General features: G+C 50.8%; 2 protein-coding genes and 1 pseudogene across 2 annotated transcripts in view; all 3 read right to left on the reverse strand.

Moving 5' to 3' along the window:
* Nucleotides 1-527: 527 nt before the first annotated feature.
* On the reverse strand, nucleotides 528-5376 carry LOC140902796 (phospholipase A2 inhibitor and Ly6/PLAUR domain-containing protein-like; annotated as a pseudogene).
* Nucleotides 5377-20767: 15391 nt separating this feature from the next.
* Nucleotides 20768-37025, reverse strand: LOC140902768 (phospholipase A2 inhibitor and Ly6/PLAUR domain-containing protein-like). The gene is made up of 5 exons (XM_078850441.1): nucleotides 36786-37025; nucleotides 25888-26004; nucleotides 25377-25529; nucleotides 25041-25184; nucleotides 20768-20928 (listed from the first exon to the last, which is right to left on the reverse strand). Exons 1-5 carry the CDS (start codon nucleotides 36877-36879, stop codon nucleotides 20768-20770), a joined length of 669 nt encoding a protein of 222 aa, XP_078706567.1. The 5' UTR covers nucleotides 36880-37025.
* A 16483-nt stretch (nucleotides 37026-53508) lies between these two features.
* LOC140902984 (uncharacterized) overlaps nucleotides 53509-70484 on the reverse strand; it is a 19442-nt gene continuing 2466 nt past the window's right edge. The window contains exons 3-10 of the mRNA XM_078850491.1: nucleotides 70424-70484; nucleotides 67336-67469; nucleotides 58824-58963; nucleotides 55961-56073; nucleotides 55449-55601; nucleotides 55027-55262; nucleotides 54594-54603; nucleotides 53509-53669 (exon numbers count right to left, since the gene is read on the reverse strand). The exon at nucleotides 70424-70484 is cut by the window's right edge and continues 86 nt beyond it. Coding sequence (XP_078706617.1) covers nucleotides 53509-53669; nucleotides 54594-54603; nucleotides 55027-55262; nucleotides 55449-55601; nucleotides 55961-56073; nucleotides 58824-58963; nucleotides 67336-67469; nucleotides 70424-70484 — 1008 coding nt within the window. The remainder of the gene's footprint in view (nucleotides 53670-54593; nucleotides 54604-55026; nucleotides 55263-55448; nucleotides 55602-55960; nucleotides 56074-58823; nucleotides 58964-67335; nucleotides 67470-70423) is intronic.

The raw sequence follows: 70484 nt of genomic DNA on the forward strand, positions 1-70484 counted from the left end.
CATTCCCGCCCGCCTGGACAGCTGGGTGAGCCACGGCCTCTCCTTCCCACAGCCCTCCTTCCCCAGGGGAGCTCAGCCAGCTGGTGCCTTTCCCCCAGCCATGGGCCTTGCCTTCCGGGAGGGGGTCCAGGCAGGACTCCTGGGTTCCATTCCCTGGCCCTGCAAGGGGAGAGGGGTCCAGTGGTTAGAGCAGGGGGCTTGGGAGCCAGGACTCCTGGGCTCTATCCCTGGCTTTCAGAAGGGAGTATGGTCTGGTGGGTTACAGGGTGGGGTACTGGGAGTCAGGACTCCCGGGTTTTCTTCCTGCCAGCATCACTTGTGCACAGATAGGGGCGGGGGGGGGCCCAGTACGGGACAGTCAGGGGACAAGGAGCTAGGGGGGTACTTTCCCCACAACTCGCTTTATTCAGCCAATGCACAAAAGGAACCCGCAATCTCCCCCAAAGAGAAGCAGCAGCCTGTGGCTGCTGAAGGGAGGTGCACTGCAGCCCGGCACGCAGCAGAAGGGGAGGATGCCAGGCCGGGGCTCAGGGCTCCCCGATGCCTCCACCGGCCCTGGGAGCTGGGTAGCACTTGGCCTGCCTCGGGATCTCCGGCACGCCCTTGGCGTATTTCTTCACCAACGCTCTCTTCACACAGGCGCCAGGGGAGCCACATCCAGCCGCAATCATCCTCAGTTTGATGTCACCTGGACAGGGGAGAGACGTGATCGGAGGCTCCCAATTCCCCCCCCCCCCACCCGACCTCCATGAGGTCCCTCCCAGCAGGACTTCACCCGGCTCTGCAGGCACAGTGGGGTCTAGTGCTCAGAGCAGGGGGCCTGGAACAACGTGAGAACATAACAGAGGAACGGCCCCCCTGGGTCACCCCAAAGGTCCATCTAGCCCAGTATCCTCTGGCCAATGCCAGGTGCCCCAGAGGGAATGAACAGAACAGGGAATCATCCACTGATCCATACCCTGTCGCCCATTCCCAGCTCCTGGCAAACAGAGACTAGGGCCACCTTCCCTGCCCATCCTGGCTAATAGCCACAGATGGACCTGTCCTCCAACAACTTCTCTAGTTCCTGTTTGAACCCTGTTATAGTCTGCGCCTTCACAACTTTCCCCGGCAATAAGTTCCACAGGTTTCTAGTGCATTGTGTGAAGCAGTACTTCCTTTGGTTTATTTTATACCTGCTGCCTGTGGTGACCCCTCGTTCTTATTTTAGGAGGAGTAAATAACACTTCCTTATTTCCTTCCTCCACACCCTTCAACCTTCTTTAGACCTCGATCATATCCCCCCTTAGCCGTTTCATTTCCAAGGTGAAGAGTCCCACTCTTATTAATCTCTCCTCATATGGCAGCCAATCCATCCCCCTCATCATTTTGGTTGGCATTTTCTGAAGCCTTTCCAATTCCAATAGATCTTTTTTGAGACAGGGCGACCACATCCGTCCGCAGTGTTCAAGCTGTGGGCGTCCCATGGATTTATATTGAGGCAACACGATCTTTGGGGTTAGATCTCTGTCCTATTCTCTGTCCCTTTATGAATGATTCCCAGCATTCTGTTTGCTTTTTTGACGGCCGCTGCACATGGAGTGGATGATTTCAGAGAACACTCCACAGTGACTCCAAGATCTTTCTTGAGTGGTAAATTCGACCCATTATTGTGTATGTCTACTTGGGATTACGTTTGCCCATGTGCATTACTTTGCATTTATCAACACTGAATTTCCTCTGCCATTTTGTTGCCCAGTCACCCAGTTCTGAGAGACCCTTTAGTACCTCTTCGCAGTCTGCTTTGGACTTCACTATCTTGAGTAGCTTTGTATCTTCTGCAAATTTTGCCACCTCACTATTTACCCCTTTTTCCAGAACATTTCGGAATATGGTGAATAGGACTGGGCCCAGTGCAGATCCCTGGGGGACTCCCACTATTTACCTCTCTCCCTTCTGAAAACTGACCATTTCTTTCTACCCTTTTTTCCCTATCTTTTAACCAGTTACTGAGCCATGAGAGGATTTTATCCCATGACAGCTCACTTTGCTTAAGAGCCTTTGGTGAGGGACGCTTTCTGAAAATCTAAGTACACTATATCCATGGGATCCCCCTTGTCCACACTCTTGTTGACCCCCTCAGAGAATTCTAGTACACTGGTGAGGCGTGATTTCCCTTTACCAAAACCATGTTGATCCTTCCACAACAAATTATGTTCATCTATGTGGCTGACAGTTCTCTTCTTTCCTCTAGTTTCAATGACTTTGCCCTGTACTGAAGTCAAACTTATTGGCCTGTAGTTGCCGGGATCACCTCTGGAGCCCTTTTTCGAAACAGGCGTGTCATTAGCTGTCCTCCAGCCAGTTGAGACAGAAGCTGATTTAAATGGTAGGTTACAAACCACAGTTAGTAGTTCTGTAATTTGACATTTGAGTTCCTTCCGAACTCTTGGGTGAAACCCATCTGGTCCTGGTGACTTATTACTGTTTAATTTATCAATTTCTTGCAAAAACTCCTGTAATGACTCCTCAATCTGGGACAGTTCCTCAGATTTGTCACCAAAGCAGAATGGCTCCGGTTTGGGAATCTCCCTCCCAGCCTCAGCCGTGAAGACTGATGCAGAGAATTCATTTAGTTTCTCCGCAGTGGCCTTATCCTCCTTGGGTGCTCCTTTGGCATCTCGGCAAGTAGGACTCCTGGATTCTCTCTGCAACTCTGCCAGGGGAATGGAGTCTAGTGGGTCAGAGGAAGGGGGGCTGGGACTGAGCCAGGACACCTGGGCTCCACCTCGTACTCTGTGTTCAGACCCCGCCCGCATCTGGAGGACTTACCCAGTGTTAACACCCCATAATCCTCAACACAATGGTCCTCGGCGCCGGTGCAGGCCAAGACATCCTTCTCGTTCCAGTTATATGGCCCCACTCTGAGGAACGACTGGCACTGCCGGCCGTTGGGGACGGAGCTCACAGTTGGCACTGAGAACAGTCAGACACACACAATCAGCCAAGGGTGGGGAGTCACCACACATTGGGCTCAATCCCAGCTCGGGGAAGGGAGTGGGGTCTAGTGGTTAGGAATGGGGGCTTTGGGCTGGGAGCCAGGACTCCTGGGTACTCTCCAGGCAGGTATGGCCGGAGCAGGGCTCTAGGTTTGCAGCAGACACACACCTGGGATGGCCCCGGCGTTGCAGCCGTCGGTGTCACAGCAGGCGATGTTCGCCCGCACGGTGACATTGTGCGCGTAGGTCAGCGAGAAGTGGCCGGGCTCACAGTTCTTGGGCTCCAGGCACGATTTACCCGTGTAGGAGAAGGAGGATCCCTCTGTGGAAGGGAAACAGAGCATCACCTCTCAGCTCCCCAGTGGACCCCCAGCTTCTTCATCCTCCCATTTTGTTCCATCCACCCCACCCCCAACTAATCTCATCTCCCCTCCGACCGCCGATAAAATCCTCTCTCCTTCTGATCCAGGCCCCACAGTCACCCACTGCAATTCCCTTCTCATCCCATCCCCCGTCTATGACATTATCATTCCAGACGGAGCAGTCCCTGCTCCTGGAGAGGAGCGGAGACTATTGATTAGAGTAGGGGCAGGGGCTGGGAGCCAGGATTCCTGGGTTCGACCCCTGGCTTCAGGAGGACAATGGTGTCTACACTTAGTAGGAATCTTCTTTCACTCACCCAGCCTCATCTCTGCCACGACAGTGACGCAGGTCGCTTCCGAGAGGGCGCAGGGCTGCAGGGGGCCGGAGCACAATTGCTCTCTGGACGCACACACCTCGCATTGCAGGGTGCTCCCTGGAGGTTGGAAAAATCCCTTCTCAGTACAAACCGCGGCTCCCCACCCCTCCTCAGGCAGTGCCCGTGGGCGAAATACCACCAGGAACCAAGAGGTGGCGCTGTGGGAGTTGTTACCACCAATGCCTCCTCACTGAACGTGTGGGCAGGCAGATCTTGGAGAAATGCCACCTGCTTTTGCAGCAGTTCTGCCCAGTTCCATTTAACTCTCCAGATGGGGAAAGGCATCTTGCTAGCTGGTCATTTGTATCGTACTCAAAACCACAGACAAGTCTGTTTGCTGCCTGAGTGTCTGTGGCTAGAATACATTTTCACCTGCTGACGTGGCTATCTGGGCTGCAGCTTGTGCCTGCGAACAAACCCCAAACGTCTGTGTAGACAGAAAAACAAGAATTCGGCTGTTCTGAAGAGGGGTTTCTGCCTGGCTTTGTGGTGAACCTTTCTCACACACACACCACACCCCGCCGTCACTCTCTGCTCCAGGCCTCTGCCTCTCAGAGTTACATCAGCTCAGCCACACTCGACTTCAGCCCACTTTTCATCGCTGATCCTGCCAATTCTCTTCTTCAGAATACAATTGACGCTTGTTAAGCCTTTGGATTGATGGCTGTTCGTCTCCAGCCAGCGATCCCAGGAGCATGAACTCTTTCCTCTCCAGAGCATGGGGGCCTTTAAATTCATTACGTGAGCATAAGGTAGTTTTAAGAAAGAGAGAAAGAAAGGAAGATTTTCCCACTTTGGTTTTTTTAGAGCTTTCATGTGGAAACATCAATTAAACCTCAGAACACCTTCCCCTGCCCTTCTATGTCCCTAGATGGTTGCAAAGTTATATTATCCCTATCAAAGAAATATGGAAACTGAGGTAGAAAAAAGATGTGTTCAATTTAGGGTTAAAACCAAGAAGACAGCTGAGAAGTCCTCACTCCTGACTCCCAGCCCACTCTAACCCACGAGATCCCACTCCTCTTTCAGAGCCACGGACAGAGCCCGGGAGTCCTGATTTGTAGCCATCTCTGCTCAAACTCACTACACCCCAGCCCGCTTCTACAGCTGGGGAATGAGCCCAGAAGTCCTGGCTCCCAGCCCCCCCCCTTTGCACCCCCATTCCCCTTTCAAACCCGGGGAATGAAGCCAGGAGTCCTGGCAGGAATCTCAGCGCTGACAGGCAGGGGAACATTTCTAGGCAGGATGACATGTGGACGGGGGAGCTGCTCCTCATCGGGATCACCCCAAGCTCGGGCGAGAGATGGAGGAGGAACGAGAAGAAGGAAGGACAGACGGACTCAGACCCGCTGGCCAGGCCCTAGCGTGGGCTGTGGGCGTCCCAGGCTCCAATCCCTCCTCTCCCCGAGTCAGCCGGGGGACGTGGCACCGGGTTTTCCTCTTGCTGGTTTTACCCACAAATTCCATCCTGACCCCAGAATCCGCCATCCACAGCGGCACGTTCCCCAAGTGAATTCCCGACCCCACCACCCGGCTCCCTGTGCCCGGGGACGGACGGGACTCACCTGTGGCCAGGAGAGCGGACAGCAGACAGAGGGGCAGAGCCACCCACATGGTGCCAGGATGTTAGCTGTAGTGAGCAGAACAGCGAGGAAGCATCTGGCTGTGGTTTTATCCGGCAGGTTGGCAAATACCTGCCCTCTAGGGGATCGGCTGGGGCTGCCCCATGACATCCTGGTGGACCCGGAGATGGGAGATTTCACAGCCCTGCATGTGATTTTGGCTGATCAGGTGATGCAATGTGTCTTGAGGCCAATTCCCTTGTGCGTTAGTGGAGATCTGTGGTTCTCAGCCAGGGGTCTGTGTACTCCAGGGGTACACACAGGTCTTCAGGGGGTACATCAGCTTATCTTGATGTTTGCCTCGTTTTACAACAGGCCAGATATAAAGCACTAGTGAAGTCAGTACGAGCTAAAATTTCCTGACACAATGACTTGTTTGTGCAGCTCTATGTACTATCCACTGAACTGTAAGAGCAATATTTATATCCCAGTGGAGTTATTTTATAATTACATGGTGGAACTGAGAAAGGAAGCTATTTGTCAGTCACAATGTGGCCGTAACACTTATGTATTTTTAGAATAACATAAGAAAGGAGCTGTCATAAATATAAAGGGAAGGGGAACCACCTTTCTGTCCCCGGTGCTATAAAATCCCCCTTGCCCCGTGGCAAAACACTTTCACCTGTTGTCATAAATAGAAAGGGAAGGGTAAACTCCTTTATAATCCCTCCTCTCCAGAGGAAAAAATCCTCTCACCTGTAAAGGGTTAAGAAGCTAAAGGTAACCTCGCTGGCACCTGACCAAAATGACCAATGAGGAGATAAGATACTTTCAAAGGCTGGGAGGAAAGAGAAAAAACAAAGGGTCTGTGTCTGTCTGTGTGATGCTTTTGCTGGGGACAGAACAGGAATGGACTCTTAGAACTTAGTAAGTAATCTAGCTAGGTATGTGTTAGCTTATGATTTCTTTAAATGGCTGAGAAAATAGCTGTGCTGAATAGAATGGATATTCCTGTCTGTGTGTCTTTTTGTAATTTAAGGTTTTGCCTAGAGGCATTCTCTCTGTTTTGAATCTAATTCCCCTGTAAGGTATTTGCCATCCTGATTTTACAGAGGTGATTCTTTTCTACTTCTATTAAAAGTCTTCTTTTTAAGGAAACTGAATGCTTTTTCATCGTTCTAAGATCCAAGGGTTTGGGTCTGTGATCACCTATACAAATTGGTGAGGATTTTTACCAAACCTTCCCCAGGAAGTGGGGTGCAAGTGTTTGGAGGATTTGGGGGGAAAGACGTGTCCAAGCTACGTTCCCCAGTAAACACAGATAAAATTTGTTGGTGGCAGTGGAAATCCAAGGGCAAAGGGTAAAATTAATTTCTACCTTGGGGAAGTTTTAACCTAAGCTTGGCGGGTGGTGGTGGTCGGGGACTCTCTACTCCGGGGTTCTGAGTCATCTCTCTGCCGCCCTGACCGGGAAAACCGAGAAGTCTGCTGCTTGCTGGGGGCTAAGATTTGCGATGTGACGTAGAGACTGCCGAGACTCATCAAGCCCTCGGATCGCTACCCCTTCCTGCTTCTCCATGTGGGCACCAATGATACTGCCAAGAATGACCTTGAGCAGATCACTACGGACTACGTGGCTCTGGGAAGAAGGATAAAGGAGTTTGAGGCGCAAGTGGTGTTCTCGTCCATCCTCCCCGTGGAAGGAAAAGGCCTGGTTCGGGACCGTCGAATCATGGAAGTCAACGAATGGCTACGCAGGTGGTGTCGGAGAGAAGGCTTTGGATTCTTTGACCATGGGATGGTGTTCCATGAAGGAGGAGTGCTGGGCAGAGACGGGCTCCATCTTACGAAGAGAGGGAAGAGTATCTTTGCGAGCAGCCTGGCTAACCTAGTGAGGAGGGCTTTAAATTTGGTTCACCGGGGGAAGGAGACCAAAGCCCTGAGGTAAGTGGGAAAGTGGGATACCGGGAGGAAGCACAGGCAGGAATGTCTGTCAGGGGAGGGCTTCTGCCTCATACTGAGAATGAGGGGCGATCAGCAGGTTATCTCAAGTGCTTATATACGAATGCACAAAGCCTTGGAAACAAGCAGGGAGAACTGGAGGTCCTGGTGATTTCAAGGAATTATGACATGATTGGAATAACAGAGACTTGGTGGGATAACTCACATGACTGGAGTACTGTCATGGATGGTTATAAATTGTTCAGGAAGGACAGGCAGGGTAGAAAAGGTGGGGGAGTAGCACTGTATGGAAGGGAGCAGTATGACTGCTCAGAACTCCGGTATGAAACTGCAGAAAAACCTGAGTGTCTCTGGATTAAGTTTAGAAGTGTGAGCAACAAGAGTGATGTAGTGGTGGGAGTCTGCTATAGACCACCGGACCAGGGGGATGAGGTAGATGAGGCTTTCTTCCGGCAACTCGCAGAAGCTACTAAATCGCACGCCCTGGTTCTCATGGGTGACTTTAATTTTCCTGATATCTGCTGGGAGAGCAATACAGCGGTGCATAGACAATCCAGGAAGTTTTTGGAAAGCGTAGGGGACAATTTCCTGGTGCAAGTGCTAGAGGAGCCAACTAGGGGGGGTGCTTTTCTTGACCTGCTGCTCACAAACTGGGAAGAATTAGTGGGGGAAGCAAAAGTGGATGGGAATCTGGGAGGTAGTGAACATGAGTTGGTTGAGTTCAGGATCCTGACACAGGGAAGAAAGGTAAGCAGCAGGATACGGACCCTGGACTTAGAATCATAGAATCATAGAATATCAGGGTTGGAAGGGACCCCAGAAGGTCATCTAGTCCAACCCCCTGCTCAAAGCAGGACCAATTCCCAGTTAAATCATCCCAGCCAGGGCTTTGTCAAGCCTGACCTTAAAAACCTCTAAGGAAGGAGATTCTACCACCTCCCTAGGTAATGCATTCCAGTGTTTCACCACCCTCTTAGTGAAAAAGTTTTTCCTAATATCCAATCTAAACCTCCCCCACTGCAACTTGAGACCATTACTCCTCGTTCTCTCATCTGCTACCATTGAGAACAGTGTAGAGCCATCCTCTTTGGAACCCCCTTTCAGGTAGTTGAAAGCAGCTATCAAATCCCCCCTCATTCTTCTCTTCTGCAGGCTAAACAATCCCAGCTCCCTCAGCCTCTCCTCATAACTCATGTGTTCCAGTCCCCTAATCATTTTTGTTGACTTCAGGAAAGCAGACTTCGACTCCCTCAGGGAACGGATGGGTAGGATCCCCTGGGGGACTAACATGAAGGGGAAAGGAGTCCAGGAGAGCTGGCTGTATTTCAAGGAATCCCTGTTGAGGTTACAGGGACAAACCATCCTGATGTGTCGAAAGAATAGTAAGTATGGCAGGCGACCAGCTTGGCTTAATGGTGAAATCCTAGCGGATCTTAAACATAAAAAAGAAGCTTACAAGAAGTGGAAGGTTGGACATATGACCAGGGAAGAGTATAAAAATATTGCTCGGGCATGTAGGAATGAAATCAGGAGGGCCAAATCGCACCTGGAGCTGCAGCTAGCCAGAGATGTTAAGAGTAACAAGAAGGGTTTCTTCAGGTATGTTGGCAACAAGAAGAAAGCCAAGGAAAGTGTGGGCCCCTTAATGAATGAGGGAGGCAACCTAGTGACAGCGGATGTGGAAAAAGCTAATGTACTCAATGCTTTTTTTGCCTCTGTCTTCACAAACAAGGTCAGCTCCCAGACTGCTGCAATGGGCATCACAGCATGGGGAGTAGATGGCCAGCCCTCTGTGGAGATAGAGGCGGTTAGGGACTATTTAGAAAAGCTGGACGTGCACAAGTCCATGGGGCCGGACGAGTTGCATCCGAGAGTGCTGAAGGAATTGGCGCCAGTCTGTGATTGCAGAGCCATTGGCCATTATCTTTGAAAACTCGTGGCGAACGGGGGAAGTCCCGGATGACTGGAAAAAGGCTAATGTAGTGCCAATCTTTAAAAAAGGGAAGAAGGAGGATCCTGGGCACTACAGGCCAGTCAGCCTCAACTCAGTCCCTGGAAAAATCATGGAGCAGGTCCTCAAAGAATCAATCCTGAAGCACTTACATGAGAGGAAAGTGATCAGGAACAGTCAGCACGGATTCACCAAGGGAAGGTCATGCCTGACTAATCTAATCGCCTTCTATGATGAGACTACTGGTTCTGTGGATGAAGGGAAAGCAGTGGATGTATTGTTTCTTGACTTTAGCAAAGCTTTTGACACCGTCTCCCACAGTATTCTTGTCAGCAAGTTAAAGAAGTAAGGGCTGGATGAATGCACTATAAGGTGGGTAGAAAGTTGGCTAGATTGTCGGGCTCAACGGGCAGTGATCAATGGCTCCATGTCTAGTTGGCAGCCGGTATCAAGTGGAGTGCCCCAGGGGTCGGTCCTGGGGCCGGTTTTGTTCAATATCTTCATAAATGATCTGGAGGATGGTGTGGATTGCACCCTCAGCAAATTTGCGGATGATACTAAACTAGGAGGAGTGGTAGATACTCTGGAGGGCAGGGATAGGATACAGAGGGACCTAGACAAATTGGAGGATTGGGCCAAAAGAAATCTGATCAGGTTCAATAAGGATAAGTGCAGGGTCCTGCACTTAGGACGGAAGAACCCAATGCACCGCTACAGACTAGGGACTGAATGGCTAGGCAGCAGTTCTGCGGGAAAGGACCTAGGGGTGACAGTGGACGAGAAGCTGGATATGAGTCAGCAGTGTGCCCTTGTTGCCAAGAAGGCCAATGGCATTTTGGGATGTATAAGTAGGGGCATAGCGAGCAGATTGAGGGACGTGATCGTCCCCCTCTATTCGACATTGGTGAGGCCTCATCTGGAGTACAGTGTCCAGTTTTGGGCCCCACACTACAAGAAGGATGTGGATAAATTGGAGAGAGTCCAGCGAAGGGCAACAAAAATGATTAGGGGTCTGGAACACATGACTTATGAGGAGAGGCTGAGGGAACTGGGATTGTTTCGTCTGCAGAAGAGAAGAATGAGGGGGGATTTGATAGCTGCTTTCAACTTCCTGAGAGGTGGTTCCAGAGTGAATGGTTCTAGACAATTCTCAGTGGTGGAAGAGGACAGGACAAGGAGTAATGGTCTCAAGTTGCAGTGGGGGAGGTTTAGGTTGGATATTAGGAAAAACTTTTTCACTAGGAGGGTGGTGAAACACTGGAATGTGTTACCTAGGGAGGTGGTAGAATCTCCTTCCTCAGAAGTTTTTAAGGTCGGGCTTGAGAAAGCCCTGGCTGGGATGATTTAATTGGGGATTGGTCCTGCTTTGAGCAGGGGGTTGGACTAGATGACCTCCTGAGGTCCCTTCCAACCCTGATATTCTATGATTCTATGATTCTAATTACCCTGTAAAGTATCTACCTTCCTGATTTTCCAGAGGTGATTCCTTTACTTCTATTAAAGGTCTTCTTGTAAGGAAACTGAATGCTTTTTCATCGTTCTAAGATCCAAGGGTGTGGGTCTGTGGTCACCTATGCAATTGGTGAGGATTTTTACCAAACCTTCCCCAGGAAGTGGGGTGCAAAGGTTGGGAGGATTTTGGGGGGAAAGACATGTCCAAACTACGTTTCCCAGTAAACCCAGTTAAAGTTTGGTGGTGGCAGTGGAAATCCAGGGGCAAAGGATAAAATTAATTTGTACCTTGGGGAAGTTTTAACCTAAGCTGGTGAAAGTAAGCTTAGGAGGTTTTCATGCATGTCCCCACATCTGTACCCTAGAGTTCAGAGTGGGGAAGGAAACTTGACATACTGCATTCCAGCCGAGTTATTTTGTAATGGTGGAAATGAGAAAGGAAGCAATTTGTCAGCAGCAGTGTGGCCGTGACATTGTCCATTTTTATGGATGTTTTTGTGAGCAAGTCGTTTTTAAGTGAGGGGAAACTTGGGGTACCCAAGACACATCAGACTGCTGCAAGGGGTACAGCTGTCTGGAAAGGTCGAGTGTCACTGGCCTAGATCAAAGGCATGGCAAAGGTAGAACACTGTGTTTGGAGTTTCGATTTCATGAAAACCAATGGACCATCGTATGGATTTCCTTTCCTGTCTCCTGTTTAATGGAATAACAACCATTCACCCTGAGCACAGCCCTGGGACTCACTGACCCAGCAAAGACGCCCGGCGATGCTAATGAAGAACTTTAGCACCAGAAAAGTGTCCACTCCAAAGCTGGGACCATCCTGTCCTGTAAACTCCCTTCTTCCGAATTTGATTGGCCAAGTTCACCCTTGCCACTGATGCCTTCACACCTCCATCATGCATGCAAAAATTCTGGACTGGCTGAAGAGATCCCATGATCGTTAACTCTTTCCTGTCTAGAGCTTGGGAGAGTTACAGTTCAGTCAGTGAACATAAGTTTTTAATTGAAGGAGGAGAGAAAGAAAACCACTTCATCCACTTTGGTTTTTTCCAGAGCTTTCCTCTGGAAACATCACTTCAACCTCCAAATGCCTTCTCCCGCTTTTGCCAGGGTCCCAGGTGGGAGGAAGGGAACATTATCCCCAATCTTATAAACAGGGAAACTGAGGCAGAAAGAGGCGGTGTCAGACTCAGAGCCACGAATACAGCCAAGGAGTCAGATTTCAGAGTAGCAGCCGTGTTAGTCTGTATCCCCAGAAAGGACGGGAGTACTTGTGGCACCTTAGAGACTAACAAACGCGCTATCTCAGAGTAGTCTCTAAGTTGCCACAAGTACTCCTGTTCTTTTAAGCAAGGAGTCCTAATTGCTGCTGGCTTCCAGCCTATTCTAGACCCACCCCCTCCCTGACCTGGGGATAGAACCCAGGAGTCCTGGCTCCCAGAAATGAGACCACGTGAGTCAGTGCGATGGTGCAACAGTGTCCCCTCCTGGCCAAGCAGGGCACGGTCCCGGCTCACCCAGCTCAGCGCGGCCCTCACGCTAGTCCCTGTGCCCAGGAATCTGCAAAACCCTCTCTGCTGCTCGGCCCTTTTCTCCCTGCACTCCTTGGGCCAGCGTGGGGTACATACACCCCAGAAGAGACCCCCCCACTCCCTCCCAGAGCCGGGGAATGATCCCAGGAGTCCTGGCAGGAATCTCAGCGCAGGGGGCAGGGGAACATTTACAAGTAGGATGACAAGGGTGGGGGATGGTTTTCCTGCCTCCTGAGAATTGTCTGTGATTTCCAAATGTTTCCTGCTCCTCATCGGTGCTCGGCTCCCTGTGCCTAGGGGCGGATGGGACTCCCCTGTGACCAGGTGAGCAGACAGCAGGCAGAGGGGTTGGGGCGCCCACATGGTGGCCGGGCATTTTCTGCTGTGACCAGAGCAGCGATGAAGCAGCTGGCTGTGGGTATGGCAGGCAGGTTCAGAGAATCAGAGAACCATAGAAGATCAGGGTTGGAAGAGAGCTCAGGAGGTCATCTAGTCCAAACCCTGCTCAAAGCAGGACCAACCCCAACTAATTCATCCCAGCCAGAGCTGTGTCAAGCTGGGCCTTAAACACCTCAAAGGATGGAGATTCCACCCCCTCCCTAGGGAACCCAGTGCAGCGCTTCACCACCCTCCTATTGAAATAGTGTTTCCTGATCTCCAGCCTAGACCTCCCCCACTGCAACTGGAGACCATTGCTCCTCGTTGTCTCATTTACTACCACTGAGAACAGCCAAGCACCACCCTCTTTGGAGCCCCCCTAAGGTAGTTGAAGACTGCTATCAAATCCCCCCTCACTCTGCTCTTCTGCAGACAAAAGAAGCCCAGTTCCCTCAGCCTCCCCTCCAAAGTCACGTGCCCCAGCCCCCTAATCATTTTCCTTGCCCTCTGCTGGCCTCTCTCCAATTTGTCCACACCCCTTCTGTAGTGGGGGGCCCAAAACGGGACCCAGTACTCCAGAAGTGGCCTCACCAATGCCGAATAGAGGGGAATAATCACTTCCCTCGATCTTCTGGCATCACTCCAACTAATGCAGCCCAATATGACATTGGCCTTTGTCATAAATATAAAGGGAAGGGTAAACCCCTTTAAAATCCCTCCCAGCCAGAGGAAAAATTCTCTCACCTGTAAAGGGTTAAGAAGCTAAAGGTAACCTCACTGGCACCTGACCAAAATGACCTATGAGGAGACAAAATACTTTCCAAAGCTGGGAGGAGGGAGAAAAACAAAGGGTCTGGGTCTCTCTGTATGCTGCTTTTGCTGGGGACAGAACAGGAATGGAGTCCTTGAACTTTTAGTAAGTAATCTAGCTAGCTATGTGTTAGTTTATGATTTCTTTAAATGTCTGAGAAAAGAGCTGTGCTGAATCGAATGACTATTCTTGTCTGTGTGTCTTTTTTGTAACTTAAGGTTTTGCCTAGAGGGATTCTCTATGTTTTTAATCTAATTACCTTGTCGGGTATCTACCATCCTGATTTTCCAGAGGTGATTCCTTTACTTCTATTAAAAGTTTTCTTGTAAGAAAACTGAATGCTTTTTCATCATTCTAAGATCCAAGGGTTTGGGTCTGTGGTCACCTATGCAAATTGGTGAGGATTTTTACCAAACCTTCCCCAGGAAGTGGAGTGCAAGGGTTGGGAGGATTTTGGGGGAAAGACGTGTCCAAACTACGTTCCCCAGTAAACCCAGATAAAGTTTGGTAGTGGCAGTGGAAATCCAAGGGCAACGCGTAAAATTAATTTGTACCTTGGGGAAGTTTTCACCTAAGCTGGTAAAAGTAAGCTTAGGAGGTTTTCATGCAGGTCCCCGCGTCTGTACCCTAGAGTTCAGAGTGGGGAAGGAACCTTGACAGGTGTGTAGGGGAATGGATGGACAGGCGTGAAGGCAGATGGATAGATGGACAGACAGTCTCGTAGGGGAATGGATGGATGGGTGTGTGGGGGGAAGGGTGGACGTGTAGGAGGATGGACGGACGGAAGGATGGGTGTTGTCAGGGAGTCCCCGGGCTATGCTCTGGACCTGCTCCCTACGAAGCCAGGCAGGACTCTGGGGAAGTCTCCTCTCTGGGAGCAGCCTGTCTGCAGGACACACAGCTTGCCCAGCTTCCACCTTCCTGGGTCTGACCTCGGAGCATTCAGCCTCCTCTGCCCCTCCGTGCGCTTCTCACAGTGAGTCTGCCCAGGCGGGGTCCTGGGGAAGCCAGAGGGTCCTGTCCCCCAACTCCACAGTCAGACGGGACTCTCCGCTAGCCAATTAAACAGAAGGTTTATTAGACAACAGGAACATGGTCTAAAACAGAGCTTGTGGGTGCAGAGAACAGGACCCCTCAGCCGGGTCCATTTTGGGGGGCAGTGAGCCAGACAACCCCGTCTGCACTTCACTCCACTCCCCAGCCAGCCCCAAACTGAAACTCCCTCCAGCCCCTCCTCCTCTGGGCTTTGTCCCTTTCCCGGGCCAGGAGATCACCTGATTCCTTTGTTCTCCAACCCTTTAGCTCTCACCTTGCAGGGGGGAAGGGCCCAGGCCATCAGTGGCCAGGAAACAGGGTGTCGGCCATTCTCTGTGTCCAGACCCCTGCACACACCTGCCCTCTCGGGCTCTGCAAGGATCATACACCCTTATCCCACCCCCTAGATACTTAAGAACTGCCTAGGGGAAACTGAGGCACCCCCACACTATTGAGAGGAAACATTAAGAACGCTTCCACTTCCTCACAGGTGTGTCGGGGATGGATGGAGGGGCGGCCCTGCACAGCCTTGCAAAGCACAGAGGGAAACTGAGGCACTCCATGGCATCGTAGAAATAGGAGCTCAATTCCCACTTTGTCGCATCCCTCTGTGCCCCAAACTGCTGCAGACACCGGCCTGTGCACCCTGCCCCTGCCAGCACCGATCCCAGGCACTGGCTTTAACAGGGGGAGTGAGATCAACCCAGCCAAGGCCACCTCCACGAACCCTAGGCCTTCGGGGACCGGACGAGAAAAGGGGGACGCTAGCACCAGAAATTAAAATGGAAATCCTGCTTTATTTCCCTCCTCACCAGATCCTGTTACCAGTGTAGGAGAAATTCTGTGAGCAACTGTCCTGCTCAGCCACAGCCCTGCCCCGCTGGTCACAGCACCTGCCTCGGTGTCTGGGAGGCAAACGCACTGGTCAAAGGTGGGTGGCGCTGACTTTCCACCATCGTTCTCCGCACCGACCGTTTGCTGGCTGTGGGCGGGACACGCGCGCCAAGGGCTTAGCACACCTGGGCTCCAGGCCCCCCTCTGCCAGCCACCCTGTGTGACCTGGGACACACCACTTAGGCCCAGAGCTTCAAAGAGTTAGGTCCTGATGAGGATCTGTGCCTCAGTTTCCCCCATCTGTTCAATGCGGGTGACTGCCCTGCCCCATCCCACAAGGTGGCTGTGAGGATAATACATTAAAGATGACGCAGGGTTCAGATACCATGATGATGTGTGCCAGACAAGTATTTAGCGAGACATGCTGGAGAGGGTGGTTAACAAGCTCCTTAGGGATGTGGTGGATGGAGCATCCATCGGCATCCCCCAGGCCAGGCTGGCTGCCCTCCTGGAAGATGCTTTCATCAAATACACGTGATCGGGCACAATGTAGGGAGGACTTCTCCAGCCTGGGCTGTGCGGCAGGTCAGAGTAGGTGCTGGGTATGGGCCCTTCTGGCCTGGGACGCCAGGAAAAGGGGTGAGGTGGCTCCCAGGAATCACCAGCCCTCGGGGCACTGGTTTCATCTGTAAATAATTTTTGTGACTGTTTTGCTTCTAACCAGAAGCGAAGGAAAATGCAGGCTATTCCTTGTCCTGTGTATCCTCCGCCACGCCCAGGAACATCTCCCTCTTCTTCGGGAATGGGGTCTTTGTGAAGATTCAATCCCGGACCTGCTCTACGAACAGCTGCAATACCCGGTTCTCTCCTGTCTGTATGTCTCTGCGTCCCTCCCTGCTCGTTCCCAGTGGCCCAGGCTCCGACTGAGTGTCAAACTGGTTCGGAAAAGGTTCTTTTCTGGAGAAGGGTGGGGTCCCGTGTAGCACCTGGTGCCATAGGAGGGACCCTGATCTCAGGGGAGGGAGGCGTGCAGTGCCTGGCACAATGGGGGCCCCCAGTAGCAGGCTGGGGGGGATCTATGCAGTGCCCAGTGCAATCAGGGCCCCTGCTCTGGGGAGTCTGTGCAGCTCTTGGCACAAGGAGGTCCCTGATCTCAGTTATTGCAGTGCTAGAAATAAGTGGTAACAAAGTAGAGAAGGCACCTGTCCTCAGCCCTGCCCGTCAACCCCCACCAACCCTCTCTTTGGGGGTCTTGCAGGGCCGATCATCAACACCGTCTACACGGGAGGCCGGTGCCCGATCTGCATTGCCCCTGGTCGGAGCAGCTGTTCCAGCACGGAGACCCTGCAGTGCGAGGGCCGTGCCAGCCAGTGCATTTCCATCAGCGGGCAGATCTGGGAAGGTGAGCGCCTGTCCCGGATTCCTTCCAGCCCCGGCTCTCAGGGCCCATAGGCACTAGGACAAAGGGACGCCCGGGCCGGGATTTCCAGTGGGCCAGGCCCCCGCAGCCTCCCGGCAGTTCCCGCTTTACCTGGCTATGCCCTTGGCCCAGGTCTGGGCAAGGCTCAGCCCCAGGCTCCCTATGGGGCCAGAGCCTCTTGTCACACCCTGTGGCTTTGCAAGCGAGTTCGGAGCCACGCTCCCCTGTTTCAAAGCCAGCCGGCTTCCCCCTCTCCCTGTGGACATGGCTCTGAACCGTGTTTAAACCCAAACCCCGCTCCGTCCACACACAGAGCCCCCTGCCCCCTGCCCCCACCTGCCCTGCCCTGCCAGGGCAGCTCAGCCAGGGGAGCCTGCACCCCTACCCGCAGTGCAGCGGTGGCGGATTAGCCAATGGGCCGTCAGGGCCTGTGCCCAGCAGCCTCAGCCCATTGGGGGCCCCCTGGAAAATGGGCACCCCTGCACCCCAAGCCCGGTGCCTGGCAGAAGTGCCAGTTGGCGGGGGAAGCCCCAGCGCCCGGATCCCAGCTGCGGCTGTGGCCCGGGGACTGGAAGAGCTCTCACCCCCAGTTGGCGGCGGGACAGATCTTTCCTGGTCTTGGGGCCGTGAGCGGGGGGGCTGCAAGGGGGTGGGTGGACTGGGACAGGACTGTGGGGGGAACCGGGGCAGGGCCACGGGGGAGGGAGCAGAACAGGGGTGGGACTGCAGACAGAAGGGGCTGGCGGGCCCCAGGGCCTGCACAGCCCAGCCTTCCCAGCTCCTCACTGGCCACCATCCGCCTGAAGTAGCAACCGCCACCAATGGAAGAAAAAGAGACGTCCACCATGCAGCGTGCGGCCAGCTGCTCCCCAGGGCCGGGCAGCTGAGCTCTCACTGCTATGACCTGCCCTGGGGTCCCAGTTGCTGTCCTGTGGATGACGTCCCTCCCCTCGACCTCCAACCTAGACCTCCCCCACTGCAACTGGAGACCATTGCTCCTCGTTCTGTCATCTGCCACCACTGAGAACTGCCGAGCTCCATCCTCTTTGGAACCCCCCTCAGGTAGTTGAAGGATGCTATCAAATTCCCCCTCACTCTTCTCTTCTGCAGACGAAAGAAGCCCAGTTCCCTCAGCCTCCCCTCCTAAGTCACGTGCTCCAGCCCCCTAATCATTTTCGTTGTCCTCCGCTGGACTCTCTCCAATTTGTCCACATCCCTTCTGTAGTGGGGGGCCCAAAACTGGATCCAGTACTCCAGATGTGGCCTCACCAGTGCCGAATAGAGGGGAACAATCACTTCCCTCCATCTGCTGGCAACGCTCCTACTGATGCAGCTCAAAATGCCTTTGGCCTTCTTGGCAACAAGGCCACCCTGCTGTCTCATAGCCAGCTTCTCATCCACTGTAATCCCCAGGTCCTTCTCTGCGGAAAGGTTGGCAAATACCTACCCCTAAGGGATGGGCTGGGGCTGCCCCATGACATCCTGGTGGGACCAGAGATGGGAGATTTCACAACCCTGCATGTGACACTGGCTGATCAGGTGATGCCAATGTGTCTTGAGACCAATTTCCTTGTGCATTCGTGGAGACCAGTGGTTCTCAGCCAGGGGTCCGTGTACCCCAGGGGTACACACAGGTCTTCCACGGTGATACATCAGCTCATCTTGATGTTTGCCTCATTTTACTACAGGCCAGATATAAAGCACTAGTGAAGTCAGTACGAGCTAAAATTTCCTGACACAATGACTTGTTTGTGCAGCTCTATGTACTATCCACTGAACTGTAAGAACAATATTTATATCCCAGTGGAGTTATCTTATAATTACACAGTGGAAATGAGAAAGGAAGCTATTTGTCATTCACAGTGTGGCCGTGACACTTTTATATATTTTAAAATAACATAAGAACGGACCTGTCATAAATATAAAGGGAAGGGGAACCACCTTTCTGTCCCTGGAGCTCTAAAATCCCTCATGGCCAGTGGCAAAACACTTTCACCTATTGTCATAAATATAAAGGGAAGTGTAAACCCCTTTATAATCCCTCCTGTCCAGAGGAAAAATCCTCTCACCTGTAAAGGGTTAAGAAGCTAAAGGTAACCTCGCTGGCACCTGACCAAAATGACCAATGAGGAGATGAGATGCTTTCAAAAGCTGGGAGGAGGGAGAAAAACAAAGGGTCTGTGTCTGTCTGTGTGATGCTTTTGCCGGGGACAGAACAGGAATGGACTCTTAGAAGTTAGTAAAAGTAATCTAGCTAGGTATGTGCTAGATTATGATTTCTTTAAATGGCTGAGAAAATAGCTGTGCTGAATAGAATGGATATTCCTGTCTGTGTGTCTTTTTGTAACTTAAGGTTTTGCCTAGAGGCATTCTCTCTGTTTTGAATCTAATTCCCCTGTAAGGTATTTGCCATCCTGATTTTACAGAGGTGATTCTTTTCTACTTCTATTAAAAGTCTTCTTGTAAGGAAACTCAATGCTTTTTCTTTGTTCTTAGATCCAAGGGTTTGGGTCTGTGGTCACCTATGCAAATTGGTGAGGATTTGTACCAAACCTTCCCCAGGAAGTGGGGTGCAAGAGTTGGGAGGATTTTGGGGGGAAAGACGTTTCCAAACTACGTTTTCTCAGGAACCCAGATAAAGTTTGGTGGTGGCAGTGGAAATCCAAGGGAAAGGGTAAAATAGCTTGTACCTTGGGGAAGTTTTAACCTAAGTTGGTAAAAGTAAGCTTCGGAGGTTTTCATGCAGGTCCCCACATCTGTACCCTAGAGTTCAGAGTGGGGAAGGAACCTTGACAATGCCGTAGGGATGCTAACGAAGAACTTTAGCACCAGAAAAGTGCTGACCCCAAAGGCAGGGGCATCGCGTGTGCAGACCACCGCGTTCCTCCCTCCCCCCATCGAAGGCAAAGCCCACGTGGGTGAGGGCCCTGCCACCTTCTTCTCTGGGAGAAGAAGCTGTAAGGATGGATTGAGGGAACCCTGCCTCGCTGGGCTGGCTGGACGCTTACAGGGACCGGAACCGGATGCAAAGCGGGGATCCCTGGAGACCGTCTGGGGGCACCTGAAAAGACTTTGGAAAATGGCAGTTTCTTCCTTCACCGCCACCGTTTGGAATTACAGACTGCGACTCACCCGGGCATGAATTTTACCTGCTTTAACCCCTTGTGACCCTCATTCCCTTTCCTTAGCTCACGAACCTTTCGCGAGATTCCTACAGACCTGGCTGCCAGCGTTGCCTTTGGTGGAGGATCTGGGGTCCCGTGGCTCTGGGGTAAGTGACCGGTCTCCTGGGGCAGGGGACAACCTGGGTGGGCTGGTTTGGGGTGTACGTGAACTTTCCTCACAAAGTCCGGCTTGTCTGAGAGTATCTGAGGGGACTGGCTGTGACTCCGGGGGCAGACGGGGGCAGCGATCCAGGAGTTCACGCTGGGTGAAATCTGCTCACAGAGCACCACCGGTTGGGGGGATCTGCCCTGTTTCCTGACACCTTCCCTGAGCCCGGCACACCCAGTGGAGCCGCTCCAGAGAGCGGGACGAACTGAGCCCTGCAAAATCAACCTAGAAGGACATTTCTCCCCTCCAGGGCTTTCCCGCCCGCCTGGACAGCTGGGTGAGCCACAGCCTCTCCTTCCCACAGCCCTCCTTCCCCAGGGGAGCTCAGCCAGCCGGTGCCTTTCCCCCAGCCACGGGCCTTGCCTTGGGGGAGGGGGTCTAGGCAGGACTCCTGGGTTCCATTCCCTGGCCCTGCAAGGGGAGAGGGGTCCAGTGGTTAGAGCAGGGGGCTTGGGAGCCAGGACTCCTGGGCTCTATCCCTGGCTTTCAGAAGGGAGTGGGGTCTGGTGGGTTACAGGGTGGGGTACTGGGAGTCAGGACTCCCGGGTTCCCTTCCTGCCAGCATCACTTGTGCACAGATAGGGGTGGGGGGGACCGGTACGCGACGGTCAGGGGATAAGGAGCTAGGGGGGTACTTTCCTCACAACTTGCTTTATTCAGCCAATGCACAAAATTAACCCGCAATCTCCCCCAAAGAGAAGCAGCAGCCCGTGGCTACTGAAGGGAGGCGCACTGCAGCCCAGCACGCAGCAGAAGGGGAGGATGCCAGGCCGGGGCTCAGGGCTCCCCGATGCCTCCACCGGCCCTGGGAGCTAGGTAGCACTTGGCCTGGCTCAGGATCTCCGGCACGCCCTGGGTGTATTTCTTCACCAACGCTCTCTTCACGCAGGCGCCAGGGGAGCCACATCCAGCCGCAGTCTTCCTCAGTTTGATGTTACCTGGACAGGGGGAGAGACGTGATCGGGGGTTCCCAATTCCCCCCCCCGTGACCCTCATGAGGTCTCTCACATACTCCCCTCCCAGCAGGACTGCACCCGGCTCTGCAGGCAGACTGGGGTCTAGTGCTCAGAGCAGGGGGCCTGGAACAACATGAGAACAGAAGAGGAATGGCCCTCCTGGGTCAGACCAAATGTCCATCTAGCCCAGTATCCTCTGGCCAATGCCAGGTGCCCCAGAGGGAATGAACAGAACAGGGAATCATCCAGTGATCCATCCCCTGTCGCCCATTCCCAGCTTCTGGCAAACAGAGGCTAGGGCCACCTTCCCTGCCCATCCTGGCTAATAGCCGCAGATGGACCTGTCCTCCAGGAACTTCTCTAGTTCCTGTTTGAACCCTGTTATAGTCTGCGCCTTCACAACTTCCCCCGGCAATGAGTTCCACAGGTTTCTTGTGCGTTGTGTGAAGCAGTACTTCCTTTGGTTTGTTTTATACCTGCTGCCTGTGGTGACCCCTCATTCTTATGTTAGGAGGAGTAAATAACACTTCCTTCTTTACTTCCTCCACACGCTTCAACCTTCTTTAGACCTCGATCATATCCCCCCTTAGCCATTTCATTTCCAAGCTGAAGAGTCCCACTCTTATTAATCTCTCCTCATATGGCAGCCATTCCATCCCCCTCATCATTTTGGTTGGCATTTTCTGAAGCCTTTCCAATTCCAATAGATCTTTTTTGAGACAGGGCGACCACATCCGTCCGCAGTGTTCAAGCTGTGGGCGTCCCATGGATTTATATTGAGGCAACACGATCTTTGGGGTTAGATCTCTGTCCTATTCTCTGTCCCTTTATGAATGATTCCCAGCATTTGTTTGCTTTTTTGACGGCCGCTGCACATGGAGTGGATGATTTCAGAGAACTCTCCACAGTGACTCCAAGATCTTTCTTGAGTGGTAAATTCGACCCATTATTGTGTATGTCTACTTGGGATTACGTTTGCCCATGTGCATTACTTTGCATTTATCAACATTGAATTTCCTCTGCCATTTTGTTGCCCAGTCATCCAGTTCTGAGAGACCCTTTAGTTCCTCTTCACAGTCTGCTTTGGACTTCACTATCTTGAGTAGGTTTGTATCTTCTGCAAATTTTGCCACCTCACTATTTACCTTTTTTCCAGAACATTTCGGAATTTGGTGAATAGCACTGGGCCCAGTACAGATCCCTGGGGGACTCCCACTATTTACCTCTCTCCCTTCTGAAAACTGACCATTTCTTCCTACCCTTTTTTCCCTATCTTTTAACCAGTTACTGAGCCATGAGACAGGTTTCAGAGTAACAGCTGTGTTAGTCTGTATTCGCAAAAAGAAAAGGAGGACTTGTGGCACCTTAGAGATTAACCAATTTATTTGAGCCTGAGCTTTCGTGAGCTACAGCTCACTGCATCGGATGCATACCGTGGAAACTGCAGCAGACTTTATATACACACAGAGAATATGAAACAAAACCTCCTCCCACCCCACTGTCCTGCTGGTAATAGCTTATCTAAAGTGATCATCAAGTTGGGCCATTTCCAGCACAAATCCAGGTTTTCTCGCCCTCCACCCCCCCCACACAAATTCACTCTCCTGCTGGTGATAGGCCATCCAAAGTGACAACTCTCCACACAATGTGCATGACAATCAAGTTGGGCCATTTCCTGCACAAATCCAGGTTCTCTCACCCCCCCCCACCCCCTCCCAAAAACCACACACACAAACTCACTATCCCGCTGGCAATAACTCATCCAAAGTGACCACTCTCCCCACAATGCGCATGATAATCAAGGTGGGCCACCCCCAGCACAAATCCAGGCCTTCTCACCCCCCCCCCACCTCCATACACACACAAACTCACTCTCCTGCTGGCAATAGCTCATCCAAACTGACCACTCTCAAAGTTTAAATCCAAGTTAAACCAGAACATCTGGGGGGAGGTGGGGTAGGAAAAAACAAGGGGAAATAGGCTACCTTGCATAATGACTTAGCCACTCCCAGTCTCTATTTAAGTCTAAATTAATAGTATCCAATTTGCAAATGAATTCCTATTCAGCAGTTTCTCGCTGGAGTCTGGATTTGAAGTTTTTTTGTTTTAAGATAGTGACCTTCATGTCTGTGATTGCGTGACCAGAGAGATTGAAGTGTTCTCCGACTGGTTTTTGAATGTTATAATTCTTGACATCTGATTTGTGTCCATTTATTCTTTTACGTAGAGACTGTCCAGTTTGACCAATGTAAATGGCAGAGGGGCATTGCTGGCACATGATGGCATATATCACATAGGTGGATGTGCAGGCGTTCTGTTATTTTCTTTGTTGGGCCTGTCCTGTAGTAGGTGACTTCTGGGAACTCTTCTGGCTCTATCAATCTGTTTCTTCACTTCCGCAGGTGGGTATTGTAGTTGTAAGAAAGCTTGACAGAAATCTTGTAGGTGTTTGTCTCTGTCTGAGGGGTTGGAGCAAATGCGGTTGTATCGCAGAGCCTGGCTGTAGATGATGGATCGTGTGGTGTGGTCAGGGTGAAAGCTGGAGGCATGCAGGTAGGAATAGTGGTCAGTAGGTTTCCGGTATAGGGTGGTGTTTATGTGACCGTTGTTTATGAGCACTGTAGTGTCCAGGAAGTGGATCTCTTGTGTGGACTGGACCAGGCTGAGGTTGATGGTGGGATGGAAATTGTTGAAATCATGGTGGAATTCCTCAAGGGCTTCTTTTCCATGGGTCCAGATGATGAAGATGTCATCAATATAGCGCAAGTAGAGTAGGGGCTTTAGGGGACGAGAGCTGAGGAAGTGTTGTTCTAAGTCAGCCATAAAAAAGTTGGCATACTGTGGGGCCATGCGGGTACCCACAGCAGTGCCGCTGATCTGAAGGTATACATTGTCCCCAAAAGTAAAATAGTTATGGGTAAAGACAAAGTCACAAAGTTCAGCCACCAGGTTAGCCGTGACATTCATTGTGTGGAGAGTTGTCACTTTGGATGGCCTATCACCAGCAGGAGAGTGAATTTGTGTGGGGGGGTGGAGGGCGAGAAAACCTGGATTTGTGCTGGAAATGGCCCAACTTGATGATCACTTTAGATAAGCTATTACCAGCAGGACAGTGGGGTGGGAGGAGGTATTGTTTCATATTCTCTGTGTGTATATAAAGTCTGCTGCAGTTTCCACGGTATGCATCCGATGAAGTGACCTGTAGCTCACGAAAGCTCAGGCTCAAATAAATTGGTTAGTCTCTAAGGTGCCACAAGTCCTCCTTTTCTTTTTGAGCCATGAGAGGATTTTATCGCATGACAGCTCACTTTGCTTAAGAGCCTTTGGTGAGGGACGCTTTCTGAAAATCTAAGTACACTATATCCATGGGATCCCCCTTGTCCACACGCTTGTTGACCCCTTCAGACAATTCTAGTAGATTGGTGAGGCGTGATTTCCCTTTACCGAAACCATGTTGACCCTTCCCCAACAAATTATGTTCATCTATGTGTCTGACAGTTCTCTTCTTTCCTATAGTTTCAATGAGTTTGCCCAGTACTGAAGTCGGACTTATTGGCCTGCAGCTGCTGGGATCACCTCTGGAGCCCTTTTTAGAAATTGGCGTGTCATCAGCCATCCTCCAGCCAGCTGGAACAGAAGCTGATTTAAAAAGTAGGTTACAAACCACAGTTAGTCATTCTGTAATTTGAAATTTCAGTTCCTTCCGAACTCTTGGGCGAATCCCATCTGGTCCTGGTGACTTATTACTGTTTAATTTATCAATTTGTTGCAAAAACTCCTGTAATGTCTCCTCAATCTGGGACAGTTCCTCAGATTTGTCACCAAAACAGAATGGCTCCGATTTGGGAATCTCCCTCCCAGCCTCAGCCGTGAAGACTGATGCAGAGAATTCATTTAGTTTCTCCGCAGTGGCCTTATCCTCCTTGGGTGCTCCTTTGGCATCTCGGCAAGTAGGACTCCTGGGTTCTCTCTGCAACTCTGCCAGGGGAGTGGAGTCTAGTGGGTCAGAGCAAGGGGGTCTGGGACTGAGCCGGGACACCTGGGCTCCACCTCGTGCTCTGTGTTCAGACCCCGCCCGCATCTGGAGGACTTACCAAAAAAAAATATCCCAGATTCCACAACACAATGGTCCTCGGTGCCGGTGCAGGCCAAGACATCCTTCTCGTTCCAGTGATATGGCCCCGCTCTGAGGATCGACGGGCACTGACGGCCGTTGGGGACGGAGCTCACAGTTGGCACTGAGAACAGTCAGACACACATAGTCAGCCAAGGGTGGGGAGTCACCACACATTGGGCTCAATCCCATCTCGGGGAAGGGAGTGGGGTCTAGTGGTTAGGGATGGGGGCATTGGGCTGGCAGCCAGGACTCCTGGGTTCTCTCCAGGCAGGTGTGGCCAGAGCAGGGCTCTAGGTTTGCAGCAGACACACACCTGGGATGGCCCCGGCGTTGCAGCCGTCGGTGTCACAGCAGGCGATGTTCGCCCGCACGGTGACATTGTGTGGGTAGGTCAGCGACAAGGGGCCAGGCTCACAGTTCTTGGGCTCCAGGCACGATTTACCCGTGTAGGACATGGAGGATCCCTCTGTGGAAGAGAAATAGAGCATCACTTATGAACTCCCCAATGGACCCCCAGCTGCTCCATCCTCCCCTTTTGTTCCATCCACCCCACCCCCAACTAATCTCATCTCCCCACCCCCCGTGATAAAATCCTCTCTTCTGTCTGATCCAGGCCCCACAGCCACCCACTGCAATACCCCATCTCATCCCATCCCCCATCAATGACATTATCATTCCAGACTGAGCAGTCCCTGCTCCTGGAGAGGAGCGGAGACTATTGGTTAGAGTAGGGGGAGGGGCTGGGAGCCAGGATTCCTGGGTTTGACCCGTGGCTTCAGGAGGACAATGGTGTCTACACTTAGTAGAAATCTTCTTTCACTCACCCAGCCTGATCTCTGCCACGACGGTGACGCAGGTCCCTTCCAAGGGGGCGCAGGGCTGCAGGGGGCCGGAGCACGATTGCTCTCTGGACGCACACACCTCGCATTGCAGAGCGCTCCCTGGAGGTTGGAAAAATCCCTTCTCAGTACAAACCCCGGCTCCCCACCCCTCCCAGGCAGTGCCTGTGGACGAAATACCACCAGGAACCAAGAGGTGGCTCTGTGGGAGTTGTTACCACCAATGCCTCCTCACTGAACGTGTGGGCAGGCAGATCTTGGAGAAATGCCACCTGCTTTTGCAGCAGTTCTGCCCAGTTCCATTTAACGCTCCGGAGGGAGAAAGGCATCTTGCTAGCTGGTCATTTGTATCTGACTCAATGCTGCAGACAAGTCTGTTTGCTTCCTGAGTGTCTGTGGCTAGAATACATTTTCACCTGCTGACATGGCTATCTGGGGTGCAGCTTGTGCCTGCGAACAAACCCCAGACGTCTGTGTAGACAGAAAAACAAGAATTCGGCTGTTCTGAAGAGGGGTTTCTGCCTGGCTTTGCGGTGAACCTTTCACACACACACACATTCACACACACACACCCCGCCGTCACTCTCTGCTCCAGGCCTCTGCCTCTCAGAGTTGCATCAGCTCAGCCACACTCGACTTCAGCCCACTTTTCATTGCTGATCCTGCCAATTCTCTTTTTTCAGAATACAATTGACGCTTGTTAAGCCTTTGGATTGATGGCTGTTCCTCTCCAGCCAGCGATCCCAGGAGCATGAACTCTTTCCTCTCCAGAGCATGGGGGCCTTTAAATTCATTACGTAAGCATAAGGTAGTTTTAAGAAAGAAAGAAAGAAAGAAAGAAAGAAAGAAAGGAAGATTTTCCCACTTTGGTTTTTTTAGAGCTTTCATGTGGAAACATCAATTAAACCTCAGAACACCTTCCCCGCCCCTTCTATGTCCCTAGATGGTTGCAAAGTTATATTATCCCTATCAAAGAAATATGGAAACTGAGGTAGAAAAAAGATGTGTTCAATTCAGGGTTAAAACCAAGAAGACAGCTGAGAAGTCCTCACTCCTGACTCCCAGCCCACTCTAACCCACGAGATCCCACTCCTCTTTCAGAGCCACGGACAGAGCCCGGGAGTCCTGATTTGCAGCCATCTCTGCTCAAACTCACTACACCCCAGCCCGCTTCTACAGCTGGGGAATGAGCCCAGAAGTCCTGGCTCCCAGCCCCCCCCCTTTGCACCCGCATTCCCCTTTCAAAGCCGGGGAATGAAGCCAGGAGTCCTGGCAGGAATCTCAGCGCTGACAGGCAGGGGAACATTTCTAGGCAGGACGACATGTGGACGGGGGAGCTGCTCCTCATCGGGATGACCCCAAGCCTGGGCGAGAGATGGAGGAGGAACGAGAAGAAGGAAGGACAGACGGACTCAGACCCGCTGGCCAGGCCCCTAGCGTGGGCTGTGGGAGTCCCAGGCTCCAATCCCTGCTCTCCCCGAGTCAGCCGGGGGACGTGGCACCGGGTTTTCCTCTCGCTGGTTTTACCCACAAATTCCATCCTGACCCCAGAATCCGCCATCCACAGCGGCACGTTCCCCAAGTGAATTCCCGACCCCACCACCCGGCTCCCTGTGCCCGGGGACGGACGGGACTCACCTGTGGCCAGGAGAGCGGACAGCAGGCAGAGGGGCAGAGCCATCCACATGGTGCCAGGATGTTTGCTGTAGTGAGCAGAACAGCGAGGAAGCATCTGGCTGTGGTTTTATCCGGCAGGATGGCAAATACCTGCCCCCTGGGGGATCGGCTGGGGCTGCCCCATGACATCCTGGTGGACCCGGAGATGGGAGATTTCACAGCCCTGCATGTGACTTTGGCTGATCAGGTGATGCAATGTGTCTTGAGGCCAATTCCCTTGTGCGTTAGTGGAGATCTGTGGTTCTCAGCCAGGGGTCCTTGTACTCCAGGGGTACACACAGGTCTTCCAGGGGGTACATCAGCTTATCTTGATGTTTGCCTCATTTTACAACAGGCCAGATATAAAGCACTAGTGAAGTCAGTACGAGCTAAAATTTCCTGACACAATGACTTGTTCGTGCAGCTCTATGTACTATCCACTGAACTGTAAGAGCAATATTTATATCCCAGTGGAGTTATTTTATAATTACATGGTGGAACTGAGAAAGGAAGCTATTTGTCAGTCACCATGTGGCCGTAACACTTATGTATTTTTAGAAAAACATAAGAAAGGAGCTGTCATAAATATAAAGGGAAGAGGATCCACCTTTCTGTCCCCGGTGCTATAAAATCCCCCATGGCCAGTGGCAAAACACTTTCACCTGTTGTCATAAATAGAAAGGGAAGGGTAAACTCCTTTATAATCCCTCCTCTCCAGAGGAAAAATCCTCTCACCTGTAAAGGGTTAAGAAGCTAAAGGTAACCTCGCTGGCACCTGACCAAAATGACCAATGAGGAGATAAGATACTTTCAAAGGCTGGGAGGAAAGAGAAAAAACAAAGGGTCTGTGTCTGTCTGTGTGATGCTTTTGCTGGGGACAGAACAGGAATGGACTCTTAGAACTTAGTAAGTAATCTAGCTAGGTATGTGTTAGATTATGATTTCTTTAAATGGGTGAGAAAATAGCTGTGCTGAACAGAATGGATATTCCTGTCTGTGTGTCTTTTTGTAATTTAAGGTTTTGCCTAGAGGCATTCTCTCTGTTTTGAATCTAATTCCCCTGTAAGGTATTTGCCATCCTGATTTTACAGAGGTGATTCTTTTCTACTTCTATTAAAAGTCGTCTTTTTAAGGAAACTCAATGCTTTTTCATTGTTCTAAGATGCAAGGGTTTGGGTCTGTGGTCACCTATGCAAATTGGTGAGGATTTTTACCAAACCTTCCCCAGGAAGTTGCGTGCAAGGGTTGGGAGGATTTGGGAGGGAAAGACGTGTCCAAACTACGTTTCCCAGTAAACCCAGTTAAAGTTTGGTTGTAGCAGTAGAAATCTAGGGGCAAAGGACGAAATTAATTTGTACCTTGGGGAAGTTTTAACCTAAGCTGGTAAAAGTAAGCTTAGGAGGTTTTCATGCAGGTCCCCACATCGGTACCCTAGAGTTCAGAGTGGGGAAGGAACCTTGACAGGTGTGTAGGGGGATGGATGGACAGGCGTGAAGGCAGATGGATGGATGGACAGACATTCTCTTAGGGGAATGGATGGATGGGTGTGGGGGGGGGAAGGGTGGACGTGTAGGAGGATGGACGGACGGAAGGATGGGTGTTGTCAGGGAGTCCCCGGGCAATGCTCTGGACCTGCTCCCTACGAAGCCAGGCAGGACTCTGGGGAAGTCTCCTCTCTGGGAGCAGCCTGTCTGCAGGACACACAGCTCGCCTGGCTTCCACCTTCCTGGGTCTGACCTCGGAGCATTCAGCCTCCTCTGCCATTCCATGCGCTTCCCACAGCGAGTCCGCCCAGGCGGGGTCCTGGGGAAGCCAAAGGGTCCTGTCCCCCAACTCCACAGTCAGACGGGACTATCAGCCAGCCAGTAAAACAGAGGTTTATAAGACAACAGGAACATGGTCTAAAACAGAGCTTGTGGGTGCAGAGAACAGGACCCCTCAGCCGGGTCCATTTTGGGGGGCAGTGAGCCAGACAACCCCATCTGCACTTCACTCCACTCCCCAGCCAGCCCCAAACTGAAACTCCCTCCAGCCCCACCTCCTCTGGGCTTTCCCCTTTCCCGGGCCAGGAGGTCACCTGATTCCTTTGTTCTCCAACCCTTTAGCTCTCACCTTGCAGGGGGGAAGGGCCCAGGCCATCAGTGGCCAGGAAACAGGGTGTCGGCCATTCTCTGTGTCCAGACCCCTGCACACACCTGCCCTCTCGGGCTCTGCAAGGATCATATACCCTTATCCCACCTAGATACTTAAGAACTGCGTAGGGGAAACTGAGGCACCCCCACACTATTCAGAGGAAACATTAAGAACGCTTCCACTTCCTCACAGGTGTGTCGGGGATGGATGGAGGGGCGGCCCTGCACAGCCTTGCAAAGCACAGAGGGAAACTGAGGCACTCCATGGCATCGTAGGAGCTCAATTCCCACTTTGTCGCATCCCTCTGTGCCCCAAACTGCTGCAGACACCAGCCGGTGCACCCTGCCCCTGCCAGCACCGATCCCAGGCACTGGCTTTAACAGGGGGAGTGAGATCAACCCAGCCAAGGCCACCTCCATGAACCCGAGGCCTTCGGGGACCGGACGAGAAAAGGGGGACGCTGGCACCAGAAATTAAAATGGAAATCCTGCTTTATTTCCCTCCTCACCAGATCCTGTTACCAGTGTAGGAGAAATTCTGTGAACAACTGCCCTGCTCAGCCCCAGCCCTGCCCCGCTGGTCACAGCACCTGCCTCGGTGTCTAGGAGGCAAACGCACTGGTCAAAGGTGGGTGGCGCTGACTTTCCACCATCGGTCTCCGCACCGACCGTTTGCCGGCTGTGGTTTGGACACGCGCACCAAGGGCTTAGCACACCTGGGCTCCAGGCCCCCCTCTGCCAGCCACCCTGTGTGACCTGGGACACACCACTTAGGCCCAGAGCTTCAAAGAGTTAGGTCCTGCTGAGGATCTGTGCCTCAGTTTCCCCCATCTGTTCAATGGGGGTGACAGCCCTGCCCATCCCACAAGGTGGCTGTGAGGATAATACATTAAAGATGATGAGGGGTTCAGATGCCATGGTGATGGGCGCCAGATAAGTATTTAGCTAGACATGCTGGGGAGGGTGGTTAACAAGCTCCCCAGGGATGCGGTGGATGCGCCGTCCCTCGGCATCCCCCAGGCCAGGCTGGCTGCCCTCCTGGAAGATGCTTTCATCAAACGCACGAGATCGGGCCCCGTGTAGGGAGGACTTCTCCAGCCTGGGCTATGCGGCAGGTCAGAGTAGATGCTGGGAATGGGCCCTTCTGGCCTGGGACGCCAGGAAAAGGGGTGAGGTGGCTCCCAGGAATCACCAGCCCTCGGGGCGCTGGTTTCATCTGTAAATAATTTTTGTGACTGTTTTGCTTCTAACCAGAAGCGAAGGAAAATACAGGCTATTCCTTGTCCTGTGTATCCGCCGCCATGCCCAGGAACATCTCCCTCTTCTTCGGGAACGGGGTCTTTGTGAAGATTCAATCCCGGACCTGCTCTACGAACAGCTGCAATACCCGGTTCTCTCCTGTCTGTATGTCTCTGCGTCCCTCCCTGCTTGTTCCCAGTGGCCAAGGCTCCGACTGAGTGTCAAACTGGTTTGGAAAAGGTTCTTTTCTGGAGAAGGGTGGGGTCCCGTGTAGCACCTGGTGCCATAGGGGGGACCCTGATCTCAGGGGAGGGAGGCGTGCAGTGCCTGGCACAATGGGAGGCCCCCAGTAGCAGGCTGGGGGGGATCTATGCAGTGCCCAGTGCAATCAGGGCCCCTGCTCTGGGGAGTCTGTGCAGCTCTTGGCACAAGGGGTCCCTGATCTCAGTTATTGCGGTGCTAGAAATAAGTGGTAACAAAGTAGAGAAGGCACCTGTCCTCAGCCCAGCCCGTCAACCCCCACCGACCCTCTCTTTGCGGGTCTTGCAGGGCCGATCATCAACACCGTCTAGACGGGAGGCCGGTGCCCGATCTGCATTGCCCCTGGTCGGAGCAGCTGTTCCAGCACGGAGACCCTGCAGTGCGAGGGCCGTGCCAGCCAGTGCATTTCCATCAGCGGGCAGATCTGGGAAGGTGAGCGCCTGTCCCGGATTCCTTCCAGCCCCGGCTCTCCGGGCCCATCGGCACTAGGACAAAGGGAGACCCGGGCCGGGATTTCCAGTGGGCCAGGCCCCCGCAGCCTCCCGGCAGTTCCCGCTTTACCTGGCTATGCCCTTGGCCCAGCTCTGGGCAAGGCTCAGCCCCAGGCTCCCTATGGGGCCAGAGCCTCTTCTCACACCCTGTGGCTTTGCAAGCGAGTTCGGAGCCACGCTCCCCTGTTTCAAAGCCAGCCGGCTTCCCCCTCTCCCTGTGGACATGGCTCTGAACCGTGTTTAAACCCAAACCCCACTCCGTCCACACACAGAGCCCCCTGCCCCCACCTGCCCTGCCCTGCCAGGGCAGCTCAGCCAGGGGAGCCTGCACCCCTACCCGCAGTGCAGCGGTGGCGGATTAGCCAATGGGCCGTCAGGGCCTGTGCCCAGCAGCCTCAGCCCATTGGGGGCCCCCTGGAAAATGGGCACCCCTGCACCCCAAGCCCGGTGCCTGGCAGAAGTGCCAGGTGGCGGGGGAAGCCCCAGCGCCCGGATCCCAGCTGCGGCTGTGGCCCGGGGACTGGAAGAGCTCTCACCCCCAGTTGGCGGCGAGACAGATCTTTCCTGGTCTTGGGGCCGTGAGCGGGGGGGCTGCAAGGGGGTGGGTGGACTGGGACAGGACTGTGGGGGGAACCGGGGCAGGGCCACGGGGGAAGGGGCAGAACAGGGGTGGGACTGCAGGCAGAAGGGGCGGGCGGACCCCAGGGCCTGCACAGCCCAGCCTTCCCGGCTTCTCGCTGGCCACCATCCGCCTGAAGTAGCAACCGCCACCGATGGAAGAAAAAGAGACGTCCACCATGCAGCGTGCGGCCAGCTGCTCCCCAGGGCCGGGCAGCTGAGCTCTCACCGCTGTGACCTGCCCTGGGGTCCCGGTTGCTGTCCCGTGGATGCCGTCCCTCCCCTCGCCGGGCGTTACAAATCAATGCCCGGTTGCTGGGGTTTTCTTCTGTCCAGGGCAGTTACCCGGCTAGGTGGCTGTCACGCTGTCTGGGGCGGCTCGTGACCGTGAGTGCCTATCTCAGGGCGGACTGACAGATGCAGGACAGACCCCCCGAGCGGATGGCGTGTTCTCTGATACGATTTCACCAGGCGAGATTTCCTGGCTCGCTGAACCAGTCTCGCTGCGGAGTGACAGCCTGAGATGCTCCAGTTCTGTCTGGCCACCCAGACAAACGGCACTTATGAGCAATGGTCCCTTCCACCAAAACTCACCCACAGCAGGTTGCTCCCAGTCACTTATCCCAGCCCCGCTGGTACTTTCCATCTCACAGCAAAGGCGACGCTGGCAGCCAACTCTGCAGTAAACCACCTCCAGGTTTAGTAGCTAGTCAACGCGGTTATAGCAGGTACAATAGATGCCCAGGGGAGGCCGTCTGTGAGCCCCAACGGCAGCAACCTGCCAGGTTCCCGTGTCACTCAGGGCTGCCCCGAATAACCCCAGGGAATCGCCGTCTGTGCGATCAGCTATTCCGCCCCGTGAGACGCCAAACCGGCCAGAGATGCAGGATCTTTTCCTGAAGCCAAACTTCCAGCTCCCGCTCACAGAGAACAAGCCGCCAGGGTCCCACCCACGTGGGCTCTTCCTTCGGTGGTGGAGAGCGAGGAACGCGCTCTGAGTCTTTACCTGCCCATCCTCTCACGCAGTGGCCACTTGCTTTGGAATTCACCCTTCTCGGTTAGTTGCAGGGGAGACATGGTGTCAACGTTTGCTCTGACATCAAAACAGGAGGCGGATCAGCGCACACAATGCGGGTAATGCCCCATTCGTTTTCAGGACGTTTCAATGCCGAAGACGCTGTTCCAGCTTCACCATCACTTTGACCTACACTGACCCACAAGTAAAGCGGCCTGAGGCTCTGCCATGAGCTGGCACCTGCCTGCCAGTGTCACAGCGACCAGTTCCTGATACTCCATTCAGAGCAACTCCGACAGGCCCACTGCCTACGTCACCAGGCCTTAGCTAATGGGAGTTAAGAACTTGCCTTTTCCCCCAGGCCCAAGAGAACCCCGCAACCAGCAGGGAGTCTCCAGGCAGGCTCAAACCCAGAGGCCCCAGGGGGTGACACATGCCCGTTCTGTCTCAACAAGGTGTTGACTCTGAAGCCTACTAATTACCATTGGCATCGTGGGTGCCACTCTGTGCTAAGGATGCAATGTGGGGGGGTTCCAGGCTGCAGGGTTGTGGGGGCAGGTTGTTACGTTGGCTCAGCAGAGCTGGGATGCCCCGTGTCTGATCAGCGTCTCTTTCTCTGCACAGATAACATCACGATACCCTTTGCAGCCAGCGGCTCCGCTACCCCGAATGCCTGCGAACTCAAGAAGGGAGAGATTCTGAATTCGGGAGTGTTCACCTACAGAATAACACAGATTGAGTGTTACACGCCCAGCAGTGCTCAGCGGATGCTGGGCCCCGTCGCCCTGGGCAGCATCTTGCCCAGTCTGGCTGGGCTCCTGGCAGTGAAATTCCTCTCCTAACGCCCCCTCTGTGTTGCCCCCCCTCCGCCAGGGGGAGCCACCCCACAGCTGAATGAGGCCCTCATAGTCCGTGGGTCTCTCTCCTCTCCCCACACCCACCCACGCCTCAGTTTCCCCATCTGTGCCCAAAGGATAATGAAACTGAACTGCTTTTCCAAAGATCCAGGGAGTCAGGGCCCCAGGCAAAGCCCATTAGAGCCAGAGTGGGAGGAGGGGGCGCGTGTGTCTCTGGACAGACAGTGACGTCCTGTGGAACAGCGCTGAGTCTAATTGTATTCTGCAGGAGCCCCTGAGAGTCCAGCGTGGGGACAGAACTGGGGACAGCGTGGGGACAGCGTGGTCTCCCAGCCCCCACTGCTCTACCCCATCAGCCGCCACTCCTCTTCCATAGCTGGGATAGAACCCAGGAGTCCTGGCTCCCAGCCACCCCGCTCTAACCATGACACACCACTCCCTTCGGAGAGCCAGGGATAGAACCCAGGAGCCCTGACACCCAGCACTCCCTGATTTAACGCTATGTATTTCCGGAAGTAAAGGCACTGAATAAAGCTGGGTCCTAAACTGAAATTCCCCAGAGCTCGTGTGTGTGTTTGGACAAGTTGCCACACCGCTGCCCGCATCTGCACTGAACCCAGGTGTCCTGGCACACACCCCCGGTCTCCGGGAGCTGGGATATTGGATTAAGCTCGGCTGGAGCTGAATCCAATATCCCAGCCACAGCTCCCAGAGACCAAAGAGGCGGGGAGGGGGAAGGGGTCTCCTTTGTTCTTTCTCCTCTTGATCCTCCTGTGCAAAGGGCATCCCTGGGACATTCCCCAGCCTACAGCCTGGACCCATGACCCGCCAGGGCCCCTCAGTTCTCCACCCCAGGGGTGGGCAAACTATGACCCGGGGGCCGGATCCGGCCCTCCAGATGGTTTAATCCGGCCCTCGAGCTCCCACCGAGGAGTGGGGTCCGGGGCTTAGCCCGCTCTGGTGCTCCAGCCAAGGAGTGGGGTGGGGGGCTTGCCCCGCTCTACACGGCTCCCAGAAGCAGCAGCAGGTCCCCCCTCCGGCTCCTATGCATGGAGACCCCCGCAGCGCCCACTGGCTGGGAACTGTGGCCCATGAGAGCTGCAGGGACGGCGCCTGCGGACGACGTGGCGCCCAGAGCCTCGGCGTAGGAGCCAGAGCGGGGACATGCCGCTGCTTCGGGGAGCTGCTTGAGGTAAGCGCCGCCCGGAGCCTGCACCCCTGAACCCCTCCTGCACCCCAGCCCCCTGCCCCAGCCCTGATCCCCCTCCCTCCATCTGAACCCCTGGGTCCCAGCCCGGAGCACCCTCCTGCACCCCCAACCCCTCATCCCTAGCCAGAGCCCTCAGCCCCTCGCCCCTAATTTCCTGAGCAGTCATTGCCGGCCATACAATTTCCATACTCAGTTGTGGCCCTCGGGCCAAAAAGTTTGCCCACCCCTGCTCCAGCCTGCAAATCGCTCCCCGTTATATTGCAGCCAGACCCCTCCCCCACCCCCCGAGAATCACTCTGCAGAGCGACACCAGCAAACCCCCCAGCCCAGCAAACCCCCCTGCCCAGAACTCCCAGCGCCCTCCGGGCCAACACAAGCTCCTAGAAAGTCCATCACTGATTCCTTGAAAGGAGACGCCCCGATCCTGTCGGCCCAAGGGAAGGTCCCAGACACACCCTGCTTTAGATCGAACACTGAGAACCAGGGAAGGGCAGGAGCTAAGTGATTACAAGCCAGAAAAGGCAGAAACGGTCTGTGTGGGGGGTGTGATGGCGCCTCCCTCTGGCCAAATGTGGCACAGCCCCAAGGTTCATGTAGCCCAACCGGGGCAGGGGGGATCCCAGGCCTGCCCAATCCTCTGACTGCCGGCTCAGGGCCCTCCAACGAAATAAACGGGCTCAGAGGAGCTCCCACCCTGCCAGAGCCCGGAACACCTCCCTACCTCCCCCCGGGGCTCTGCGTCCCTGCACCTTTGGGGGCTTGCAGCCAGCCGCTCCCTCCTCTCTGGCAGCTGCTCTGCCCCACGGCTTTCCAGCCCCTTTATTCCTCCCAGCTGTGGTTAGCAGGGCACGCTTTAAACCTTCAGTCTCTGGAACACCATGGGGTGCGTACGCCCCAAGACAGGTACAAAGAAATCAAAGGTCAAAGGCAAGCAACGCCTCCCTTCACAGGCTAAGTCAGTTCAAAGAAAAGTTTTCCTGGCTCCCAGCTCCCACCCGTTGCACCCCCATTCCCCTTTCAAACCCGGGGAATGAACCCAGGAGTCCTGGCAGGAATCTCAGCGCTGATGGGCAGGGGAACATTTCCAAGCAGGATTACATGTGGATGGGGGTAGTGCTCCTCATCCAAGCCCAGGCGAGAGCTGGAGGAGGAATGAGAAGAAGGAAGGACAGACAGACTCAGACCCGCTGGCCAGGCCCCTAGCGTTGGCTGTGGGAGTCCCAAGCTCCAATCCCTGCTCTCCCCAATTCAGTCGGGGGACATGGCCCCGGGTTTTCCTCTCGCTGGTTTTACCCACAAATTCCATCCTGACCCCAGAATCCGTCATCCACAGCGGCACGTTCCCCAAGTGAAATCCCGCCCCCACCACCCGGCTCCCTGTGCCCGGGGACGCACGGGACTCACCTGTGGCCAGGAGAGCGGACAGCAGGCAGAGGGGCAGAGCCACCCACATGGTGCCCGGGTGTTTGCTGCAGTGAGCAGAACAGCGAGGAAGCATCTGGCTGTGGTTTTATCCGGCAGGTTGGCAAATACCTGCCCCCTGGGGCATCGGCTGGGGCTGCCCCATGACATCCTGGTGGACCCGGAGATGGGAGATTTCACAGCCCTGCATGTGACACTGGCTGATCAGGTGATGCCAATATGTACTGATGCCAATTCCCTTGTGCATTTGTGGAGATCTGTGGTTCTCAGCCAGGGGTCCGTGTACTCCAGGGATACACACAGGTCTTCCGGGGGGTACATCAGCTTATCTTGATGTTTGCCTCATTTTACAACAGGCCAGATATAAAGCACTAGTGAAGTCAACGCGAGCTAAAATTTCCTGACACAATGACTTGTTTGTGCAGCTCTATGTACTGTCCACTGAACTGTCAGTGCAATATTTATATCCCAGTGGAGTTATTTTATAATTACACAGTGGAAAGAATTACAGTGGAAAGGAAGAATTACACAGTGGAAAGAAAGGAAGCTATTTGTCAGTCACAGTGTGGCCGTGACACTTTTATATATTTTTAGAATAACATAAGAAAGGACCTGTCATAAATATAAAGGGAAGGGGAACCACCTTTCTGTCCCCGGTGCTGTAAAATCCCTCGTGGCCAGAGGCAAAACACTTTCACCTGTAAAGGGTTAAGAAGCTAAGGCAACCTTGCTGGCACCTGACCCAAAATGACCAATGAGGAGACAAGATACTTTCAAATCGGGAGTGAGGGAAACAAAGGGACTGCTTGTCTGTGTGATCTTTTGCTGGAACAGCTCAGGAATGGAGTCTCAGAACTTCTGTTAGTTAGTAAGTAATCTAGCTAGAAATGCGTTAGATTTCCTTTTGTTTAATGGCTGGTAAAATAAGCTGTGCTGGAGGGAATGAATATTCCTGGTTTGGTGTCTTTTTGTAACTTAAGGTTTTGCCTAGAGGATTCTCTATGTTTTGAATTTGATTACCCTGGAAGGTATTTACCATCCTGATTTTACAGGGGTGATTCTTTCACCTTTTCTTTCATTCAAATTCTTCTTTTAAGAACCTGTTTGCTTTTTCATTGTTCTGAAGATCCAAGGGTTTGGGTCTGTGTTCACTTGTACAAATTGGGGAGGATTCTTATCAAGCCTTCCCCAGGAAAGGGGGTGTAGGACTTGGGGTGATATTTTGGGGGAAGACGTCTCCAAGTGGGCTCTTTCCCTGGTCTTTGTGTAAGACGCTTGGTGGTGGCAGCGTACGGTTCAAGGACAAGGCAAAGTTTGTACCTTGGGGAAGTTTTTAACCTAAGCTGGTAAGAATAAGCTGAGGGGGTCTTTCCTGCGGGTCCCCACATCTGTACCCTCGAGTTCAGAGTGGGGAAGGAACCCTGACAGGGCCACACTGGGTCAGACCAAAGGTCCATCTAACCCAGTATCCTGTCTTCCGACAGTGGCCAATGCCAGCTGCCCAGAGGGAATGAACAGAACAGGTAATCAAACATCAAGTGTTCCATCCCCTGTCATCCATTCCCAGCTTCTGGCAAACAGAGGCTAAGGACACCATCCCTACCCAGCTTGGCTAATAGCCATTGATGGCCCTATCCTCCATGAATTTATCTAGCTCTTTTTTGAACCCAGTTTACTTTTGGACTTTGCACATTCCTCTGGCAAGGAGTTCCACAGGTTGATGGTGCATTATGTGAAAAAACACTTCCTTTGTTTTTTTAAACCTACTGCCTCTTAATTTCATTTGGTGGCCCCTAGTTCTTGTGTTATGAGAAGGAGTAAATAACACTTCCTTATCTACTTTCTCCACACCACTCATGATTTTCTAGACCTCTCTCCTATCCCCCCTTGTCTGTCTCTTTTCCAAGCTGAAAAGTCCCACTCTTATGAATCTCTCCTCACGGAAGCTGTTCCATCCCCCTAATAATTTTATGACCTTTTTCTGAATCTTTTCTGAATACAGTGGATGTATTGTTTCTTGACTTTAGCAAAGCTTTTGACACCGTCTCCCACAGTATTCTTGTCAGCAAGTTAAAGAAGTAAGGGCTGGATGAATGCACTATAAGGTGGGTAGAAAGTTGGCTAGATTGTCGGGCTCAATGGGTAGTGATCAATGGCTCCATGTCTAGTTGGCAGCCGGTGTCAAGTGGAGTGCCCCAGGGGTCGGTCCTGGGGCCGGTTTTGTTCAATATCTTCATAAATGATCTGGAGGATGGTGTGGATTGCACTCTCAGCAAATTTGCGGATGATACTAAACTGGGAGGAGTGGTAGATACGCTGGAGGGGAGGGATAGGATACAGAGGGACCTAGACAAATTGGAGGATTGGGCCAAAAGAAATCTGATGAGGTTCAATAAGGATAAGTGCAGGGTCCTGCACTTAGGATGGAAGAATCCAATGCACCGCTACAGACTAGGGACCGAATGGCTAGGCAGCAGTTCTGCAGAAAAGGACCTAGGGGTGACAGTGGATGAGAAGCTGGATATGAGTCAGCAGTGTGCCCTTGTTGCCAAGAAGGCCAATGGCATTTTGGGATGTATAAGTAGGGGCATAGCGAGCAGATCGAGGGACGTGATCGTTCCCCTCTATTCGACATTGGTGAGGCCTCATCTGGAGTACTGTGTCCAGTTTTGGGCCCCACACTACAAGAAGGATGTGGATAAATTGGAGAGAGTCCAGCAAAGGGCAACAAAAATGATTAGGGGACTGGAACACAAGACTTATGAGGAGAGACTGAGGGAACTGGGATTGTTTAGTCTGCAGAAGAGAAGAATGAGGGGGGATTTGATAGCTGCTTTCAACTTCCTGAGAGGTGGTTCCAGAGTGGATGGTTCTAGACTATTCTCAATGGTGGAAGAGGACAGGACAAGGAGTAATGGTCTCAAGTTGCAGTGGGGGAGGTTTAGATTGGATATTAGGAAAAACTTTTTCACTAAGAGGGTGGTGAAACACTGGAATGCGTTACCTAGGGAGGTGGTAGAATCTCCTTCCTTAGAGGTTTTTAAGGTCAGGCTTGACAAAGCCCTGGCTGGGATGATTTCACTGGGAATTGGTCCTGCTTCGAGCAGGGGGTTGGACTAGATGACCTTCTGGGGTCCCTTCCAACCCTGATATTCTATGATTCTATGATCACCTCTGAGCTCCTCAATGGACCCCCAGGTGCTCCATCCTCCCCTTTTGTTCCATCCACCCCACCCCCAACTAATCTCATCTCCCCACCACTGATAAAATCCTCTCTTCTGTCTGATCCAGGCCCCACAGCCACCCAATGCAAATCCCCATCTCATCCCATCCCCCGTCTATGACATTACCTTTCCAGACTGAGCAGTCCCTGCTCCTGGAGAGGAGCGGAGACTATTGGTTAGAGTAGGGGGAGGGGCTGGGAGCCAGGACTCCTGGGTTCGACCCCTGGCTTCAGGAGGACAATGGTGTCTACACTTAGTAGAAATCTTCTTTCACTCACCCAGCCTCATCTCTGCCACGACGGTGACGCAGGTCCCTTCCGAGGGGGCGCAGGGCTGCAGGGGGCCGGAGCACGATTGCTCTCTGGACGCACACACCTCGCATTGCAGAGCGCTCCCTGGAGGTTGGAAAAATTCATTCTCAGTACAAACTGCGGCTCCCCAACCCTCCCCAGGCAGTGCCCGTGGGCGAAATACCACCAGCAACCAACTGTGGGAGTTGTTACCACCAATGCCTCCTCACTGAACGTGTGGGCAAGCAGATCTTGGAGAAATTCCACCTGCTTTTGCAGCAGTTCTGCCCAGTTCCATTTAACTCTCCGGATGGGGAAAGGCATCTTGCTAGCTGGTCATTTGTATCTTACTCAAAACCGCAGACAAGTCAGTTTGCTGCCTGAGTGTCTGTGGCTAGAATACATTTTCAGTTGCTGACGTAGATATCTGGGGTGCAGCTTGTGCCTGTGAACAAACCCCACACGTCTGTGTAGACAGAAAAACAAGACTTCGGCTGCTCTGAAGAGGTGTTTCTGCCTGGCTTTGCAGTGAACCTTTCACACACACACACACACACACCCCGCCATCACTCTCTGCTCCAGGCCTCTGCCTCTCAGAGTTACGTCATCTCAGCCACACTCGACTTCAGCCCACTTTTCATCGCTGATCCTGCCAATTCTCTTCTTCAGAATACGATTGATGCTTGTTAAACCTTTGGATAGATGGCTGTGCACCTCCAGCCAGCGATCCCAGGAGCATCAACTCTTTCCTCTCCAGAGCGTGGGGGACTTTAAATTCATGACGTGAGCGTAAGGTAGTTTTAAGAAAGAAAAAAAGAAAGAAAGAAAGGAAGATTTTCCCACTTTGGTTTTTTTAGAGCTTTCATGTGGAAACATCAATTAAACCTCAGAACACCTTCCCCTGCCCTTCTATGTCCCTAGATGGTTGCAAAGTTATATTATCCCTATCAAAGAAATATGGAAACTGAGGTAGAAAAAAGATGTGTTCAATTCAGGGTTAGAACCAAGAAGACAGCCGAGAAGTCCTCACTCCTGACTCCCAGCCCACTCTAACCCACGAGATCCCACTCCTCTTTCAGAGCCACGGACAGAACCCGGGAGTCCTGATTTGCAGCCATCTCTGCTCAAACTCACTACACCCCAGCCCACTTCTACAGCAGGGGAATGAGCCCAGAAGTCCTGGCTCCCAGCCCCCACCCGTTGCACCCCCATTCCCCTTTCAAACCCGGGGAATGAAGCCAGGAGTCCTGGCAGGAATCTCAGCGCTGACAGGCAGGGGAACATTTCTAGGCAGGACGACATGTGGACGGGGGAGCTGCTCCTCATCAGGATGAGCCCAAGCTCGGGCGAGAGCTGGAGGAGGAACGAGAAGAAGGAAGGACAGACGGACTCAGACCCACTGGCCAGGCCCCTAGCGTGGGCTGTGGGAGTCCCAGACTCCAATCCCTGCTCTCCCCGAGTCAGCCGGGGGAACGTGACTCCGGGTTTTCCTCTCGCTGGTTTTACCCACAAATTCCATCCTGACCCCAGAATCCACCATCGACAGCAGCACGTTCCCCAAGTAAATTCCTGACCCCACCACCCGGCTCCCTGTGCCCGGGGACGGACGGGACTCACCTATGGCCAGGAGAGCGGACAGCAGGCAGAGGGGCAGAGCCACCCACATGGTGCCTGGATGTTAGCTGCAGTGAGCAGAACAGCGAGGAAGCATCTGGCTGTGGTTTTCTCAGGCAGGTTGGCAAATACCTGCCTGTGGCGGTTCAATACAAGACAGGACACGGCTTTAGGCAAGCAAGCAGGCTGGTCTGCTGATGGGATCACCCCTGTCAGCTTTTCCACCTCTTTTATTTCTCTCCCCCCTGCACATCACATACCCCAACCAACCGCAAAAGGCATCAACAAAGGAAATAATATGACTTTGATTAATATTCCTATTTACTAGCCTCTATCTACTACAATCTTCATTCTCAGGCCTTGAGCTTCGGCCGAGGAAGCTTCCCACGGCTGATGTCCTTATTTTGACTTCCCAGATGGTCCATGTTTTCATGGTCCATGTCCTTGGATAGAACAGAGCAATGTGTGCATTGCTCCTACACAACAGTCAGGGTGTGCCCTGACTGTTTCCAGGTGCATGAACGCTACATGAACCCTTCACCTGCCCCCTGGGGGATCGGCTGGGGCTGCCCCATGACATCCTGGTGGACCCGGAGACGGGAGATTTCACAACCCTGCATGTCACATTGGCTGATCAGGTGGATACAGCTGTAGGTAGGAGGAAGGGCAGTGTAGATACAAGTCTAATAGGTTATACTGGTAGTAAAATAACCGTGCCTCATAGGGTACAGAATGTGAGTGAGGCCAAACAGCAAAAATTAAGATGTTTGTACACTAATGCAAGGAGCCTAGGTAACAAAATGGAGGAACTAGAGTTACTGGTGCAGGAAGTGAAACCAGATATTCTAGGTATAACAGAGACCTGGTGGAATAGTCGTCATGACTGGGCTACAGGTATTGAAGGGCATGTGCTGTTTAGGAAAGACCGAAATAAAGGTAAAGGTGGTGGAGTAGCACTGTATATCAATGATGAGATAGAATGTAAAGAAATAAGAAGCGATGAAATGGATATGACTGAGTCTGTCTGGGCAATAATTAAATTGGGGAAGAAAACTTTTAGAGCCTCCCCTGGGATAGTGCTTGGGGTGTGCTATAGACCGCCGGGATCTAATTTGGATATGGATAGAGCCCTTTTTAATGTTTTTAATAAAGTAAATACTAATGGAAACTGTGTGATCGTGGGAGACTTTAACTTCCCAGATATAGACTGGAGGACGAGTGCTAGTAATAATAATAGGGCTCAGATTTTCCTAGATGCGATAGCTGATGGATTCCTTCAGCAAGTAGTTGCTGAACCGACTAGAGGGGATGCCATTTTAGATTTGGTCTTGGTGAGTAATGAGGATCTCATAGAGGAAATGGTTGTAGGGGATAATCTTGGCTCAAGTGATCATGAGCTAATTCAGTTCAAATTGAATGGAAGGATTAACAAAAATAAATCTGCAACTAGGGTTTTTGATTTCAAAAGGGCTGACTTTCAAAAATTAAGGAAATTAGTTAGGGAAGTGGATTGGACTGAAGAATTTATGGGTTTAAAGGTAGAGGAGGCCTGGGATTATTTTAAATTAAAGCTGCAGAAGCTATCGGAAGCCTGCATCCCAAGAAAGGGGAAAAAATTCATAGGCAGGAGTTGTAGACCAAGCTGGATGAGCAAGCATCTTAGAGAGGTAATTAAGAAAAAGCAGAAAGCATATAGGGAGTGGAAGAAGGGAGGGATCAGTAAGGAAAGCTACCTTATTGAGGTCAGAATATGTAGGGATAAAGTGAGACAGGCTAAAAGTCAAGTAGAGTTGGACCTTGCAAAGGGAATGAAAACCAATAATAAAAGGTTCTATAGTCATATAAATAGGAAGAAAACAAAGAAAGAAGAAGTGGGACCGCTAAAAACTGAGGATGGAGTGGAGGTCAAGGATAATCTAGGCATGGCCCAATATCTAAACAAATACTTTGCCTCAGTCTTTAATAAGACTAAAGAGGATCTTAGGGATAATGGTAGCATGATAAATGGGAATGAGGATATGGAGGTAGACATCACCATATCTGAGGTAGAAGCGAAACTCAAACAGCTTAATGGGACTAAATCGGGGGGCCCAGATAATCTTCATCCAAGAATATTAAAAGAATTGGCACAAGAAATTGCAAGCCCATTAGCAAGAATTTTTAATGAATCTGTAAACTCAGGGGTTGTACCGTATGATTGGAGAATTGCTAACATAGTTCCTATTTTTAAGAAAGGGAAAAAAAGTGATCCAAGTAATTATAGGCCTGTTAGTTTGACATCTGTAGTATGCAAGGTCTTGGAAAAAATTTTGAAGGAGAAGGTAGTTAAGGACATTGAAGTCAATGGTAAATGGGACAAAATACAACATGGTTTTACAAAAGGTAGATCGTGCCAAACCAACCTGATCTCCTTCTTTGAGAGAGTAACAGATTTTTTAGATAAAGGAAACGCAGTGGATCTAATTTACTTAGATTTTAGTAAGGCATTTGATACTGTGCCACATGGGGAATTATTAGTTAAATTGGATAAGATGGGCATCAATAGGAAAATTGAAAGGTGGATAGGGAATTGGTTAAAGGGGAGACTACAACGGGTCCTACTGAAAGGTGAACTGTCAAGTTGGAGGGAGGTTACCAGTGGAGTTCCTCAAGGATCAGTTTTGGGACCAATCTTATTTAATCTTTTTATTACTGACCTGGGCACAAAAAGTGGGAGTGTGCTAATAAAGTTTGCAGATGATACAAAGCTGGGAGGTATTGGTAATTTAGAGAAGGACAGGGATACCCTACAGGAGGATCTGGATGACCTTGTAAACTGGAGTAATAGGAATAGGATGAAATTTAATAGTGAGAAGTGTAAGGTCATGCATTTAGGGATTAATAACAAGAATTTTAGTTATAAGCTAGGGACGCATCAACTAGAAGTAACGGAGGAGGAAAAGGACCTTGGAGTATTGGTTGATCATAGGATGACTATGAGCTGCCAATGTGATATGGCTGTGAAAAAAGCTAATGTCGTCTTGGGATGCATCAGGAGAGGTATTTCCAGTAGGGATAAGGAGGTTTTAGTACCGTTATATAAGGCACTGGTGAGACCTCACCTGGAATACTGTGTGCAGTTCTGGTCTCCCATGTTTAAGAAGGATGAATTCAAACTGGAACAGGTACAGAGAAGGGCTACTAGGATGATCCGAGGAATGGAAAACTTGTCTTATGAAAGGAGACTCAGGGAGCTTGGCTTGTTTAGCCTAACTAAAAGAAGGTTGAGGGGAGATATGATTGCTCTCTATAAATATATCAGAGGGATAAATACCAGAGAGGGAGAGGAATTATTTAAACTCAGTACCAATGTGGACACAAGAACAAATGGATATAAACTGGCCACTACGAAATTTAGATTAGAAATTAGACGAAGGTTTCTAACCATCAGAGGAGTGAAGTTTTGGAATAGCCTTCCGAGGGAAGTAGTGGGGGCAAAAGATCTATCTTGCTTTAAGATTAAACTCGATAAGTTTATGGAGGAGATGGTATGATGGGATAACATGGTTTTGGTAATTAAATATTCATGGTAAATAGGCCCAATGGCCTGTGATGGGTTTTTAGATGGGGTAAGATCCAAGTTACCCGGGAAAGAATTTTCTGTAGTATCTGGCTGATGAATCTTGCCCATATGCTCAGGGTTTAGCTGATCGCCATATTTGGGGTCGGGAAGGAATTTTCCTCCAGGGCAGATTGGAAGGCCCTGGAGGTTTTTCGCCTTCCTCTGTAGCATGGGGCACGGGTCACTTGCTGGAGGATTCTCTGCTCCTTGAGGTCTTCAAACTACAATTTGAGGACTTCAATAGCACAGATATAGGTGTGAGGTCTTTTTTTGGAGTGGTGGGTGAAATTCTGTGGCCTGCATTGTGCAGGAGGTCAGACTAGATGATCATAATGGTCCCTTCTGACCTAAATATCTATGAATCTATGATGCAATGTGTCTTGAGGCCAATTCCCTTGTGCGTTAGTGGAGATCTGTGGTTCTCAGCCAGGGGTCCGTGTACTCCAGGGGTACACACAGGTCTTCAGGGGGTACATCAGCTTATCTTGATATTTGCCTCATTTTACAACAGGCCAGATATAAAGCACTAGTGAAGTCAATACGAGCTAAAATTTCCTGACACAATGGCTTGTTTGTGCAGCTCTATGTACTATCCACTGAACTGTACGAACAATATTTATATCCCAGTGGAGTTATCTTATAATTACACAGTGGAACTGAGAAAGGAAGTTATTTGTCAGTCACAATGTGGCCGTGACACTTATGTATTTTTAGAATAACATAAGAAAGGAGCTGTCATAAATATAAATGGAAGGGGAACCACCTTTCTGTCCCCAGAGCTATAAAATCCCCCTTGCCCCGTGGCAAAACACTTTCACCTGTTGTCATAAATATAAAGGGAAGGGTAAACTCCTTTATAATCCCTCCTCTCCAGAGGAAAAATCCTCTCACCTGTAAAGGGTTAAGAAGCTAAAGGTAACCTCGCTGGCACCTGACCAAAATGACCAATGAGGAGATAAGATACTTTCAAAAGCTGGGAGGAGGGAGAAAAACAAAGGGTCTGTGTCTGTCTGTGTGATGCTTTTGCCGGGGACAGAACAGGAATGGACTCTTAGAACATAGTTAGTAATCTAGCTAGGTATGTGTTAGGCTATGATTTCTTTTAATGGCTGAGAAAATAGCTGTGCTGAATAGAATGGATATTCCTGTCTGTGTGTCTTTTTGTAACTTAAGGTTTTGCATAGAGGGATTCTCTCTGTTTTGAATCTAATTCGCCTGTAAGGTATTTGCCATCCTGATTTTACAGAGGTGATTCTTTTCTACTTCTATTAAAAGTCGTCTTGTAAGGAAACTCAATGCTTTTTCATCGTTCTAAGATCCAAGGGTTTGGGTCTGTGGTCACCTATGCAAATTGGTGAGGATTTGAACCAAACCTTCCCCAGGAAGTGGGGTGCAAGGGTTGGGAGGATTTGGGGGGAAAGGCGTGTCCAAACTACGTTTCCCAGTAAACGCAGTTAAAGTTTGGTGGTGGCAGTAGAAATCTAGGGGCAAAGGACAAAATTAATTTGTACCTTGGGGAAGTTTTAACCTAAGCTGGTGAAAGTAAGCTTAGGAGGTTTTCATGCAGGTCCCCACATCTGTACCCTAGAGTTCAGAGTGGGGAAGCAACCTTGACATGGTGGCGGGGGGGGGTAGGATTTTGATTTCTTTTTACAAGGAGCACAGATTTGAACATGAAATATTTTTTCCTTTGGGGCTGCTGATAAGCAGGTTTCCAAGTAGTTGGAGGTTTTTTGCTTTGATTTGGGGCCAGAGCAGAGACAAAGGGAATTGTCTTTTTCTGTAGGCTGACAATCACTATCAGAGAATAGGTATCCTATTCCAGCACAGCAAAATTTTACAGCCAAGTTTTGTTTGTTTATTTCCAAACCTCGGGTGTAAAGTTAGTTAAAAACAGAGAGGTTAGGATGACAGAATCCATGGCTCAAGAAACGCTGGAATTAGCCAGATTTCAGGCTGAGGGAAAAACAAAAGGAACATGAAAGACAGATAGAACTCATGCGGCTGGAGAAGGAGGTACAGGAGGTTGCCCACAGGAGGGAAATGGAGGCAAGGAAGCATGTGGAGGAGGAGAAGGAAAAAGAGAGGCAGCATGTGGAGGAGGAGAAGGAGAAAGAGAGGAAGCATGAACTGGAGATGGAGAAGGTAAAGACTCAGCAGAATATACCAACAAACCCTAGCAATCCTTCTCCAGGTACCACTTCCCATCCCAGAAAGTTCCCCACCTACAAGGCAGGCTATGATACCGAGGCCTTCTTAGAAAACTTCAAAAAGGCCTGCCTTGGGTACAGCATCTCTACAGACCAATACATGGTAGAGCTGAGGCCACAGCTCAGTGGACCCTGAGCTGAGGTGGTGGCAGAAATGCCGAAAGAACACATGAACAAGTATGAACTGTTTAAATCCAAGGCGAGAGTCAGAATGGGAATAACACCCGAGCATTCTCGTCGGAGGTTCAGAGCGCTAAGGTGGAAACCAGACGGTCATTTACCAGACATGCCTACCACATTGTGAAACACTGGGGTGCCTGGATATCAGGAGCAAGTGTAGAATCTCCAGTAAATTTGCCCTTCCTAATGCAAATGGAAAAATTCTTAGAGGGTGTTCCTGAGGAAATAGAGAAATACACATGATTGGCCAAGACTTCCCCCAAGAGCATGGGGATGGGATAATCATCATCGACTGCAAAAGTCCAAGTTCCTGACCAGCCCTGGTACTGGACAGGCAATTTGGCTGTAGGACTTCCTTAGTGAACTCCAATCATGGGCCAAGAGGGTGGGAATGGTCACCCGCAGCCACTCTAAACAAGCCATGAGGCCTAGCTCTGTTCCGGAAACTTCTCTCAGGACCCGGTCAGAGGTGATGGAGCCGGACCCCAGGCCAATGTCTGCAACAGCACTAGTGGATCCAGTCCCAGAGACCCAGATGGAACCAGTCCCAGAACCGGAACCAGAAGAACAACCAGCACCAGACCCATTGCCAGCACTGAATCCAGTACTTGCAACCTCAACACCAGAGGGCCCCACCGAACCTGAACCAGCAGCAGCCCATAACCCTACACAAGAGGCTCAGCCAGAGCCTGAACCCTAACATAGTCTCCCAGCGGAGAGCGGTTCACAGTCAACGGAAACAGCCCCATCCCCTACATTGCTTCCAGAAGGACCAAGCATAGGTCCACAATCCAAGGAGGAACTGATGTCTTCAGAATCAAGGGAACAGTTCCAGACCAAACAGGAAGAGGATGAAAGCCTCCACAGAGCTTGGACGGCAGCACGGAGCAACCCACCGCCTCTCAGCTCTTCTATTCGATCCAGGTTTGTTATAGAAAGAGGACTTTTATACAAAGAAACTCTTTCTGGTGGACACCAGGAAGACTGGCATCCTCAGAGACAGTTGGTAGTTCCAACTAAATACCGGGCCAAGCTCTTGAGCTTAGCCCACGATCACCCTAGTGGCCATACTGGGGTGAACAGAACCAAAGACCATTTGGGGGGGGCATTCCACTGGGAGGGAATGGGCAAGGATGTTTCTTCCTATGTCCGGTCTTGTGAAGGATGCCAAAGAGTGGGAAAACCCCAAGACCAGGTCAAAGCCCTTCTCCAACCACTCCCCATCATTGAAGTTCCATTTCAGTGAGTAGCTGTGGATATTCTGGGTCCTTTTCCGAAAAAGACACCCAGAGGGAAGCAGTACAGACTGACTTTCATGGATTTTGCCACCCGATGGCCGGAAGCAGGAGCTCTAAGCAACCCCAGGGCTAAAAGTGTGTGCCAGGCACTAGCAGACATTTTTGCCAGGGTAGGTTGGCCCTCCGACATCCTCACAGGTGCAGGGAGTAATTTCCTGGGAGGAACTATGGAAAACCTCTGGGAAGCTCATGGGATAAATCACTTGGTTGCCACTCCTTACCACCATCAAACAAACGGCATGGTGGAGAAGTTTAATGGGACTTTGGGGGCCATGATACGTAAATTCGTAAATGAGCACTCCAATGATTGGGACCTAGTGTTGCAGCAGTTGCTCTTTGCCTACAGAGCTGTACCACATCCCAGTTTAGGGTTTTCCCAATTTGAACTTGTATATGGCTGTGAGGTTAAGGGGCCATTACAGTTGGTGAAGCAGCAATGGGAGGGATTTACACCTTCTCCAGGAACTAACATTCTGGACTTTGTAACCAACCTACAAAACACCCTCCGAACCTCTTTAGCCCTTGCTAAAGAAAACTTACAGGATGCTCAAAAAGAGCAAAAAGCCTGGTATGATAAACATGCCAGAGAGCGTTCCTTCAAAGTAGGGGACCAGGTCATGGTCTTAAAGGCGCTCCAGGCCCATAAAATGGAAGCATCATGGGAAGGGCCATTCATGGTCCAGGAGCTCCTGGGAGCTGTTAATTACCTCATAGCATTCCCCACCTCCAACCGAAAGCCTAAGGTGTACCATCTTAAATCTCTAAAGCCCTTTTATTCCAGAGAATTAAAACTTTGTCAGTTTACAGCCCAGGGAGGAGACGACGCTGACTGGCCTGAAGGTTTCTGAACGGGCATGCCACTCCATTGACACAGGTAATGCTCACCAAATTAAAGTCCAACTTTACCGGGTGTCTCCTCAAGCTAAAACTGCTATAGACCAGGAGATCCAGGATATGTTACAGAGTGCATGGGCATCTCCAGTGGTTCTAGTTCCCAAACCAGATGGGAAGATACGTTTCTGTGTGGACTACCATAAGCTAAACGCTGTAACTCGCCCAGACAACTATCCAATGCCACGCACAGATGAACTATTAGAGAAACTGGGGCGGGCCCAGTTCATCTCTCCCTTGGACTTCACCAAGGGGTACTGGCAGGTACCGCTAGATGAATCCACCAAGGAAAGGTCAGCTTTCATTACACATCTCGGGCTGTATGAATTTAATGTCCTCCCTTTCGGGCTGTGGAATGCACCCACCACCTTCCAAAGACTTGTAGATGGTCTCCTAGCGGGATTAGGAGAATATGCAGTCGCCTACCTTGATGACGTGGCCATATTTTCAGATTCCTGGGCAGAACACCTGGAACATCTACAAAAAGTCCTTGAGCGCATAAGGGAGGCAGGACTAACTGTTAAGGCTAAGAAGTGTCAAAGAGGCCTAAACAGTGTGACTTACCTTGGGCACCAGGTGGGTCAAGGAACTATCAGCCCCCTACAAGCCAAAGTGCATGCTATCCAAAAATGGTCTGTCCCAAAGTCAAAGAAACAGGTTCAATCCTTCTTAGGTTTGGCTGGTTATTACAGACGATTTGTACCGCAATAGAGCCAAATCGCCACCCCACTGAGAGACCTAACCAAAAAGAAACTGCCAAATGCCGTTCAGTGGACCAAAAAGTGTCAGGAGGCCTTTAACCAGCTTAAAGCGACACTCATGTCTGACCCTGTACTAAGGGCCCCAGACTTTGACAAACCGTTCCTAGTAACCACAGATGCGTCCGAGCGTGGTGTGGGAGCAGTTTTAATGCAGAAAGGACCGGATCAAGAATTCCACCCTGTAGTGTTTCTCAGCAAAAAACTGTCTGAGAGGGAAAACAACTGGTCAGTCAGTGGAAAAGAATGTTTCGCCATTGTCTACGTCCTGGAAAAGCTACGCCCATACTTTTGGGGACGGCGTTTCCACCTGCAAACCGACCATGCTGCAATACAGTGGCTTCATACCGCTACGGGAAATAACAAAATACTTCTTCGGTGGAGTTTAGCTCTCCAAGATTTTGATTTCGACATCCAACACATCTCAGGAGCTTCTCACAAAGTGGCTGATGCACTCTCCCGTGAAAGTTTCCCACAATCAACTGGTTAAAATCGTCCTTGAGATGTGGAAAAGATTGTTAGTCTTTATGTACTTGGTAGTATATTTAGAGGTGCATGTGTCTTATTAACTCTGTTTTTCCTAAAGCTCCAGGAAGAAATAACAAGGGAGCGTTTCACCCTAGCTGAGATTTGGGGGGCGTGTCATAAATATAAAGGGAAGGGTAAACCCCTTTAAAATCCCTCCTGGCCAGAGGAAAAATCCTCTCACCTGTAAAGGGTTAAGAAGCTAAAGGTAACCTCACTGGCACCTGACCAAAACGACCAATGAGGAGACAAGATATTTTCAAAAGCTGGGAGGAGGGAGAAAAACAAAGGGTCTGGCTCTGTCTGTATGCTGCTTTTGCCGGGGATAGAAAAGGAATGGAGTCTTCGTACTTTTAGTAAGTAATCTAGCTAGGTATATGTTAGATTATGATTTCTTTAATTGGCTGACAAAAGAACTGTGATGAATAGAATGACTATTCCCGTCTGTGTGTCTTTTTTGTAACTTAAGGTTTTGCCTAGAGGGAATCTCTATGTTTTGAATGTAATTACTCTGTAAGGTATCTACCATCCTGATTTTACAGAGGTGATTCCTTTACTTCTATTAAAAGTCTTCTTGTAAGAAAACTTAAAGCTTTTTCATCTTTCTAAGATCCAAGGGTTTGGGTCTGTGGTCACCTATGCAAACTGGTGAGGATTTTTACCAAACCTTCCCCAGGAAGTGGGGTGCAAGGGTTGGGAGGTTTTTGGGGAAAGACGTGTCCAAACTACGTTTCCCAGTAAACACAGATAAAGTTTGGTGGTGGCAGTAGAAATCCAAGGGAAAGGGTAAAATTAATTTGTACCTTGGGGAAGTTTTAACCTAAGCTGGTGAAGGTAAGCTTAGGAGGTTTTCATGCAGGTCCCCACATCTGTACCCTAGAGTGCAGAGTGGAAAAGGAACCTTGAGAATGGCGTAGGGATGCTAACGAAGAACTTTAGCACCAGAAAAGTGCTGACCCCAAAGGCAGGGGCCATCGCGTGTGCTGACCACCGCGTTCCTCCCTCCCCCAATCGAAGGCACAGCCCACGTGGGTGGGGGCCCTGCCACCTTGTTCTCTGGAAGAAGAAGCTGTATGGATGGATTGAGGAAACCCTGCCTCTCTGGGCTGGCTGGACCGTTACACGGACCGGAACCGAATGCAAAGCTGGGATCCCTGGGGACCGTCTGGGGACACCTGAAAAGACGGGGGCAGCGATCCAGGAGTTCACAGAGGTTTAGATTGGATATTAGGAAAAAATTTTTCACTAAGAGGGTGGTGAATCACTGGAATGCGTTACCTAGGGAGGTGGTAGAATCTCCTTCCTTAGAGGTTTTTAAGGTCAGGCTTGACAAAGCCCTGGCTGGGATGATTTAACTGGGAATTGGTCCTGCTTTGAGCAGGGGGTTGGACTAGATGACCTTCTGGGGTCCCTTCCAACCCTGATATTCTATGATTCTATGATTCTATGAGAGCACCACCGGTTGGGGGGATCTGCCCTGTTTCCTGACACCTTCCCTGAGCCCGGCACACCCAGTGGAGCCGCTCCAGAGAGAGCGGGACGAACTGAGCCCTGCAAAATCAACCTAGAAGGACATTTCTCCCCTCCAGGGCGTTCCCACCCGCCTGGACAGCTGGGTGAGCCACGGCCTCTCCTTCCCACAGCCCTCCTTCCCCAGGGGAGCTCAGCCAGCCGGTGCCTTTCCACAGGCCACGGGCCTTGCCTTTGGGGAGAGGGTCTAGGTAGGACTCCTTGGTTCCATTCCCTGGCCCTGCAAGGGGAGAGGGGTCCAGTGGTTAGAGCAGGGGGCTTGGGAGCCAGGACTCCTGGGCTCTATCCCTGGCTTTCAGAAGGGAGTATGGTCTGGTAGGTTACAGGGTGGGGTACTGGGAGTCAGGACTCCCGGGTTCTCTTCCTGCCAGCATCACTTGTGCACAGATAGGGGTGGGGGGGTGGTACAGGACGGTCAGGGGATAAGGAGCTAGGGGGGTACTTTCCCCACAACTCGCTTTATTCAGCCAATGCACAAAAGGAACCCGCAATCTCCCCCAAAGAGAAGCAGCAGCCAGTGGCTGCTGAAGGGAGGTGCACTGCAGCCCGGCACGCAGCAGAAGGGGAGGATGCCAGGCCGGGGCTCAGGGCTCCCCGATGCCTCCACAGGCCCTGGGAGCTGGGTAGCACTTGGCCTGGCTCAGGATCTCCGGCACGCCCTGGGCGTATTTCTTCACCAACGCCCTCTTCACGCAGGCGCCAGGGGAGCCACATCCAGCCGCAGTCATCCTCAGTTTGATGTCACCTGGACAGGGGAGAGACGTGATCGGGGGCTCCCAATTCTCCCCCCCGACCCTCATGAGGTCTCTCACACACTCCCCTCCCAGCAGGACTGCACCCGGCTCTGCAGGCAGACTGGGGTCTAGTGCTCAGAGCAGGGAGCCTGGAACAACGTGAGAACATAACAGAGGAACGGCCCTCCTGGGCCACCCCAAAGATCCATCTAGCCCAGTATCCTCTGGCCAATGCCAGGTGCCCCAGAGGGAATGAACAGAGCAGGGAATCATCCAGTGATCCATCCCCTGTCGCCCATTCCCAGCTCCTGGCAAACAGAGGCTAGGGCCACCTTCCCTGCCCATCCTGGCTAATAGCCACAGATGGACCTGTCCTCCAGGAACTTCTCTAGTTCCTGTTTGAACCCTGTTATAGTCTGCACCTTCACAACTTCCCCCGGCAATGAGTTCCACAGGTTTCTTGTGCGTTGTGTGAAGCAGTACTTCCTTTGGTTTGTTTTATACCTGCTGCCTGTGGTGACCCCTCGTTCTTATGTTAGGAGGAGTAAATAACACTCCTTCTCTACTTCCTCCACACGCTTCAACCTCGATCATATGCCCCCTTAGCCGTTTCATTTCAAGGTGAAGTTACTGAGACATGAGAGGATTTTATCGCATGACAGCTCACTTTGTTTAAGAGCCTTTGGTGAGGCATGCTTTCTGAAAATCTAAGTACACTATATCCACGGGATGCCCCTTGTCCACACGCTTGTTGACCCCCTCAGAGAATTCTTGTACATTGGTGAAGCGTGATTTCCCTTTACCAAAACCATGTTGACCCTTCCCCAACAAATTATGTTCATCTATGTGGCTGACAGTTCTCTTTTTTCCTATAGTTTCAATGAGTTTGCCCAGTACCGAAGTCAGACTTATTGGCCTGAAGTTGCCGGGATCACCTCTGGAGCCCTTTTTAGAAAATTGGAGTGTCATTAGCCGTCCTCCAGCCAGTTGAGACAGAAGCTGATTTAAATGGTAGGTTACAAACCACAGTTCGTTGTTCTGTAATTTGACGTTTGAGTTCCTTCCGAACTCTTGGGCGAATCCCATCTGGTCCTGGTGACTTATTACTGTTTAATTTATCAATTTGTTGCAAAAACTCCTGTAATGACTCCTCAATCTGGGACAGTTCCTCAGATTTGTCACCAAAACGGAATGGCTCAGGTATGGGAATCTCCCTCCCAGCCTCAGCCGTGAAGACCGATGCACAGAATACATTTACTTTCTCTGCAGTGGCCTTATCCTCCTTGGGTGCTCCTTTGGCATCTCAGCAAGTAGGACTCCAGGGTTCTCTCTGCAACTCTGCCAGGGGAGTGGAGTCTAGTGGGTCAGAGCAAGGGGGGCTGGGACTGAGCCAGGACACCTGGGCTCCACCTTGTACTCTGTGTTCAGACCCCGCCCCCATCTGGAGAACTTATCCAGTGTTAATATCCCAGATTCCTCAACATAATGGTCCTCGGCGCCGGTGCAGACCAAGAGCTCCTTCTCCTTCTCCTGCCAGCCATCTGCCCCCATTTTGAAGAATGACGGGCACTGCCGGCCGTTGGGGACAGAGCTCACACTTGGCACTGACAACAGTCAGACACACACAGTCAGCCAGGGGTGGGGATTCACCACACGCTGGGCTCGATCCCAGCTACGGGAAGGGAGTGGGGTCTAGTAGTTAGAGCAGGGGGGCTGGGAGCCAGGACTCCTGGGTACTCTCCAGGCAGGTATGGCCAGAGCACGGCTCTAGGTTTGCAGCAGACACACACCTGGGATGGCCCCGGCGTTGCAGCCGTCGGTGTCACAGCAGGCGATGTTCACCCGCACGGTGACATTGTGTGCGTAGGTCAGCGAGAAGGGGCCGGGCTCACAGTTCTTGGGCTCCAGGCACGATTTACCCATGTAGGAGAAGGAGTTTCTCTCTGTGGAAGGGAAACAGAGCATCACCTCTGAGCTCCCCAATGGACCCCCAGCTGCTCCATCCTCCCCTTTTGTTCCATCCACCCCACCCCCAAGTAATCTCATCTTCCCCCCCCATCCCCGATAAAATCCTCTCTTCTGTCTGATCCTGGGCCCACAGTCACCCACTGCAATTCCCTTCTCATCCCATCCCCTGTCTATGACATTACCTTTCCAGACGGAGCAGTCCCTGCTCCTGGAGAGGAGCACAGTCTATTGTTTAGAGTAGGGGGAGGGGCTGGGAGCCAGGACTCCTGGGTTCGACTCCTGGCTTCAGGAGGACAATGGTGTCTACACTTAGTAGGAATCTTCTTTCACTCACCCAGCCTGAACTCAGCCACGACAGTGACGCAGGTCCCTTCCCAGGGGGCGCAGAGCTGCAGGGGGCCGGCGCATGATTGCTCTTCGGACGCACACACCTCGCATTGCAGGGTGCTCCCTGGAGGTTGGAAAAATCCCTTCTCAGTACAAACCATGGCTCCCCACCCCTCCCCAGGCAGTGCCCGTGGGCGAAATACCACCACCAACCAACTGTGGAAGTTGTTACCATCAATGCCTCCTCACTGAACGTGTGGGCAGGCAGATCTTGGAGAAATGCCACCTGCTTTTGCAGTAGTTCTGCCCAGTTCCATTTAACTCTCCGGATGGGGAAAGGCATCTTGCTAGCTGGTCATTTGTATCTTACTCAAAACCACAGACAAGTCTGTTTCCTGCCTGAGTGTCTGTGGCTAGAATACATTTTCAGCTGCTGACGTGGCTATCTGGGGTGCAGGTTATGCCTGCGAACAAACCCCACACGTCTGTGCAAACAGAAAAAAAAGAATTTGGCTGCTCTGAAGAGGTTTCTGCCTGTGAACCTTTGCGGTGAACCTTTCACACACACACACATTCACACACACACACCCCGCTGTCACTCTCTGCTCCAGGCCTCTGCCTGGGATTCTTTAGTCTGCAGAAGAGAAGAATTAAGGGGGATTTGATAGCTGCTTTCAACTTCCTGAGAGGTGGTTCCAGAGTGGATGGTTCTAGACTATTCTCAGTGGTGGAAGAGGACAGGACAAGGAGTAATGGTCTCAAGTTGCAGTGGGGGAGGTTTAGGTTGGATATTAGGAAAAACTTTTTCACTAGGAGGGTGGTGAAACACTGGAATGTGTTATCTAGGGAGGTGGTAGAATCTCCTTCCTCAGAAGTTTTTAAGGTCGGGCTTGAGAAAGCCCTGGCTGGGATGATTTAATTGGGGATTGGTCCTGCTTTGAGCAGGGGGTTGGACTAGATGACCTCCTGAGGTCCCTTCCAACCCTGATATTCTATGATTCTATTATTCTAATTACCCTGTAAAGTATCTACCATCCTGATTTTCCAGAGGTGATTCCTTTACTTCTATTAAAGGTCTTCTTGTAAGGAAACTGAATGCTTTTTCATCGTTCTAAGATCCAAGGGTGTGGGTCTGTGGTCACCTATGCAATTGGTGAGGATTTTTACCAAACCTTCCCCAGGAAGTGGGGTGCAAAGGTTGGGAGGATTTTGGGGGGAAAGACATGTCCAAACTACGTTTCCCAGTAAACCCAGTTAAAGTTTGGTGGTGGCAGTGGAAATCCAGGGGCAAAGGATAAAATTAATTTGTACCTTGGGGAAGTTTTAACCTAAGCTGGTGAAAGTAAGCTTAGGAGGTTTTCATGCATGTCCCCACATCTGTACCCTAGAGTTCAGAGTGGGGAAGGAAACTTGACATACTGCATTCCAGCCGAGTTATTTTGTAATGGTGGAAATGAGAAAGGAAGCAATTTGTCAGCAGCAGTGTGGCCGTGACATTGTCCATTTTTATGGATGGTTTTGTGAGCAAGTCGTTTTTAGGTGAGGGGAAACTTGGGGTACCCAAGACACATCAGACTGCTGCAAGGGGTACAGCTGTCTGGAAAGGTCGAGTGTCACTGGCCTAGATCAAAGGCATGGCAAAGGTAGAACACTGTGTTTGGAGTTTCGATTTCATGAAAACCAATGGACCATCGTATGGATTTCCTTTCCCTGTCTCCTGTTTAATGGAATAACAACCATTCACCCTGAGCACAGCCCTGGGACTCACTGACCCAGCAAAGACGCCCGGCGATGCTAATGAAGAACTTTAGCACCAGAAAAGTGTCCACTCCAAAGCCGGGGACCATCCTGTCCTGTCAACTCTCTTCTTCCGAATTTGATTGGCCAAGTTCACCCTTGCCACTGATGCCTTCACACCTCCATCATGCATGCAAAAACTCTGGACTGGCTGAAGAGATCCCATGATCGTTAACTCTTTCCTGTCTAGAGCTTGGGAGAGTTACAGTTCAGTCAGTGAACATAAGTTTTTAATTGAAGGAGGAGAGAAAGAAAACCAATTCATGCACTTTGGTTTTTTCCAGAGCTTTCCTCTGGAAACATCACTTCAACCTCCAAATGCCTTCCCCCGCTTTTGCCAGGGTCCCAGGTGGGAGGAAGGGAACATTATCCCCAATCTTATAAACAGGGAAACTGAGGCAGAAAGAGGCGGTGTCAGACTCAGAGCCACGAATACAGCCAAGGAGTCAGATTTCAGAGTAGCAGCCGTGTTAGTCTGTATCCCCAGAAAGGACGGGAGTACTTGTGGCACCTTAGAGACGAACCAATTTATATGACTTTGTTAGTCTCTAAGTTGCCACAAGTACTCCTGTTCTTTTAAGCAAGGAGTCCTAATTGCTGCTGGCTTCCAGCCTATTCTAGACCCACCCCCTCCCTGACCTGGGGATAGAACCCAGGAGTCCTGGCTCCCAGAAATCAGACCATGTGAGTCAGTGCGATGGTGCAACAGTGTCCCCTCCTGGCCAAGCAGGGCGCGGTCCCGGCTCACCCAGCTCAGCGCGGCCCTCACGCTAGTCCCTGTGCCCAGGAATCTGCAAAACCCTCTCTGCTGCTCAGCCCTTTTCTCCCTGCACTCCTTGGGCCAGCGTGGGGTACATACACCCCAGAAGAGACCCCCCCACTCCCTCCCAGAGCCTGGGAATGATCCCAGGAGTCCTGGCAGGAATCTCAGTGCAGGGGGCAGGGGAACATTTCCAAGCAGGATGACAAGGGTGGGGGACGGTTTTCCTGGCTCCTGAGAATTGTCTGTGATTTCCAAACGTTTCCTGCTCCTCATCGGTGCCCGGCTCCATGTGCCTAGGGGCGGATGGGACTCCCCTGTGACCAGCTGAGCAGACAGCAGGCAGAGGGGTTGGGGCGCCCACATGGTGGCCGGGCATTTTCTGCAGTGACCAGAGCAGGCAGGCAGGTTCAGAGAATCAGAGAACCATAGAAGATCAGGGTTGGAAGAGAGCTCAGGAGGTCATCTAGTCCAAACCCTGCTCAAAGCAGGACCAACCCCAACTAATTCATCCCAGCCAGAGCTGTGTCAAGCTGGGCCTTAAACACTTCAAAGGATGGAGATTCCACCCCCTCAGAAACGACTCAGAAGAACGCAGACCGCAACAAACATCGATATGATGCTAGAGTGCGTTCCCAGGAACTCCAGCCGGGGGACAGAGTCCTGCTGCGAAATTTGGGTATTGCCGGCAAACACAAGATAGCTGACGGATGAAAGGCAATACCTTACCTGGTGATGGAAAAGCTGGGAGATCTGCCAGTCTACAAGATCAAACCTGAAGACGGTCCAGGGCAAATAAAGACAGTGCATAGAAACCTTTTGCTCCCTGTGGGGGAATTGGTAAGCACCCCTTATGAGATGGGCCATGACAGGGCAGTCGGCCAGAACAGAAGAGCTAGACCAAAGCTGCCATCCAACACAGACAGCGGGACCCGGGCAGCTAACTTACCCCTATTCTGCACATCTGAGAGTGAGTCTGAGGAGGAAGACACAACCCTGGTGTATCCTGGGATGGAGACAAGATTTCAGTCTCGATCAGCTGAACGAAATGAAAGTTCTCCCTCTTCCGCCCTAAACCCCATAGCGGAATTATTTAGGCCCATTTCCGACACCCCTGTGCTGCTGATGACACACACAGGTTATTGGACAGTGGACACACAGGTAGAGGATGTCCTGGGCACCTTGGACCCTCCAGCGTTAGAACTAGGAGTGCAGGGGCCTATGCCAGTAGCCAAGGGACCCTCAAAGGAAGCCTCTCCATCCATCACTCAAGAGGATGTTCCCCCTACCTCGGCAACAGAGATTCTCAATAGACGAGACAAGGTGATAAGACCAGTAAAATGGTTAACTTATGATGCACCTGGGGTGACTAGTGAGGAGCCAATACATTTAGCACACAGGATTGTGGAAGCTCAAGTGGGCTTCCTGAGGCCCTTTGGAGGAAACCAATGAGTTGGTATAAAGGGAGTGTGATTTGTCGGGACGACAAATTCTCGGCTGGGGGGAGGATGTAAGCAGAGCCAGGATGAGCTCCACCCTGACATCTGGTGGTGAGGTGTGGCAAGTTGTGGAAAAGAACTTCAGGGGCTGATCTCATTTGCATAGGCACATCCACCCCGCCTAGAATGAGGCCATAGCTGCCCAAATGGTCACTTTGGCTGTTGTGGGATCCCCAGTGTCTCTGTTATTGGGGCAGGAAGAATAACTTGCTATTACCCTGATTATGGGAACTGTGCTTGGAACTGTACTTGGCCATTTGTTATGATGGAGGGACTCACCATCAACAAAGTAGCAGTCGCTAGGGAAGGGACATGGGTGCCAAAACTCTGTGACTGGAGAGAGGCTTGAGACAGGTATTAGTACCTGGTGGTGTGGGCCCCTTTGTGAGGGCCTGAAACACCAGTTGCACCTCTGTCTGTCTCTCTCCACTGTGGAATGTCAGAGCTAATTTTGGGTCTATTAAGAGTCTTGCTACAGGTACTGTGCTGAATTCACTTTGGCCTTATGGTGCACCAGCACTAAGGCTCCCACTACTTTGAGCTGGAATCACTGAGCGCTGTGTCAAGTAGTGGGGAGCCGGAAGATCTAGAGTGCAGCGGTGCTGATCGTGGACAGGCTGGCGGAGCCGTTTGTGAGACAGCGAGGCGAGCTGTGCGGAGCGGAGCTGTTCGTGAGACGGCGAGCTGTGCAGAGCGGAGCCGTTCGTGGCGGAGCGGAGCCGGTCGTGGTGGAGTGGAGCGGAGCCCTGTGGGGCAGTCAGCTTCAGGTCACGTAAGGTGCCCCTTACCTCTTTCCCCCACACACAGGCACATTTTTAGCCAGACTGGGGAGTAACACTCTGCAGATGAACTTTTGAACTCTGGGGCTGGACTTTTTGGACTTTGGGTGATTTGTGGATTGCTGGACTCAAGACGTTTGGGTTCTGGGACTCAAGAACCCGAGGGAAAGGATGTGGCCCAATTTGCTGGGGTGGGTCTTTGCTCATGGTTTGGTTAATGAACACTAGTTGTGGTGTTTTCCCAATTTAATGCTGATGTCGTTTACCTCATGTTATTAAAGATTCTCTGCTACACCGAGACTCTGTGCTTGCAAGAGGGGAAGTATCGCCTCTTTGAGGTGTCCAGGGGGTGTGTAAGATTTTCCCAGGTCACTGTGTGGGGGCTCGAGCCAGTTTTCCATTTGCTTTGATGAGAGGGAACCACTGTGTACTGAACCCGGCCCTTGCTGCTATCAACTTGGCCTGGCAGAAGGGTTACATACGCATCATCACCTTTGGAACTGTGCGCTAGGAACGTGTAGTCCCGGAACTCTTTGCCAATAAAGGTCTTAACAAACATTGAAAGACATTCGTCACCCTTAAATTCCCAGGATTTTTCTGGCTTTAGGGACATCGCAAAAATGTAATTGGGCACATGCAACCCAGTCTCCTGCGTACATTGAAAATCATAAAAAAATATACTTTTCTGAGGATTCGGGCTTCCTAAGGCTGTCCATAAAACAGAGGTGACTGTCTATATCTCCAACGACCAAACCCTGACCCTGCTTACAGCGCCTCCCTTTACACCGGTGCCGCTTGTCCACGTACGACGGACACTGATCACACAAAGTTTTAGACAGGCATTCAACTGGTTTTTTTTGATGCACAGTTGACATGTCTGTCTAAACACTCTTTGGGCCGACAAAACAGTCTACAGCTAGGACACCTCAGGAGCACCCCCACGCCAGAACCCCATAGTAATGTTCATCATGCAACAGGATGAAATAAGTCTTAGGGTAAAACCCCAGCCACCTTTCACTGCATACAGCACCACCTCCTAAATGCTGTTCAAACTTTGCTACGTCACTGAGCAGAACCTTCTCTGGATCTGACCACCCCAGTTTCTCATGCAACTTTCTAGCCTCTGCTAACAATTCCGCATCCGTAGGTTTATGACCGGCCATGACGGACAAGAGCCCACCCGCAAAACATAGAAATTGGTACCAGTGTAAGTCAGCTCTACTAAACATTGTCTCTTTTTTGGAATAATTTGACTACTAAGGATAGAATTTAAAACTCTTCGAGCGCCCCCACCCCTATTTTTTACAACTGTCACAATGAGGCGCAATGTCCCATCGACATGCAATTCTCTATCGCTCTGTAGCAGCTTTGAGGTCTGGTTTAAGAAATCCTCAGCGGACAGCTCATCCCTACTTCTTCTGACTGAAAACAAAGGGTCAGTTCAATGACAGCTCTCTAAACATAACTGTACATAATCATCAGGGCCTACCCTACCATTAATGTCATCGAGAACTAGCTGTATCCCTCTGTGTATGGCTTCAACAACCTCTTCAGCTTCAGCTGAATTTATTTCCTCAAGATTGACAAAACAAAACTCCTCACAATACACTGACCCCCCAAATCTAGGTAATTCACGTTGCCAACTTCTCACTCTCTCCATATAGATCTCTGCATTTTCAGGGTTACTTGGGGGTTCCTCTACAGAACCATCAGTGGCATCTTCTACATCCCATACTAATTGAGAGTCAGACTCTGAGACGCCTCTGTGAGGGTCATTGGGAGTAGATGGGGCCCCCGTCTAGAGAGCCCTCTGGGGAATTTTCTAAACCAGAGTCTGATTTCGCCTCCCCATTTTCAGACATGCCAGTTGATGCCCCCTACCGGAGGCTCTCATCTTTTTGGGTTTTTTTCCTCATTACCTCTTTAGCCCTTCTTAAAATTTTTACAGCGACCCTGGCCTGGATCTTTTTGGCAGCCATCTGTTTATCCCCCAAGCGCTGTCCGCCCTTTTGTTTACACATGAGCTGACGTGCACCCTTCAGGGTACCCCTTTCCACACCTAGTCATGCCTGATCAGAGCCACCCTTTCCAGACCCCCTTTCTTTTAGGCCCCCTGAGGATTCAGCATCCATCAGTTTTCTGAACAAAGCATCGTATTTTTTCCAAATCTTTTGAGAATGCTGTTGTTTTAGACCCCCCGAGGATACAGCGTCCATCAGTTTTCTGAATGAAGCATCAAACTCTTCCAAAATACGAGAATATGGGGGATCTGTGACAAGCTTATGGTTTTGGGAGAATGGCTTATCAATCCTTGGTTTTTTGTTCACAACCCCGAGAGCGCCTGCTCCGGGTTTGGAATGTGTGTGTTTCTGGGCACATTCAGAGCCCCTAGCGTGCGCGCTCTGGGTTTGTGAACGTGGGCGTTTTCGCTCACAGTTTTCTCAGGGCTCGGTGTGGCGGTGGCCGCTGAGGAACTGGAGTTGTGTTTGCATGGGTGTTTTTTACCAGAGTGTTTTGTCCTTGGCTTTGACGTAAATGGGGTTTGGACTGGCCTGATGCTTCATCTGCTCTCTTGTGCTGTTTTGCCTTGTTAAAGGTCTCAAAGCAGATTCCTGGTTCTTTGGTGGTTCTCGGGGTTGTGTCCTGGTAGCTCCCACTACAGCCTTGTCAGAAGGGCTGCACCTGACTGATTGGGACGGGGGGAAAAATGCATTTTGTACAAAAACGTAACTTTGCCAGCTTTCTCACCCACACCTATGTATTTACTTAAAATACAAAACCTCATAAATTAACCAGACTGTCAAGGTTCCTCCCCCACTCTGAACTCTAGGGTACAGATGTGGGGACCTGCATGAAAAACCTCCTAAGCTTATCCTTACCAGCTTAGGTCAAAACTTCCCCAAGGTACAAAATATTCCACCCGTTGTCCTTGGACTGGCTGCTACCACCACCAAACTAATACTGGTTACTGGGGAAGAGCTGTTTGGACGCGTCCTTCCCCCCAAAATACTTCCCAAAACCCTGCACCCCACTTCCTGGACAAGGTTTGGTAAAAAGCCTCACCAATTTGCCTAGGTGACTACAGACCCAGACCCTTGGATCTTAAGAACAATGAACAATCCTCCCAACACTTGCACCCCCCCTTTCCTGGGAAATGTTGGATAAAAAGCCTCACCAATTTGCATAGGTGACCACAGACCCAAACCCTTGGATCTGAGAACAATGAAAAAGCATTCAGTTTTTTACAAGAAGACTTTTAATAAAAAATAGAAGTAAATAGAAATAAAGAAATCCCCCCTGTAAAATCAGGATGGTAGATATCTTACAGGGTAATTAGATTCAAAAACATAGAGAACCCCTCTAGGCAAAACCTTAAGTTACAAAAAAGATACACAGACAGAAATAGTTATTCTATTCAGCACAATTCTTTTCTCAGCCATTTAAAGAAATCATAATCTAACACATACCTAGCTAGATTACTTACTAAAAGTTCTAAGGCTCCATTCCTGGTCTATCCCTGGCAGAAACCAGCATACAGACAGACACAGACCCTGTGTTTCTCTCCCTCCTCCCAGCTTTTGAAAGTATCTTGTCTCCTCATTGGTCATTTTGGTCAGGTGCCAGCGAGGTTACCTTTAGCTTCTTAACCCTTTACAGGTGAGAGGAGCTTTCCCCTGGCCAGGAGGGATTTCAAAGGGGTTTACCCTTCCCTTTATATTTATGACACAGACTAATAAGCAAAATATATTTACCCAGCTTCATCCATCCATCCGTCACTGATACTGATGAATTTTTCTTTTCAGTTGTCTCTTTCCTTTTTCTTTTGAGGTTGTTTACCCCCTCACGTTTTGACCGTACTGTAAAGCAAACAACATTCTAATAAGACACATGAAACTATCTAGTAAACTTTAAAATCAAAAAATATTCATTAGGGTGTTTTTTCTATTTAAAAAAGTCATAGCTTTAAAACAAAATAATCCATTTCAGGGTGTACAAGCAACACAGGTTTTGAGTTTATTTCTACCACTTTAAAAACAACCCCCACAAATATATATATATATATAATACATTTTAAAATACATCTCATTTTGCAAAGTAAAAACCCTGTTAATTGGAAACACACCATCACCATCACTTTGTAGACATATACTTTTTAAAAACCACCTATGTTTTACACATACACACACACACAGAGCAGTTTAAAACCCTGTTTGCAACAAAATACTTTTCAATAAAACCACATGCTTTTAAAGAGACCCCTGGTTGTTCTGTCCCCCGCCCCAGCCATGTGTGCTTGGAGCCTTTGGGTTAAAAAACAAGCCAAAATGTTAGTTAGTATTAGCCCCCAAATCCCTATTCATCCTATGTAATACCTGAAGTTATTAAGCAAAACTACAGTTAAAAATGTTTTTTTTTTACCTTGGCCTGGTGATGAACTGCAACTTAAAGTTACTGGCTCCATGCTAAACAGATCACACTGCAATAAAGATAGGCACCATTATTTACTAAGACAGCATGGCCAAAGCATGGCATTATCTAATAAATATATTTTTTTTTCAGAGTTAAAAACAGGGAACATACCTCCTCTTGCAGTCCAGCAGCAATTCAAGAGAGTTTCTGTTGAAAGAGAAAGTCTCCAAGCTATCTGAGGTTTTTAGACCATCCTAACTCTTTTGTTTCAAAATAGTTAGCAGGTTGATTGGATCACCCCTCCCTAGCATTCCCTTTTGTGATCTGGGGGGAATAAGTTTTCTGCACAATTGGCCTGCTTTTCTTTTTTAAGTTCAAATACATATTTTTCCCCCACCCCTGTAGGGCCTTCTTACAATAACCGTTTCAAGTGAGAGACCCTTTGCAGATATCAATGAATGTCTTGGGGCTTGTGTTTTTTGTTGTTGTTGTTTTTTTTAAACATGTGTCTTTCATGCTTAAAGTTGGGTGGGGTGGGGTGCTTTCTAGAAAAAGTGCCCCATGGCCTTCACCCCACTCCTGGGTCATATTTAAACTGGCCTATAGCGTTCTGCCAACTCCAGGGGTTATATTTAAACTGTCCAATAGCATCTGCGAACTCCTGAGGTTTTATTTCATTTCATATTAATCAGAACTCACCATCCTCACCCACCCATCTCCCTGACGATGGGTGCACCCCCCCCCCGCATCAAAATTAACCCTATGGCCACAAGGGTGAGTAATCACAGTCACTCTGGCTATTCAGTGAGGGGGGTGGTTAAACCCATTCAGTTCAACAGGATAAGTCAGCTCTATTGTCCTCAACCACATGTCTGAACAATCCCTGTTTGTTTTATTGTAAACACGTTTTTAGGATATTTTTTCCCCTTCCACAACATACATTTCAGCTTTTTTTTTTTTTTTTTTTTGCTGTCAGTGGGTCTTTCTCTTACACAAAAGACACAAGAGCGAGGTGCTCACAAACAATTTTTTATTTAAAAGACATACAGCTCCTTTAAAACAAACCACAATACTCCATTAAAAAAAAAAAGAAAGAAAGAAAGAAAACCTTTAAACTCCCTTAAGGGCCAGAGCCGTTTTAACAGAAATACAGAGAGTCACAAAGCCCTTTTCAATAGATTTTATTTTGAATTTACAGCTACCAAGTTTTATATCGCATGTTTGGCCCCTCGCCATTTTCTAACTTAATCCTTATAGATTTCTTACAAATAGCCATTTTCTTAAGCAGGGTTCTGTAACTTTTTGTGCGGACCAGCTGGTCAATATAACTGTCTAAGCAGGCATCTTCCGGTTTGGCCATTTTCTTTAAAACACAGCCAGGGTCTCCACTGAATTGCACAGCATTTATCAAGGCCACCCCTTGCGCTAAATGTTCTTGGGTTAGACACAGACAGTGCGTAGCATAACCTATGGCAATCACAGTGGTTAATAAGCTTTCCAAACCCAGCTCAGCACACAGGCCCTGGAGCTGGCAGTTTATATCCACTGAAGTCCAAGTCACACAGTCATGGTGCCGCTGGCCTGGCACATCTATGACACAGCCCTCAAAATCTTCAAAAAGCTTTTCCCTGAGACAGTGATTAAGAACAGCATAAACAGCAACGCGTACAATAGTCCGCATGACTTTTTTACGCTCACGACGTGACACTGGCTCAGTCAGTTCCATGCCAAGCCTCCTCCTAAACTCCTCCTAGCCGTCATCCTCGGAGTCCTCTTCAACATTTTGTATCGGCGTTGAGCAAAAACAAGGGGGGCCCAGTTCATCCTTGCCGCTTGGTGCAACGCTGTCCAGGGTCTCCGGGTCCTCTAGAACGGCATCATCGAGCTGTCGAGAGATTTTTTTCAAAAAAGGAACAGCGTAAGCACCCCACTGCTTGGTTTTTGATTTACACAATCCCTGGTTCCTAGCCCCCCATTACACACCCCCACCCCGACCGTCACCTCTTAAACATTCATTTACCTGAGCCACATCCTTTGCAGTCACCTTGTCTGCCCGTAACTCCCCCAAGCCATGATCACCTTCCACCTCTCGGGGGGTGGACAACAAGAGGCCATCACGCTCATCACGGTGCCTCACAAGCAGCCGGGTTTCGGGGTCCCGTGTGTGCATCAACGGTTGGGCCAAAGGGCTCCCCTCAGTTGCCCCCGTCTCCTCCTTGGAACTCTTGCTGATGTAACGCTTTCTCTGCGGTTTGTCGAAGGCCCTTGGGGCTAAAACAAAGTCCGAAGTTCCCACAGGGGTGGTGAAGGAGTCCATGTTTCCACGATTTCTAAAACACGAGCTCTTGGTAAAAGACAGCCTCTTCTGCCCGACGCTGGGACTTATGGGGTGATGGTGCTGCGTTCTGATTGGCAGAGGGGGTCATATGCCCCTCTTCTGGGCGGTTCACCCCATCCCAGAACCTGCCCTATTTTGGTCAAATCTGCTCTCGGGGCGGCCTGATTGGCAGACGTTGGTGGGAGGAGGAGTTGTTAGAGGGGTCACACTAATCATTTCCAGATGGGTCACCCTGCCCCCGGAACTCATCCTGATTGGTCAGATCTCCTCTTGGTCCTATAGGGACAAAACCCCTCCTGATTGGTAGAGGGTGGGAGGAGGAGTTGTTAGAGGGGTCACAAGACCCACTTCCGGGGAGGACATACTGCCCTGAAACTCGCCCTGATTGGTCAAATCTCCTATTGGGGGAAGTCCTACTGGGGCAAAACCTCTCCTGGTTGGTAGAGGGCAGTGGGAGAACTTGTTAGAGGGGTCACATGACATACCTTGCTTCCGGTCTTGTGGCAGCCTTGACCCCGGAAGTAATACCCCATTGGGGTGGGACTTCCGGTGGGAGCCAGAGGTCAAGGGCTAAGTGGTCAAGGGGCGGAGTTAGGGTTTGATTGACTGTAGGGCCATTATACTACTAACCTCACTGGCACCTGACCAAAATGACCAATGAGGAGATAAGATACTTTCAAAAGCTGGGAGGAGGGAGAAAAACAAAGGGTCTGTGTCTGTCTGTGTGATGCTTTTGCTGGGGACAGAACAGGAATGGACTCTTAGAACTTAGTAACAGGTTTCAGAGGAACAGCCGTGTTAGTCTGTATTCGCAAAAAGAAAAGGAGGATTTGTGGCACCTTAGAGACTAACCAATTTATTTGAGCATAAGCTTTCGTGAGCTACAGCTCACTTCATCGGATGCATACTGTGGAAACTGCAGCAGATATTATATACACACAGAGATCATGAAACAACACCTCCTCCCACCCCACTGTCCTGCTGGTAATAGCTTATCTAAAGTGATCATCAAGTTGGGCCATTTCCAGCACAAATCCAGCACAGTGATCCATCCCCTGTCGCCCATTCCCAGCTTCTGGCAAACAGAGGCTAGGGCCACCATCCCTGCCCTATAGCCACAGATGGACCTGTCCTCCAGGAACTTCTCTCGTTCCTGTTTGAACCCTGTTATAGTCTTCGCCTTCACAACATCCCCCGGCAATGAGTTCCACAGGTTGACTGTGCGTTGTGTGAAGCAGTACTTCCTTTTGTTTGTTAAAAACGTGCTGCCTGTGGTGACCCCTCGTTCTTATGTTAGGAGGAGTAAATAACACTTCCTTATTTCCTTCCTCCACACCCTTCAACCTTCTCTAGACCTCGATCATATCCCCCTTAGCCGTCTCTTTTCCAGGCTCAATAGTACCACTCTTATTAATCTCTCCTCATATGGCAGCCGTTCCATCCCCCTCATCATTTTCGTTGGGCTTTTCTGAAGCTTTTCCAATTCCCTTATCTCTCTTCTGAGAGGGGGCGACCACATCCGCATTCAGTGTTCTACTTGTGGGCATCCCATGGATTTATATTGAGGCAACACGCTCTTTTCTGTCCTATTCTCTGTCCCTTTATGAATGATTCCCAGCATTCTGTTCACTTCTTTCACGGCTGCTACAAATGGAGTGGATGATTTCAGAGAACTCTCCACAATGACTGCAAGATCTTTCTTGAGTGGTAAAATTTGACCCATCATTGTATATGTCTACTTGGGATAACGTTTGCCCATGTGCATTACTTTGCATTCATCAACATTGAATTTCATCTGCCGTTTTGTTGCCCAGTCACCCTGTTCTGAGAGACCCTTTAGTACCTCTTCACAGTCTGCTTTGGACTTCACTATCTTGAGTAGCTTTGTATCTTCTGCAAATTTTCCCACCTCACTATTTACCCTTTTTTCCAGAACATTTCGGAATATGGTGAATAGGACTGGGCCCAGTGCAGATCCCTGGGGGACTCCCACTATTTACCTCTCTCCCTTCTGAAAACTGACCATTTCTTCCTACCCTTTTTTCCCTATCTTTTAACCAGTTACTGAGCCATGAGAGGATTTTATCCCATGACAGCTCACTTTGCTTAAGAGCCTTTGGTGAGGGACGCTTTCTGAAAATCTAAGTACACTATATCCACGGGATCCCCCTTGTCCACACGCTTGTTGACCCCCTCAGAGAATTCTAGTACATTGGTGAGGCGTGATTTCCCTTTACCGAAACCATGTTGACCCTTCCCCAGCAAATTATGTTCATCTATGTGGCTGTCAGTTCTCTTCTTTCCTATAGTTTCAATGAGTTTGCCCAGTACCGAAGTCAGACTTATTGGCCTGTTGTAGCTGGGATCACCTCTGGAGCCCATTTTAGAAATTGGCGTCTCATTAGCCATCCTTCAGCCATTTGGGACAGAAGCTGATTTAAATGGTAGGTTACAAACCACAGTTAGTAGTTCTGTAATTTGACGTTTGAGTTCCTTCCGAACTCTTGGGCAAATCCCATCTGGTCCTGGTGACTTATTACTGTTTAATTTATCAATTTCTTGCAAAAACTCCTGTAATGACTCCTCAATCTGGGACAGTTCCTCAGATTTGTCACCAAAACAGAATGGCTCCGGTTTGGGAATCTCCCTCCCAGCCTCAGCCGTGAAGACTGATGCAGAGAATTCATTTACTTTCTCCGCAGTGGCCTTATCCTCCTTGGGTGCTCCTTTGGCATCTCAGCAAGTAGGACTCCAGGGTTCTCTCTGCAACTCTGCCAGGGGAGTGGAGTCTAGTGGGTCAGAGCAAGGGGGGCTGGGACTGAGCCAGGACACCTGGGCTCCACCTCGTACTCTGTGTTCAGACCCCGCCCCCATCTGGAGGACTTACCCAGTGTTAACACCCCATAATCCTCAACACAATGGTCCTCGGCGCCGGTGCAGGCCAAGAG

The sequence above is a fragment of the Lepidochelys kempii genome, chromosome 24 (assembly GCF_965140285.1).
Source record: "Lepidochelys kempii isolate rLepKem1 chromosome 24, rLepKem1.hap1, whole genome shotgun sequence".
In the NCBI taxonomy this organism is placed as follows: Eukaryota; Metazoa; Chordata; order Testudines; family Cheloniidae; genus Lepidochelys; species Lepidochelys kempii.

Bases quoted from the DNA above. Each gene is read 5' to 3' on its own strand.
- LOC140902768 (XM_078850441.1), bottom strand. From the start codon at position 36,879: ATGCTTCCTCGCTGTTCTGCTCACTGCAGCAAACACCCGGGCACCATG. The intron at 25,185-25,376 runs GTGTGTGTCTGC...GACTGTTCTCAG, and splicing joins CAACGCCGGGGCCATCCCAG to TGCCAACTGTGAGCTCCGTC. The intron at 20,929-25,040 runs GTAAGTCCTCCA...CCCCCTGTCCAG, and splicing joins ATCTGGGATATTTTTTTTTG to GTAACATCAAACTGAGGAAG.